The following is a 71,366-nucleotide window of genomic DNA, read 5'->3' as shown; positions in this document are numbered from 1 at the left end:
ATTTCTCGAGTGGGCGGAGAGTTGTGATGCTTTAACACAGGACCGAAAGCATGAATTGAACCATCTAGTCATGTACAAACCTGCCAGGCTTGATTGGTGCAGTTATGTCATGAACAGTAAGTAGAGTTCCAGACTAAAGGTTTAATCACAGTACATGTTCAAGCATTATTTTTGGGATGTTTATACCTGTATCGATGACATTAGTAGAGAGGTGATAGGAAATGAGGCAGAGAGAGATGGAATAACATGTTGGATTCTATGTCTTATCCTCTATCCACAGGAGTTTAAGTATGAACTTAACCTGAACTTCAGCTTTTAACTTCAAGTTCATGCTTGTAAGACATATATTCCCATTTCCTCTGAACTACCCGCTGATGCTTCGAAACTGAAAAAGCAAAATATTCGTTATCAGAGTACAACGACAGAGCACACAGTGTTGAGCCCAGATGGATTTCTTTGAGCTAAATGCTAATGTCAGAATGCTAACATGCTCACAGCAAGGTATAATGTTTAAGATGCGCACTGAACACAAAGTGCAACTGAAGCTGAGGGGATGCCATTAATTTTGCAGGTATTTTTGGTCATAAACCAAAATATAGGAAAAATTGGGAAAAGAGAATCAACAAAATGATTATGCTTCATCCTCTGGGGAACATGAATGACTTCAGCATACAATAGTTGTTGAGATATTTCAGTCAGGACCAAAGTTGTGGACTGACGTTACCATCACTTGTTCCAAATATCTGATAGATGTTTACCACCTTTCCACCGTTCCTACGGTGTGTGTCAGGTCTATGGAATTGATTTAATTGTCACTCTAGGATTTTTCTGGGACAAAAATGGACCAAGGGTTTGCTTTCAAGACTATAGTCAGTCTTCAGCAGTCACTTCTCAACTAATTCAAGCGTTGCAGAAGGAAGGTGACTCAGGTATCCTAATACTCTGCATTTGACCGTGGCTTTTGACGGGACATTTGTAAATGTTTGCTGTTAAATACATACATATTTGTAAATGTTTGACTCATGCTGAATTATTGTTAAATTCTAATCAAGACTGAAAGCACTGTTTTGTGGTTTCTCACCAGTCTGTCTCTGTTAAGTCTGATTCAACTCAACCACTAGGTGAAGACAAATCAAGAGTTTGCCTTTGTAGCTGTGGTGTGCCGGAAACATTTTTACAGCATCATATGTAATAAATCTAGATTCTGTTGAAAAGCTTGTCCGTTCAGACAACGCATGTCGTAGAAACTTTGAAATGATGGGTTGATGACGGTTTAATGTTTTGTGTTGTGACATTGATTCATATCAACACTGATCTGTAATAATTTAAGGTGAGCACTCAAATAGAATTCAGAAGCCAATTGAATGGAGTTACCATCCACACGGCACCATCAAACATTATGTAAAGAGACGGGGGATCATAGGTGCATATCACCCAGCAGTGACATTTATTCTTTTATGATTCAATACAATAGCTATAGAGCAGCTGTGGCCAAGACATAGAGCAGTGGACATGGCCACCAGGGAAGGAACGTGTTCTGTCTGTACAGACTGCTGGTAATTTTTACTCTTCTATCAACCAACTGCAACAGCCTGGTAGTACACTTTACAGCCGCGGCAAAACAGAATACACTGCTTCACAAACAACAATCAGAAAATACTCCACAGCTGCCGTGTTGCTCAATTTGAAAGCCCAAAACAAGGCCCACAGGTTGAGTCAGCATCCCCTCCAACACTTCCAGGTAAATCACTCATCTATCCATTACAGCTATGAATGTCATTTGAAAAGTGAAACATGTCTTACCAGTCTCCGGAAGTGAGTCAACATCCTCAACGTCAGCCCACACATACTTCTCACAATTTTATAGCCTAAACGGTTTAAACACAGATTCAATCCCACTGACCAGAGCCCTGTTGGGCCCCACTGGGCTCACATCATTTGCAGATCTCTAATTGGACTGATTGAGATGGTCTGATAGGCCTTTCATTTCCTACATCTGTTATAGATGTCAATCAGGAGACATGCTCTGTTTTCTATTGTGGAGAAAAGGTCATACCAATCCTGACTTTTCTGCTGTACCTATTGTTTTGTGATTAGTGGAATTCCCATCAGATTTCCAATAAAAGGGCTAACAGGCTCAGAGCCAAGGGTAGGAATTATCTATCACTATTTCTATCCGACCTCGCCTTTTGGCTGCTCTTGATAGCATTGTTACCAGATGAATACTTATTTTGAGTGACTGTGATAAAGACCTTAAGGTGGTGGTTATCTAAAGGTTTTCTTTCGTTCAGAAATATTCACTTGGGTGCTGCTGTGGCACCCAAGAGCGTGGTAGAGCGATGTCCACTAATCAGGAGTCAGAGGGTTGATCCCCGTCATGTTTACATATGGGGAAGTGTTGGTGGTCGAGACTCTGAACCCAGAATGTTTATCTCTCCTGATGAGCAGGTGGCACCTTGTATGGTAGCCAGTGTATGAATGTGTGTGTGAAAGGGTGAATGCTGACTTGTGCATAAAAAAAGGTTAAAAAAAACATTCAAGCTATGAGGCTTCTGCTAAACCAGCTAGTAAACGCCAGCTCCGACACGTTTCACTTCCAAAATGATGACTTACAAAATGTGGTCTTAAAGAAATTCCTTTTCTAATATCACAGGTATATTTACAAAATATGTTTAAAAATGGAAGTCATTCCATAATCTTGGAAGATAAACTGTAACCATCCCGATTAACTATAAACAGGAGTTGCCATTGAACTATATAACATAGCAACAGGCGTCTAAAAGAAATGTCAGTTGGAAATATGTTAAATAGTCAGTACCCTGCTGAGTATTGTAGTTTATTGTTTGGTAGATGATTTTATAGCTATTATCTGGCATTAGCTTGTTAGCTAGCTGCATCAGGCTAAACCTGTTAACTTAAGGAAATCATGTAGGCGTTGGCATTGTGGACTTATAACATAGGTTGATGTGAATAAGGTTTATTCTACTGATGTCATGTGCACTGCCCTGATGAGTGACTGCCAATTACTAAAACGTGTGTGAGGTCACACTAGCTAGCTTGTTGGTTCAAGTAAGCTAGCATGGTTGAGTTAGCTTGACCGGAGCTTTTCTTTGCAACAGAGTCGTTAAAAATACAAAAAAGGTACTCATCTTATTTCTATGTTTGTGACTTTCTAGCACATTGACATTAGGCTACAACGTATTCTAATCTTTAGAGTAAAGGGGGCATATGACGATCATTTTTAGGTTCATACTTTTATTGTTTGGAATTTTAATTCCCTTCGCTGGTCAACATTCAAGATAGTATGCAATAAAAGAAGATGAATCATACATTCCTTCATCATTAACGTAGTTCATTTTTCTCAATTTCAGGTTCACTATGTGAATCGTGGTGTATCAAACACGGCCTCAGACACTACTGAGCACAGGAGGTCAGGACTCAGATGGATGGCCTCCCAGACCTCTGCAAGCACATCCTACAGCTGCTCTGCACCAGACTTAGTGACCAGTTCGTCATGGTTAGTATACCGCTGGGTACAAGCTACATACCGCTGTATTATTATTGATTTGTTATCCTATGTTGTCGGACTTGTAAAACATATTGGACAGGCCATGGAAGCTGCAGTCAATCAATTAATCTGCCGATTATTTTATTGATTATTCACTTAGCTGTTCCATCAGAACACGCAAATAGTGACAAATGCCCATCATGATTTCCCAGAGCTCAAGGTAACAGACCGACAATCTCGCAATTGTACAGAGGTGTGAAAGTAAGATTTTACTATGATTTGAAGTACCTCTGTCAACGGAGCAGCCTTAACAACGTAATCACCATGAATACGCAACAACCGCTCTTTAGCAGATTTTTCTGACATGCCTGTGCATTTTTTGGCCAATAAAGTGCACTACCTGCAGTTGAGCTGGGGCCCTCAGCATCATCATCGCCCCTGTGTCAATACATAAGAGCTGAGTATTGGCGAGAATCTCGTACAGGGTTCAGTATTCAATATATTGGGGTACTGTAAGCAGGGCTATATATTGTGACTTCTTAGAAATCAATTATACGATAACTGTCATTGCATAGAGAACACAAACAACACAACAAAATAATTAACTTTTTTTACAGTGGGATCTGCAGTTGCATGTATCACAGTCCTCGCAACATCTAACATCATAGCACTACTTTTTATGCAATCTGTGCCACGAATCTTTGCATGTAAACTATCAATTAAAAATCAAGTGTTTTTAAGAATGGATACAGCATCACAAAACATAATATTGTATATAATATACTCAAGCGTATCAATATGTTCGTACACCCCTGCCAAGCAGTGGCCTCATTGAATAGATGAGGGGTCTGCATTTTTTCATGCGGTGCTGATGTTGGTCTGAACAGTCTTGAAGCCTCTGCACGAGTTCCTCGAGCTCCACACAAGTTCAAAGACATCCTAGCTCCAGCTAGAGGTCTAATTAACCCGAGTTATTGAAAACACCTGTGTGGGTTTGCAGGGTCTTTAAACTTTGAAAAGCCGTTACTGGTATGAATGTGCTGTCCTTGGGATGTGATGTTTAGTGTGAGAGGTTGAGCACAGAGCAGAGTTCCTGTGGATTCACGAGTTCAGTGATGTATTTCCAAGGTGATGCAAGAGGAGCTGCAGCTCATGCAGAGAAGCTCGTACTTCCTTGGAATCCAATGCCACGATTTGCCGCTGACTGCGGATGAGCAGCGGCACACTATGCATGTCTCTGACAGCCTGCTGTGGACTCTCATTGACAAGCAGAGGCTGCAGCGTACCATGGCCCTGGCAAACACCCAGGTGAAGCTCCTCCTCACTCTTCAGGCACTGCTCTACGAGGAGATCATCAGGGGCTGTCGGGAGCTTGAGGCCTTTATCGTCAGGTACGACCAGGGTTTGGCGGACAGCGACACGGCAGCACGCGTGCAGCAGAGGCTCCTGCAAACCCACCAGGACTTGTACAACTTTGAGAGCAGATTGACTCAGAATCTGGGCCCGCTGCACCTGCCGAACCCACTCCTCCCCAACACAGGCAAGACGGCTCAGGGCATCACTGGACATCAAGTTGCCGGTGATGATCAACAGATTGAAGTCGCGCGTGACATCCAACACCGTGCATCTGCATTGGGAAGTCGCAGGCGAGCAGTCTCAGGACCTGAACCAAGACTTTGAGATCCACATCAAAAGCCTTCACCCAACAACTGCTGACTATGGCGTCACTAAATCTACATGCCAGTCGTAGCTACAACCTACAGGTCAACAACCTGATACCTGACAGGTGCTATGAGTTCTCTGTCAAGAGGGTAGATGCCGAGATGGTGTATGGACTGTGGACCGATGCCATCATCCTGGCGACCTTGGATGTTTCCAAATAAGAGCAAGATGTCCCTGTTTGAACATGAAGAGAATGAAGAGAATTCACAAGCTGTATATATTTACTGGCTTTATTGCAAATTAAATAATTTATCTTTAGTTAAAAAACTGCGCATTTTAAACTGCTTGGTCCAAATACCTTGACTCTTTGTGGACAATGAAGTTGAAAAATACACACATGACACAGCGGCCTGTTAAACTTCTGACCCACATGTAATCAAAAAGTGTGATCAGAACCGTAATCACATGAAAACTGTTATCCACTTTGGGCTTGGATGATTTTGTTCTTCTCTCTCAATTGTTGTGTTTTGTGAGTTGTGAGACGTTTTGCTTCCGTCCTCATATCTTAATGAGTTCAGACAGAGGCCTCTGATGAGAGAAATTGTCTAATTTGTTGTAAATATGTCATTATGATGGATGCATTCAGGCATCTGTTAGTCAAGTTAAACATGGCGTACAAAGGCTATCAGCGGACTCTGTGGTTTATTAACATTGAAAAGGGGAAGTGATCTCAAAAATATTATTGCTCAGCTCGTTACTTGATGTGAACAGTAAAATATCCTGAACCTTCTTCCCACCAACATATTCAACATACAAGGACTACACACTGAGGTCCCCAAGAATAATCCATTGTAAGAAAAAAAGAATGATAGAAAAATATTCATTTATTTATACTCAAAACATTTTTAGTTATGTAATTAATGTCGTCTTTTTCAAAGCTTTTAACGAGGTCATTTTTGTTGCTTTTAGCAGTGAGGAGCTTCACTGCTAAAAGCTACTCTTTAAGACATTGACATTAAAACTTTTTTTAGCTAATAAATGGACATTTAGGTGATATTGTTTTCTCAGTGTTATTCTAATGTTTATATTATAAAAAAAAGTGGTGGTTTGACATTTTTCAGATTTCAGGTTTCATATCTTTTCTGTGGGTGTAGATGGGAGTTTTACAAGAATCACAATCTCATGACAGTTGCCGGGTTGTTTGCTTATGTTGCCAGGGAGACAGCAATCTTAATTCAATTCTGTAACAACCATGCGCCACACAGTCCTGATGGAGCACATTAGTCAGTAAACTATGATTGATCTACAGATGAGGATGGTTTCCTCTCATCATTGATGATTTAGACAGACTAGTTCTCACCTTTGTCATTGTATGCCAATGAAATCCAGAATGTATTAGTTCAGTATGTATGCTGCTGTGAGGGACGACACCTCAACAGACCCTTTACATCGTGACACACCAACACAACTGGATTTCTTTCATCCAGGAACACACACTCTAAATAAATTGTGACATTGAATCAGCAGCAGACTGAAACCTCCACTAAACAGAACATATGGATTGTATGTTTAAGAGAGCCATGCAGATTAATGACTTATGCTTCGTAAGCGCACCTGGAGAATGGTATGTGAGAATCTGGTGAAAGTATTCTACTTCCTGCCATGGTCATCAGGTGTTCAAAATAAAGAAACTGCGAATAAAATATGCAACCAATAGAGAAATATGATTTGAATATCAGCAATGAAGCTTTTAAACATTTTCAGTCGTCCTTCCTCCCCCTTTGTTGACTTTTCTCCTCATTACAGTCATATAAAGCCTTTTTAGCACTGGACAAAACAAACACTTACATCTGTCGTCAGTCTTCAGTGGAAAGGTTACAATCGGCATTCATTACCAGGACAAATGGCTCACAGTAGGTATTCATCGACTCCAGCTCCGACCAGCAGTGATAGAAACAGGACACCCGAGTGGAAATGCTCATTTTTGCCCCTTTTCCGGCACAATACCATGTGACGCACGCTGAAGTGAATATATAATAAATACAATCAACAGGGATCTGGACAATAATTATATTCAATTAACGTACAATACATGCAATTAATATGCACTCAAAGACACAAGACTCCATCAACAGAAGCGATCATTTTACCTCTGATCGTAATACACACTTTATTCAAACTGGACAGAAACAAAATAAAACCTTTCCACTGTTCCAACAATCTCCAGCTCTGGTGTGAGAGTTTGAAAGAGAGACTGAATAATTAACAGATATAAAGAAGAAGTAGCCACTGTAACATTCACACCGTTTACGAACCCTGTTTTCCAGCACGGTTACGTCGAACGTGAAACACCACAACAACAATCTGAAAAGAATACCGGTACTCATCTACTGAGTTTATCACCTGTAGCAGGTTTCCGTGTGTTTACATTGTGGCATAATTTCGGTGGAAAATGGTTTTAAAGTTGCAAGTAGTCAGACCAGTATCCGTGGAATCACGTCCGTACTGTAATTCTTAAAAAGTCCTTCAAATTAATTGTTTCATTCTGATTTCAACTATTAACACTTGGTTATGTTTTAGGCACATAAAAAACTTGGTTAGGGTTGGAAAACAATGGTGGTTCTGGTTGAAATGAAGGTTAGGGGACCTTTGTCGTCATGTTATAATAATTAACATTTCAGGTTCCGAGACAACTGTGTAGAGATAGATGCAGCTGTACAAGTTAATGCAAGTCCACGTACAGAAACAACAACTCGTACACTTCTTTGCTCTACGTGAACAACTTTGACTGTTTCTATCAATCAGTACACCAGCTTACAGTCCACTGCAAATTACTTTCAGGGACGGATACTTCACCTGCTATTAGAACTCAATGCAGGCTCAATGTCAGACAGTGAAACAAAACTGAATTCAGCCTGAAGAGGTGTTGCAACAGTCTGAAGTATGAGGTGCAATGTCTCTGATCTTCCAGCCCTGTGTAATACTGCAGGGTCTCTGGGTGTAGCCGGTCCTTGTGTTTCCTCTAAGTGCTCGTGCACATTCATCATGCAGCTCTGTGTTTTTCTTACCCGACTGAGTTTACAGAATCAGAGAATGAGTGGGAGAGAAAGTGAGCGAGATGGTAATATTTATCTGTGAAGACAACATAGGTTTGTGTCGGGGATCCTGCTCAGAAAGCACAAAGCACACGGATAGAGCGAGCTCTCATCTGTCAGCCTATGAGCCCGCTGAACACGACGGGATTCAGTGGTTCTGGTTCAGAATGAGGACGTTTGGGGTGAACCGTCTCTTTAAATTAATGTCTTACCTCTGCAGTGTGAAACCACAGGAGAAGGAAAAATGACGCTCTATGCTGTGTTGAGATTTTGCAAAAGTTCCTGTATTTCGACCATCATCACAAACTGTTTACACAATATTGCTTTGGTGCAGAACGGCTTGTGCATATCGTATTTGTGCAGAATCGAGAAGTAGAGCTTGAATTATTGTCTCTCTGCCTTCGGTCAAACCAGAAACCACTTGTGGCTTTTGTGTACACTTCAATGGGCCAGAAGGAATGTTGGACTGGGAAAGTATAGCCTCATATGTTCTATGTTCCTGTTTATAGCACGAGCCTGGTCTGATTCTTAAGCCAGAGTAATTCATCTCTTTACGAAGCCAGGAACTCGTGTATCGGCTGCGAGGCCAGACCAGGTCAAGGATCTAATGAGTAATTTGGTGAAAGCCTGCCGGCTCCACGCCCTCGGCCTGGACTTCCTGCTCCATTAGAACTGAGGTGGACCTGATGCTCTGCTGCACGAATGATGCAGTTCCATAGAACCCTCCACAATGGATCCAGTAATGATAAACGGTTCTCAGGTATTCATCTAAACTTTTACTTTGCCGCTGCCTGAATACAGTCACAGAGAAGTGAGGCTGAACCCAGCGGCTACACCCTTTCCTGTAACGTTGCAGATGACAAATAGCTGAACATGTTGCGAAATTTCTCCATATCCTCAGGAGATCTAAAATACTACTTAAAAACTGGAGTGTCACTTTGCTCTATGAATATGATACCAACACAAATACTTAATGGTTCCTACTGGTATTGTATTACCAGTATTACTGTACTACTACTACTACTGTATTACTGACCATTCTCCACTTTTTATCATTCAATGACACAGTAAGAACAAATGATGCAATACTTACGAGTGTCATTCTGTTCCTCTGAACTGTTACTCCCTTCTTCGTCATAGTCTTGTTTTCTTCAACTGTACAAGTAGGAACTGGTAACCAGTTATTTTATTGGTGCATGATTCATAAAATGAAATGATTCCTTTAATCACAGGCTGTGTTTACAAGCTGGATTTTTTTGTTGAAATGGCAGAAGATGCTCGCACACACTCGACACAATTACATTATTTTTTTTTTCTTTTCTTTCTTTTGTTGTTTGTTTTCTTGTAATGTAATGTCTTATGTGTTATTTTATGTTGTTTGTAATTTTGTAAAATGTTAAGTGTGAGGATTTGTGTCTAACTCTGCTGTATTTCCCTCAGTAGTGTCCTCCTAGGAGTCCCGCCCACTGCCGCGCCTCTCTCCGTAGGCACAGCTGTGCCTCATCTCCGGTGATAGCTTCCAGCTGACATAAATACTCCTGTCACTCTCATTCCAGTTGTCAGTCCCTCCGTTTACCTACCTGGTATTCCGACCAGTGAGTAGTCCCGCTGGTCACTCTCTGAATACCCGTTACTAACGTTGTCTCTCGTTTCTTCAACCTGCCTGCCGTACAGTGTCGAGCCTCGGGTTTTCACCTGTACATAGAAGCCTTCCAGTTCGTTCCTCGGAGATCAACTGTTTAGTCTTGGCGTTCCTGTGTCGAGCCTCGGGTGTCACACAGACGATCCAGCCTGCCTGCCAGCCGCGGACCGGGCTCTTCCCGGCTAATGCTGCGTTGATTTTTTGACGCACTGCAAAGTCGCGTCCAACACACTGCACAATCGCGTCCAACGCGCCGCCGGTCGTGTTCACACCAAACGCCGCAAAATCTCGTAGCGCCGGAGAGGGGGCGTGGTTTATCGTCCTGGAAGCCGTTCACCTGGCAGCCATTTCTTTCCGCTGTCAACCGTGAAAGGAATAAGGACAATTGCTGCTTTGTACGTGTTGTGGAAGTCCCTCAAACATCGGAATGCCAAACGCCGTCATGTCTGGTTCATAATATTGTTCAGAGGAGCTCCGTGGATTGTATCGAGCTGTATTCACTGTCTAGCAAGCCACCGGTCGCTGTTTACTACAGCTGTAGGAACACTAAATAAACTGATTTGGCTGTGATTCAACGGCAATAAACCGACAAAAAGGGACTCCGAAATAACTACGTAATGATACCGATTTGTAGGTTACTGGTCTTCTCAATGGAGCTCTGATGGATCGGTGCTAGGCTATGCTAACATCGTAGCAGCTCCACCAGCACTCAATAACGTCACGTAGACGTAAATACGGCAGCGTCTATTCATTGTTTGTACCGTATGGTTTACACACACACATGTATACACATAGTTTGGTCCGGTCTCTGTTGATATGAGGTATCGTAGAGCTCTGGGTGAACACAGACGGCTACAGGATTTATTTCCTGATTCAACAACGGCAGGAAGCCAGTGATGACAGGGGGAGCAACTCAACGCTGATAGGCTATCGCGCCACAGCGTCACGCGATTATGTCGCTGAAGTTGAAAAATTTCAACTCGCGCGTTGGCGATTTTGCGGCGTCCAACGCGTCCACCGCGTCCACCGCACTGCAATAACGCGTCCAACGCGCCGCGCCATCGCAAAATCGCGGCGCGCCAGTCTCATCGCGTCTGTGCATAGACTTTGTATGTAATCTCGACGCGTGTCAAAAAATCAACGCGACCGGTGTGAACGCAGCATAATGCTGCGTTCACACCGGTCGCGTTGATTTTTTGACGCACTGCAAAATCGCGTCCAACGCACTGCACAATCGCGTCTAAAGCGCCGCCGGTCGTGTTCACACCAAACGCCGCAAAATCTCGTAGCGCCGGAGAGGGGGCGTGGTTTATCGTCCTGGAAGCCGTTCACCTGGCAGCCATTTCTTTCCGCTGTCAACCATGAAAGGAATAAGGACAATTGCTGCTTTGTACGTGTTGTGGAAGTCCCTCAAACATCGGAATGCCAAACGCCGTCATGTCTGGTTCATAATATTGTTCAGAGAAGCTCCGTGGATTGTATCGAGCTGTATTCACTGTCTAGCAAGCCACCGGTCGCTGTTTACTACAGCTGTAGGAACACAAAATAAACTGATTTGGCTGTGATTCAACGGCAATAAACCGACAAAAAGGGACTCCGAAATAACTACACAATGATGGCGATTTGTACTTGTCTTCTCCGACAAAAAGGGACTCCGAAATAACTACGTAATGATACCGATTTGTAGGTTACTGGTCTTCTCAATGGAGCTCTGATGGATCGGTGCTATGCTAACATCGTAGCAGCTCCACCAGCACTCAATAACGTCACGTAGACGTAAATACGGCAGCGTCTATTCATTGTTTGTACCGTATGGTTTACACACATACACATAGTTTGGTCCGGTCTCTGTTGATATCCGCTCCACAGGTTTAGTCCCTCTCCGGCTTGGAACCGGGCGGAGGCGTGGAGACTCCTCCTATTGACTTTGTCCATTTCCTGTTTTTTCCCTTGACTGAGAGAAATAAACGAACCTTGGTTTTGAAATAGAACTTTGCTGTCTGAGTCTGCATTTGGGTCCGTGAAACACCCCACATCATAACATTAATATTATAGGTGGAGGCTTCAAATAAGCCCAGTTGACTTTCTGCTTCTTCCTGCACTGTGATATTCATTTATCTCTGTTACGTTTGTTTATCTTTAATTCTATTGTTTGAATTCTGCAAAATAAAAAATAAAAATAACTAGAAAATGCATTTCCTGCTGAAAATGCGTTGGAATGCTGAAAGCTGAAATGAATCTCAAAAACATTGCTGAAAATAGATATCCAATTTTTTAAAAATTGCAAAAAGCTGAATAATTCAAAAAGTTGAAAGATTACAAATATGAAGTTATATCACCCCTCTCCTGAAAGAGCTGAACATTTTGATATTCGAACGGTTTCTGTAGCTTAAAAGAATTCCAGCAGTAGTGATATTTTTTGTAGTAGTAGTATAAGTATTATTCGCAGTATGAGTAGCATTTGAACAAGTACTAGTTGTAGCAGTAGTGATAGTTGTAGTAGCAGTAGTAGTAGAAGTTGTCGTCGAAGTATTTGTAATTAGAAGTAGTAGAAGTAGTAGTATCAGCAGTCGTACTAATAGCTGTAGTAGTATTAGTACTGGTTATTAGTACTGGTAGTAGCAGGAATAGCAGTATTAGCAGTTGTGGTATCAGTAATAATAGTAGTGGTAGTGGTAGTAATAGCAGTAGTGGTAGTAATAATATTTATGGCAGCAGTAATAGCAGTAGCAGTAGTAGTAATAGTAGCAACAGCAAAAGTTGTAGTAGTAGTGGTAATACTAGAAATATTAGCAGTAGTAGTAGTTGTCGCAGTATTAGTAAGAGCATTCATTAGTTCAACAAAAAAGCCTAATTTTGAGCGAAACGTTTAAATACAGTTAATCCATGAGGCTTTTATTTTGAAAGGGTGGGGACTGGGTGGGGGAGGGAGGGGGAGAGGAGACATAATCATCATGTTTGACACATAAACAGGTTATTAAATGACAGGCTTCATCACAAGCAGTTCAGTTAGAATTCACTCTCTGGGGCTTTTATTTTAAAATGGCGTGTGTGTGGGGGGGGAAAGACCTCTAAAGATCCCTAAGACCTGAATGACTGTATGAGAGAGAGAGAGAAAGAGAGAGAGAGAGAGGGGAGTGCATGTGTGTCTGTGAGTCTGTGTGTTTATCAACATCACTAATTGGCTCAATCGCAAACACCTGTGTGCCTGAAGCCATTTCATGGACATAAAACAGGGAAACACCTCTCAAACAAATCATCAAAACTCACATAACCGTACCTCTTATTGCTCCGATATTAATAATTGAGAGGAAGGATAACTTGAGAAACAGATCTTGTAAAAATTGTGTCTGTAGTGTAAAAAATGTGGCTTAACTGGCGATCTAGAAATAGGGTACTGTGTTCTGTGGAAGATGTTTTTGAAGCAAAATTTAACATTGGTCTCTATGGAGCACAAAGTTGGTTTTCCTCTCAATTAACGGCTTCTGTGTCAAATGTGTAAATCTGTGGGATTCCACAGTAGTTTTTCTACGACAAGGACAAGATTAGCTACTTCTACATTCAGAAATTATGCATGAAGAGTGAAGATTGTGGACACAGTGGCAAAATACAAATGTTTTTTTCACAAGAATCTCAAGCTGCTCTTCACTCTAGCGGTGACATCACGCACTCTAAGCTGCGCAATACACATCCATTATAAAGTCAGCAAAGGGCTGAAAAATCATAAAACTTAAATTGCTGCAGTTCAAAAAGTTTAAAAGATATCAAAAAGCTAAATCATGTTGGCAATAGTTGAGGGTTTTCTCAACATTTGAAAGTTGAAATGGTGTTTGTAGCTGAAAGTATGAGGAAGTTGAAGGATTTGAAAGTTGAAGAAGTTTAAGAGGATTTGAAAATATTCTCCACAGAGATCCCATTGAAGATAAAAAGCTTAATAATTCAAATAGTTTAAAGGTTAGAAATATGAAAAGTCATGGCACCCCTCTGGTGAAAGAGCTGAACATTTTGATAGTTGAATGGTTTCTGTAGCTTAACAAATGAAGGAGAAGAAGAGGTGGGACGGAAGAAATAGAAGTTGAATAAAGATTCGAAGAACAATAGTTGGAATGCATAACAGCATTAACAGCGTGATGTCACCGCTAGAGTGAAGAGCAGCTTGAGATTCTTGTGTCTTCTTCCGTCCCACCTCTTCTTCTCCTTCATTTGTTAAGCTACAGAAACCATTCAACTATCAAAATGTTCAGCTCTTTCACCAGAGGGGTGCCATGACTTTTCATATTTCTAACCTTTAAACTATTTGAATTATTAAGCTTTTTATCTTCAATGGGATCTCTGTGGAGAATATTTTCAAATCCTCTTAAACTTCTTCAACTTTCAAATCCTTCAACTTCCTCATACTTTCAGCTACAAACACCATTTCAACTTTCAAATGTTGAGAAAACCCTCAACTATTGCCAACATGATTTAGCTTTTTGATATCTTTTAAACTTTTTGAACTGCAGCAATTTAAGTTTTATGATTTTTCAGCCCTTTTCTGACTTTATAATGGATGTGTATTGCGCAGCTTATAGTGCGTGATGTCACCGCTAGAGTGAAGAGCAGCTTGAGATTCTTGTGAAAAAAACATTTGTATTTTGCCACTGTGTCCACAATCTTCACTCTTCATGCATAATTTCTGAATGTAGAAGTAGCTAATCTTGTCCTTTCGTAGAAAAATGACTGTGGAATCCCACAGATTTACACATTTGACACAGAAGCCGTTAATTGAGAGGAAAACCAACTTTCTGCTCCATAGAGACCAATGTTAAATTTTGCTTCAAAAACATCTTCCACAGAACACAGTACCCTATTTCTAGATTGCCAGTTAAGCCACATTTTTTACACTACAGACACAATTTTTACAAGATCTGTTTCTCAAGTTATCCTTCCTCTCAATTATTAATATCGGAGCAATAAGAGGTACGGTTATGTGAGTTTTGATGATTTGTTTGAGAGGTGTTTCCCTGTTTTATGTCCATGAAATGGCTTCAGGCACACAGGTGTTTGCGATTGAGCCAATTAGTGATGTTGATAAACACACAGACTCACAGACACACATGCACTCCCCTCTCTCTCTCTCTTTCTCTCTCTCTCTCTCATACAGTCATTCAGGTCTTGGAGACTTTTAGAGGACCCCCACCCCCACACACACACACCCCATTTTAAAATAAAAGCCGCACACACATGATTTCTTGCAGCTGTTACGTGTTGCAGCTCGGCCAATCAGATATGAGTATTCTGGTAAGTTTCCTGATTCGAGTGACATTTACACACACCGCGGGAGAGACGAGGAAAGACATGGCAGAGCGGGACAATAGTCATGTAAGCTGTAAAAGATAAAACATAGTAGAATCTCCAAATGAGAAAGTTTGCCAGAGATATCAGAGTCTCACTCACTCACTCACTCACTAATTCTTTCTTCTCTCTCTCACTAATTCTTTCTTCTCTCTCTCACTAATTCTTTCCTCTCTCTCTCTCTCCCTGTCTGTGTCTCTCTCTCATACAGTCATTCAGGTCTTAGAGACTTTTAGAGGACCCCCCCACACATACACACACACCTCATTTCAAAATAAAAGCCCCAAAGAGTGAATTCTAATTGAAATGCTTGTGATGAAGCCAGGCATTTAATAACCTCTGTTTATGTGTGTCAGACATTATGATTATGTCTCCTCTCCCTCTCCCCCCCCACCCAGCACCACCCTTTCAAAATAAAAGCCCCATGGATTAACTGTATTTAAACAAGCTCAAAATTAGGCTTTTTTGTTTAAAAAAAATGAATGCTCTTATGAATACTGCAACAACTACTACTGTTGCTGCTAATATAGTATTACTACTACTGCGACTACTACTTCCACTATAACTTTTGCTGTTGCGACTATTACTACTACTACTACTGCCATTCATGCTACTAAAAGTAGTAATACTACTACAGCTATTAGTACGACTGCTACTAGTACTACTACTACTGCTACATCTTCTACTGCTATTACTAGTACTACTACTACTACTACTGTGATATTAAATACTACGACCAATACTACAGCTATTACTGACTGCTGATACTACGTCTTCTACTACTTCTTCTAATTACTAATACTTCTACTACTAATAATACTTCTACTACAACTACAACTTCTACTACTACTACAAATATCACTACTACTAGTATTTATTCCAATGCTACTAATACTTCTACTAATAATACTTCTACTACTACAAATATCACCACTGATGAATTTTGTTAAGCCACAGAAACTGTTCAAATGTCAAAATGTTCAGCTCTTTCAGGAGAGGGGTGATATGACTTTTCATATTTGTAATCTTTAAACTTTTTGAATTATTAAGCTTTGTGCAATTTGTTTTTGAATTGGATATCTATTTTCAGCAATGTTTTTGCGATTAATTTCAGTTTTCAGCATTCCAACGCATTTTCAGCACAAAATGCTTTTTCGAGTTAACATTATTATTATTATTATCAGCATTCAGAAAATACTTCTTTTTTTTCAGTGGATGAGATATTATTCGTCATGTTTAAGATCACAGGGAAGCATATTAAATCAATACAGAGTTGTGTTGCTATAGTTGACTGGATGTGTGTGTCAGCACTGTACTTTTGAGGTACTTGCACCATTTTGTGATAGTCTACTACTTTATACTACACTCCGGAGGGAATTATTATGCTTTTTTACGCATTTATTTGACACAGTTTAGCACATCAAGACCGTACCTGAAAAACATCGATCATCTTCTGAACACTTTAACAATGAGCCCCTTCGTCTCTCTGTCCCTGCACGGATCAACATGTGGTCCCTGAGAGCCCGATGAGCTACCACACTTATGTGTTGGTGGCGTCTCATTCACTCTGAAGGGCGAAGAATGAATAAATGCAGTTTGGTAATAACATTTGTAGTCATTTGTTTGAAACAGCTGTATTTTCAAACAGTCAAAACAATTCAGTAATTCAGGAATCTGTCAGTTCCATTACTTTATATTCATGTGATGAATATATCAAGATCAATTAGATGATGATCTGCATGAGGATTAAAGAACAAAGTGTTCTCAATAACCATCCGCTTATTATTATCATTATTATAATGATCAATATCATTATGCTATAGCCCAAAACAGTATTGTACTGTTTACAAACATACATATAGTTTCAGGTAATATACCACAACCTATATTTATATATGTAATAATAAATTGAAAAAGCTCTCTGAAACAGTTTGAACTATACCTGAATATATGAACCTGTGTAGCAGGACGACTGCATTAATTTCAGTTCACATAACAATGACCAGTGACCGTATAATAAATCATTGTGACAGGTGGCATTCTGCATAATGAGTACTTTAATTTGTGGTGTTTGAGTACATTCTGTTGATAACACTTCTGTACTTTCATTGAAGTAAACACTCAATGCAAGACTTGTACTGGTTGTTACAGCGTGGTATTTGTACTTTCACTGTGAATACTTCTTACATCATTGTTGCAGTTCCTTATTAAATCCATGTCTATTGTCTTATAATAAAAGAGCTGAGGGAACAGTTACACGTGGCTCTTCTCAAAAGTCTCAGTTCCATAAACCACGGGACATGTACACGTAAAAGCTTCTAAATTCACCAGAGGGATATTTACTGATGTATTATATTTTGCAGAACAAAATGCTAAAATCTCTTCAGCAAGACCTTATTTCAGACATCTAAAAACACATTGACTTCAAGTCGAGGGAACAAAGTTTCCTCAACTTATTTTAAATAAAAAATTTGTTGTACTAATTTCTATTTTCTATTCTATTCTAGCTTATTTTTTTTATTTTTTATTAATCTATTCCTTCAATTCAACATCTGCTCTGTTATTTTATTTTACTGTAGATATTGTGCATTCCATATTTTATTTTACTCTGTAAATTGCTGCTGCTACAAACAAATTTCCCCCTGGGGATAAATAAAGTTTACATCTATCTATCCTATCCTATCTATCCTATCTATCTATCCTATCTATCTATCTATCTATCTATCTATCTATCTATCTATCTATCTATCTATCTATCTATCTATCTATCTATCTATCTATCTATCTATCTATCTATCTATCTATATATATACCATATCCTGACAGTTCAGGTTTTGACATCAATCGTGAAACACATACAAACTAAATATTCTTTATGCTATTAATGTCAGACACTGATAATATGACCATGCACCTTTACCTGTAATCGACATCAATGATGTCATCCCAGTTGTCTTTTCGTACACTATAACATGAAGTAGTGCCGTTACTAAAGTAACTGCACATGCAAAATGTAACCTTGGTGCCAGTACAGACACATATTTAGTTAAACTCATCATATAATCATGTCTGCTGTAGACTTTAAATCAGGGGTCTCAAACTCATTTTCACTCCGGGCCACATCAGCATCATGGTCGCCCGCAAAGGGCCGGTTGTAAATGTAACTACTGGTACCATATTGTTAAATAACTCTCTGCATTCACAGTTTAAAGTAGTCTTCAATGTGCTCACAATACATTTCCATGTTAAATGTACAGTAAGCCAAAGAGCTGCTTCTATGACTGTTTAAGTATCTCATCATTTTGACTGTCAATCTCATAATTTTGACTTTCTATCTCAGAATTATGACTTTCTATCATAGTTATGACTTTCTATCGAATAACTTCGCCTTTCTATCTCATAATTTCGACAATAGGGATATTTTTATTATTATTAGTCTCACTTTTAAATAATTTAAAATAAGAAAAAAAAATTTAACTTTTTTTTTTTGCTGGTGGATTCGCGGGCCACATAAAATGACATGGCGGGCCGGGAGTTTGAGACCCCTGCTTTAAACCATAACTAATAACCAATCATCTGGCAGCGAGCGTGTGTTTGCACACGTATACGGAGCCAAAATACACAATCCTGTGAAAAAAACAATAAGTGATGAGAGCACTCTGTTGGGAATTATTCATGTACATACCTTCCCAAACATACTGGGTGTCTTCATAAACAGCACTTGGCTCATTAGAGCGGGAAAATATTATCTGCTCTCTTTTATTTTATCAAATACATTGACAAAGTTTGTGTGTTTGTACATGCACAGCTGCTTTGACTGAGTCAGGGTAGACAATACTTCACCTAAAACATTCTTTTGGATGAATTCTGATGATTATTTCTTTAAAGCTGTATTAGACGTCTACAATTGTTAATTAATTGTGTTGGTGCAAAGAGTCTCTTTGTATTTCACATTTAATTTGTTTTCCCTGTGTTCAAAAGTCAAGTTCCACAGGTGTCACGAAAATTCATGTGTACAAAACGGGCGGTGGCAGTCCAGGAAAGGTGGGCAAAGACCGAAAGAAAGAGAATGCTTTTCTATTGGCAGGAGTGAAATAATATATATATATATATATATATATATATATATATATATATATATATAATATATATATATATATATATATATATATATATATATATATATATATATATATATATATATCAAAGTATACCTTGTTTTATAGATATGTATTTAGTTATCAGAACCCTTTCCATTTTTGTCTTCGTATATTCTGAGCTGTCCTCACCAGAGGACCCTGCTCGCTCTAAACTGGGTTGAAGTGTCCTCTTGCAGCTATTCATCCGGGGCCAACACTGTTTGGTGGGAGGTAGAGGTACTGCCAAATGGTTTAATTAAAGTAATATGAAGTCAATTTCATTTCACCCAGTGAAACTGAATATTTGAGCAGTGTAGTAAGAATTGGGATTTAAATCAAATCCTTTGCATTCGATTGGACCAAGAAAAAGTGTGCGGGTTTAGAATGTAGCCACAGACGACTTTGGCTCAACATACACCTCTGTTGTTTCTAAAAGTTACACATTGATTGATGGATGTCATGATATTATTGGTTGCAATTGGTTGGTCCTAGATATAAAGATACAAGGAAATGTGCCTATATTGTTAATCAGTGCACAATATGACGATGTGATGTCAGTTCCATAAACCACGGGACATGTCAAACGCTTCACCTGTAACAGTGCAAAGGTAAAGTACAGTGCAATATGTCTGCAGGTACAAACAGGTGCTGAAGCACAGCACGTGACCGGGACTTCCTCTGCACAAAGCAATCACAGGATACAGCAAGGCATAAAAAAAGTGCAAAATATGAACAGCACCTCGGTACAATGGTGACAAGACATGAGATGTAAACATGAGGTCCAGCTGCAAATAACAACATCTGTCTTAACGGGCAGCAGACGCAGAGTGCTGACACCTTGGCGACCCGATGACTTACGGCAGATAGTCTTTATATCCTGCTAATCATCGGGCATCATTGTACTTTGTTCCCGGCAATGTGAGAGTTCTGGCGGTGCACGATAAGAGTGAACCCGATCGTGCGTCTCATCCTTTCATCAGCTCGGAGTTACTAACGCGAGTCTCCGACGGCGAATCCGGGTCTGCGACCAGCGGTTTGCGGTAGATGACGGCTCCTGTCAGGCCGGCCAGAGACCGCCGGGCCCGCCCGCTGAGGTGATGGAGCTTCATGAGGAACTCGTCGTTCCCGATGATGTAAATGAGTGGGTTTAAGGCGCTGTTCAGACACGCCAGGCATCTGCCCACCTGATGCGCGATGTAGATGCCACGGAAGCTCGGGTGGCATTCCCCAGCTTCTTTCATAATCCTGGTCATCAGGTTGGCGTTTCGAAACACGTGGTAGGGGATGAAGCAGACGGAGAAGAGGATCACCAGAATCACGACCAGCTTCAAGCACCGCTGCTTCAGCAGCGGGTTGACGTTGGCATTCGTGGCGAGAACCACGACGACGTGCCCGTAACAGACCAGGATGATGAGCAACGGCACGACGAACCCCGTGACGGTCCAGCCGATGCTGTACGACAGGTAGCCTCGGATCTGCTCTGACGAAGTGGTGTCATAACACGAGTTCGGATTTCCATCGTTCTTGTCGAAGAACATGTCGGGCAGGATCTGGATGATGACGAGCAGCCAGACCAGGGCGCTGACGGCCAGCGAGTGGCGGCTGGTGATTTTACCCATCACCCACATGGGGTGCACGATGCCCAGGTACCTGTAGACGCTGATGCACGTGAGGAAGCCGATGCTGCCGTACAGGTTGAGGTTGAAGCAGAAGCGCGTCACCTTACAGAAAATATGTCCGAACAGCCATTGGCTCTTGTACGCGTAGTAGACCACGAGGAAGGGCAGGGTGGCCAGGTACAGCAGGTCCGCCACCCCCAGGTTCAGCATGAAGACGTTGATGCTCCCGATTTTGCGCCAACTGGCGCACACGCTCCGGAGCCCCCAGATGTTGGACAGCGTCCCGACGACGAACACGGTGACGAAGACGGGCGGCAGTAAGTCGTGCGTTAACTCCTGGTTGATTTTATAGCAGGCTTCGAGCGTGTCGTTTCCAGCCATGTCTGCTGTTTTTAAATCTCTCGTTCGTTTAACCTGAACTTATCCACACACCAGAGAACACATCTCCTCTGGGTACTACGTGTGCGTCGCACAAAGTTATACTGGAAGGGAATGCGAAAGCAACATACGCCCGCCCACTTCCCAGTCTGCGGAGGCGGCTGTGATACACACGCCGCACGCATCGAAATTGAAAAAAACAAAAACAAATCACACCTCGTCTATTTCCCGAGAACACACCACACATCCTGTGAAATCATTGACATCATCTCTGCCGTCATGACACATCTGTCTGCACGCGCAACTAACTGTTGTTTAGTCAAATCACTATTTTAAAGTTACCAGGGTATTCAAACGTCTCATGGACTTAAAGATGTCAAAGCTCCTTGAGATGTGGCCCTGCCTGTTGAATCAGTCACACACTCCCTCTTGTCAAACACGTTTGTGTAATAATAATCTTTCACAACAAGGTGGATCGTGTGCCAGGTTTCAATCAAATGTAGATAACCAGATGCCATTGTGCTATTTATACTAGTTTAAAAAACCATCAAGTCACTTTTATTGAACATTTGTTCATCCGCATTTAGCAATGTGTTCTTGATTAAACAGACATTTCTCTTAATGACTGCAGCTTTATTGAGAAGTCAAAACAGATCTTTTAGAAAGAAATGAAGAATCCATCCTCACATTTGCAAACAAACACTGCACAGAACAAAGCCAGGTTTGAGAGAGTGCACTCAGATATGTGAATCTGTATCATTTAAAGGGCCGGTGTAGGATTTAGTGGCATCGAGTGGAGAGGTTACAGATTTCAACCAACTGAACACCCCTCTGGTCACCCCTTCCTTTCCAAGCCTGATGGAGAACTACGGTGGCCTTCAGGTAATGTAAACACACATCAGTCTCTCTCTAGACCAGTGTTTGGTTTTTCCGTTCTGGGTTCCTGTAGAAACATGGAGGAGTCCGTGAAGAAGACCAGCTCCCTCTGCAGATATGAAGGGTTCACTCTAAGCTAACGAAAACACGATTCTTTTTTCAGATGATTGTATTGAAAACATAGTTATCAATAAATCCTATAAGGACCCTTTAAAATATGTATGTGTGTAATGGGTCCGGTTTGATATAACTCTGTTATTACCACCCCTCCTCTAAAATCAGTGCGTTATCTACATTTCTTCCAAACGTTGGCTCACTGAAATTTGCAGATGTTGGCTCTGAGACCACCCTGACTGATGGACGTGTGTTCATGCTTGTAGACGACCAATGAGAACATTTTTATGGTGGCTGCTTTATGCAAATTCAGTGTCAATCTGTCTACGTTCAAAGAAATAACAGCATTTCATGCACAATCTGAAGGATGCCGTCATGACATCCAAACTGACAATCCATACATTTCTTCTGTGTAATTATGAATTATGATTTACGAAGCAAATCTGTGTGCCATTGAACATGCAATTTAATTACAGCTGAACTTTCAAGGTACACTGTGTAAGATGTAACCACATGTGCCAAACAAACGGGGGAGCAATTCATCTCTATTGGTTCATACAATCTACATTTACAGAAAAAGCCAAATACTAACCAGCAGCAGGGCAAGAAAACACAAACGTCGACCAAACTGCTGAAACTCTGAGAGCGTATTGAACAACACTGCTGTCTTATAATCTTCACGTGTGGGGTCGGCCTGCAGTTTACATTAGCCATCTGCGTGTTTACTGTGACACTATCTTACAGTCATTCCATTTTCTTTTCAGAAACATGTATTCAAAATAATCAGTGGTTATTTGATTTAGATTTTTAAATCCAAAAATTAATGAAATTAAAAAGTGTTTTTCTCTTTCATGGTCAAAAAGTGATGGGACAAACCGGGCCGGGGCTAGCTGGTTAGCATTCTCATTTCAGTAAATTTCCCTGCAAATTTCATCTATCATGTGTGTACATTTGGTCACTTTCCTCACAGACGGGTCCCGCCCGTCTCTCTTGTAGCTGGATGCACATGCAGCTCACGGCCAGGGCAGGACACTCCGGGCAGCTGTGGACTGGCGGCAGTTGGAGATGCTGCAGGAGCAGGACTCGATCATCATCACCTGCTGCTGGGTGAGCCTGTTCTGAGGGCAACGGAAAACCATCCCCATTGTCCTGGTGTGGGAGGGGCTGCAGCAGCGTCCCTCCGGACAGGTCAAGGCGCAGAACCTGGGGCGGTAGGCTCTGGTGCTCCAGCAGCCCTGCTGTTCCAGCTGAATGGACAGAGGTGAATTGTAGCTGCTCTCGCACACCCCCGAACCCTGAAATACACAGTGATGGGAAACATTGTCGTAATTATGTGGTTACTCTTGTTACATATTCAGCGATGTGTATAATTCTAGATTTCTACGTCTTTTTATATCTGACTTGAGACTTTTCTTACCAGCACAATATTTGCAACATGAAATGTAATGTAAGCGACAACTTTGGGATATACGGTAGTTCTAAAACAAACCTCTGGTAAAAATGATAAGTGTTAACATGGAGTTGTCAGAGGAGATGCCCTTTTGCTTCCTGTGTGTGTTGTTAGGAGAGGGCGGTACCTGATCAAGAACAGGCTTTCAGGATTTTAAACATATTTCTGAGAGGATTGCCAAACATCAAAACAAAAGGACAAAGCGGTAAATTCGGGCTTGCTCTGCAGAGCAAAGTTAACGACCCAAAGATTATCACCTGTGTTGAACAGTGTGGGAAATGTGAGCTGGGACATTATGTGGAAATGTACCCAAAACCACAGTCAAAATATCCACTGTGGAAAAGATCTACCGAGAACAACTCTGTGTCACTACAAGTGACATTATGAAATGATAGCGTCTCTGGAGGATTTGGTATAAAAAGAAATTGGAAAACAACATTTTAAACAGAAAGGACATGAATAAAAAATGAACTCCAGTATTTTCAGAGGATTTTGTATGTAATATCTTTATTTATATGATATCGAGTGGATGAAAATGGAAAAGCAGAACATCACTCAAAGCATTTGTAAATGGTATACACGTTCTTATGATTGATCCCTGGACCTGTGACTGTAACTGATTAATGTGTGTCAATTATGCACTGACCGGCTGCAGCGTTCGGATCCCCGGCATCAGAGTCTGGCAGGGCCTGACCTGGCACAGTCTGGTCTCAGTCTGCAGGCGGCAAGCCCAGTTCCTGTTTGTGTTGCGGGTGGATACACCTGGACCACAGCTGTGGGAGCAGGGGCTCCAGTCTGAGGTCCACTCGATACAGTTGGAGATGGAGCCAAACGACAGCCCGCGCCCGTAGTCCTGACGCGTCTGCTCAGCTGGAAAGAAACCCAGAAAAAGAAAATATTCACTCTGCACCAAGCTGCAAGTTGTTTAAAGTGGAGAGCTTTGATGAGAGCTCATAAGCCAGAAAACGCAGCACATATGCAAGTCTGGAATGTTGTAAACTGCTGCAAGGGCGAGGTCGGGTTGCTAAGAATAGCGCTCACAGATGTTTCACACAGATGTTTGATCGTCCTGACACCTCTTTGGTATTTATTTCGCCACAACCCAAAAGTGACCAGCTGAACCAGCTGAACATCCCCCAATTGACCCTTACCTAAGTGTCAATTTGGGGACCTAAACCCCAGACCTAAACCCCAGAAGTGGTAACGCTAGGTAATGATGTGCTAAGGTAGTTGTCAGACCCTGGTTGGAGCCGGCTGATGCTATGCTATGATTGGCTAGTCTACGCTAGAGGGTCGGGACTTAGCGAGTGGTCGATTCCTTCAGTCTTTTGCTGGCAGGGATGAGATGCAAATGCCTCTGAAGTCTTCAAATAGCTATATTTTAATCATTTTACTCTTTCATATGACTCTTAATAGCCAGACTGTAGAACAGCAATTACTATTCTGATCATCTAACCTCGGTTGATATGTTTCCAGCCATATTTGTTTGGTGTTGTTGATCATCACCCCCACCTGCTGATGGATTTGAGGAAACGCTGTTGTCCAGGCCCTCACACAACCACTCTCTGCAGCAGCGCCCCGGTAGTCGCACCAGCTGAGGGTTGTGGCACGTATCAGCGGGCCTCTGCAGATCATCGCTGCACAGGGGCACGCAGGTCACCCCTCCCCCAAGGCAGTGGCAGAGTTGGGCACAGGTAGGTTGAAATGCCTGTCCCTCCCCAAACCTCCTGCCATTCATCTCACAGCCTAGCTTGTTCCGCCCTGATCACGGCAAAGGGAGGGGGAAGGGAAGGGAATGTTCCAAGTTTGGAGGTGAGTTATGGGAAACATGTGCAGACAAATAACCAGCAGGAAATGTTTTGCTATCCAGTCATTGCTGTAAGAACATTAGCAGGAAATTCTTGGAATATGCACCAGTTTAGTCGGGAATGGAGTCACTGGTCTATTAACTTGAAAGAATGCATGGGAAGCAATTACAAAAAAGACAACATTGAAGTTCATTGACATGATGTTTGAGGCCTTGCAGAGCTTAAATACTTCAAAGTGGACTAAAGACAGAAGAGGAAGTCCACAGTGTGAATGACGGTATCAAGATTAGGAAATAGTGATAGGAGTGGTTGTCTAGTAGTTGCTGGAGGCAACATCAGTACTATCAGTAGTAGTTGCAGCAGCAGTAGAAGTATAGGTAACATAATAGTGTATGTAAGTATGCTACCAATACTTCTGCCCAGCCCAGTTGCCAGAATTGTTTTTTTGACATTGTACTTTTTCTGAAAATCACGGATATGTTGAATGTCGACGTGTTAGCATTCGGTCAGGGCAAGTGATTAAGCACAACGAGAAAGCGACGTTGTATTGCGAGTGACTGATATTGAAAGTTATGTGTGTAATAACGAGTAGAACAAGCTAAATGTGTTTGGGGAAGTGATAGATGGGTCAACAAACACAGGACTTTCACCCAGGAGATCCCCATTCATGTCCCGTAAGGGTGATTGTTATTTATTCACGGTAGTTACGTTTGTTACGTTACAATGTTATATTGTGTTATTAAGATTGTTATGTTATTACTTTATTATTTCAACACAAACCGTGGTCTTTATTCCAACCATCACCAAGTAGTCTTATTTCCTAAACCTAACCAATCGTTTCACAACGTTAACCAAGCGTGATACAAGGCGGACATGAAACATACCTTTTTATATCAAGAAACGTACAATGCTAACATCTTTTCTGGCGACTGGTTGTTCTTTCATAGCAGTAGTGGTATCGTTAACTGCTTGCTCAGGTTGTGCTTCAGAGATATTCAATTTGATTTCATGTAATGCTGCGTTCACACCAAACGCGTCGCAAATTACTCGCGCGAGTAGATTACATACAAAGTCTATGCACAGACGCGATGAGACTGGCGAGGCGCAAATTTGCGATGGTGCGGCGCGATTGACACGAATTTGCGTCAAACGGAAAATCGCCCCAAACGCGCCAGTTGAAATTTTTCAACTTCTGTGAAATATTCGCGTTATGCCCCAGCGCGATAGCCTATCAGCGTTGAGATGCTCCTCCTGTCATCACTGACGTCCTGCCGTTGTTGAATCAGGAAATAAATACTGTAGCCGTCTATGTTCACCCAGAGCTCTACGATCAAATCGGCATCATTACGTAGTTATTTCGGAGTCCCTTTTTGTCGGTTTATTGCCGTTAAATCACAGCCAAATCAGTTTATTTTGTGTTCATACAGCTGTAGTAAACAGTGACGTGTGGCTTGCTAGACACAGTGAATACACCTCGATAAAATCCATGGAGCTCCTCTGGACAATATTATGAACCAGACATGACGGCGTTTAGTTTCCCGGGATATCTGTGACTTCCACAACACGTACTAAGCAGAAATAGAGGTTATTTTTTCCATGGTTAATGGCGGACAGTTGAACGGCTTTTAGGGCGATAAGCCACGGCCCATCACGCCGGCATCTCCGGCGTGATTCGCGTGACACACATGAACACAAATGGTCCCCGGCGTTTTGACTGGCGGCGCGAATGTTGCAAATACGCGGCGCAATGAATTCGCGACGCAAACCTTGAACGTTTGTTCGTGAAACGTGAATGTTTGTAATTTTTACTTGAAAAATTACTTAAAACTAGGGTTGGTAATCTTGAGAAACTAGCAAGAGTACGCTAGAGTTGAAAAATGATCCAACCTAAAGACCCGGCCCAGTATTGCCAACTGTTTTCCATTGGAAGTAGCTCACAGCAATAGTTCCAAGAGTCGCTAAATCTAGCAAGAAAGTCAGCAAGTCGACAACACTAACTGCCTGTTTATTATTATCATAAAGAACGTAAACAACGAACATGGCTGATGTTACTACTCACAGCCGTCAAGCTAGCAGGTTGTGGAAGACTCGTGGTGGCGTGCAATGAGTGCACAGACACAATACATGCAGACAGGCAGGTAGAGAGACAGACGGGTAGAGAGACAGGCAGGTAGAGAGACAGGCGGGTAGAGAGACAGGCGGGTAGAGAGACAGACGGGTAGAGAGACAGACGGGTAGAGAGACAGACAGGTGAGAGACAGACAGGTGAGAGACAGACAGTAGAGAGACAGACGGGTAGAGAGACAGGCAGGTAGAGAGACAGACGGGTAGAGAGACAGGCAGGTAGAGAGACAGACGGGTAGAGAGACAGGCAGGTAGAGAGACAGGCAAGTAGAGAGACAATCTTTTCATTCGGGAAGAATTACAGTCCTGTGGTAGCTACAGATACCTTTTTTGTCAGAGGATTTGTTGAATTGATTGCTTTCAGTATGTAATGTAATGAGAATCTCAACAGAAATATCAGAAATACTTTTGATGCAGATTCCCAGCACTGCCTTTAAACGATTGATGATAAGACAAACGCGGTAGAAACAGGAGCTTTGGTGCTAGTTAGCACAGTAGCAGCTTTGTCAGTATTAGCACAGCCCTTGCAGCTCTGATCAAGACGAATCTGTCAGTATGAGTGGATTCTGTTCGCACCTACACACTGTCCCGGCCCTCCAGGAAAGCTGGCGCTGTAGTCGCACTGCAGTCCTCGGCGGGTGTCACAGGGCAACCGGTCGGTGCAGGCCTCGCCCTCCTGCCCAGCACACACCTGGCAGCACCCGCAGCTGTCTAACACAAGAGGAACACCAACAGGGCAGCGTGGCGTGGTGGGCGGGCACTGACATGGCCCAGTGCACAGCCGGCACCACACCTGAAGGGAGAGCAACAAAACACAGCTGCTGTTTACACTCCCGCTCAGTGGCTTGCTGTGCTCTCTGTTTAAGTGCCAACTATGTGGCACAACTGGTGTTCAGATAATTGATGAGTGCTGGAGTGGATTTGGCACCAAGACAGGTACTGACACACACATGTCACTGAAGTGCTTTCACTGAACGACTTCCTGAAGAAATAGCTCCAGTAATCACGACATTGTCTCTGAAAAGACTTGATCCTGTTGACTTTTTCAAGCAGGACACACAAATTTTGGGGACTTGAGTGAACTGAGCCTTAAATTGAAATATCCTAAAGCAAGACACACTTAGCCTCTTTTTGTTACTCTTATATGGTGTGGTTGTTTTCCCCCTTTTTGTAGTTCTTCTGCAATTCTTTGTAGTTGTGTTTCCTTCTGGTCATTTGCAGCTTTTTGTTTTCACCTTTTTGAAGTTGTTGTGGTGTCTTTGTAAGTCTGTTTGTGTCTCTTTGTAGTCGTTTTATGTTTCTTTGTGGTCATTTTGAGTCTCTTCCTCGTGGGTATGTGTCTCTTTGTGTGACGTTTTGTAGGTGAGGGCCAGGGGGGCCCCTGACCGTTTAGGCCCCTGGGCCTGTCCCCGGTTGGCCTGCTCAGTTAGCCATCCATGTTAAAGGATCATGCGATTCTAAAATAAATTCATATTCACTCATATTAGGACAGAACGTTTTCCAGGGACAGCCCCATGTAAAAGCTTTCAGCTTGTATCCTCATATCAGATGATAGCATCGTGTTAGTTCCCTTTGCTAAACCCAAAGCTTCAGAACAAAATGATGTGAAAGCACTGACGGGCAGACACTCAAACAATCTGACTGCACGGTGCCTTCTTTGAGATGAATAGATTTGCATCTATTAACCTTTTACTATTAGTTGAGTAATAATTTGCACCTCCATGTCAAACATTTGGTTCATCCCTCATGGGATTACAAGACACCGTGCATCTGCAAATGTAGCTCCTAAACTTTGGACCAACGCCTTCCCCATTCTATCACATCTGTTGAATCTGTGGTTTGTTAAGCGGCTGCTGAACGGTTAGCCTCTTTTAATAAACACTCTGTTCGCCTCTAGTTTAGTTTCATTCTGGCTGTGTGCTTTGGTTCTTGTCTACGTATAATGCATATTGTTAGATCCTGGGTACTTCTGGCCCGATACGGGGCTAATTACTGACTCAGCTCTCTATTAAAAGATTCTCGAGCTGGTGTTCTGGCGAGGGAACTCGCCTGGCTCCGCTAACTGCCGTTACTCCCGACGTCTACCCTGCTTCCTCCGGTCAGAGCGCGCTCGGCCGAGAGACCAGTCCTGGCCCCGGGCGCTCACACCAGTCGCGTCGGTTATGGCAGCTTCCCTCTTATGGATCCGCGCTCTTGGTAAATGCCAGGTTAGGTTTTAACGGCTAGGATTAATTCTTGCTAAAACCGTAAGGGGTTGTTCAGTGGATTCGGTCTCTAGGATAACCTTTCAGAACTCAGTTGTTAGACATACAATAGCTTTAACTTTTTACTGTCACGAGGAACTCATTACTACTTCGGCAAATTAATGCACTTGAGGATTCCACTTTAAATGCAGATTAGATATTTATTGCAGGTTATATTTAGTTAGTTTGCAGGGGTTACAGCTACAGCTCACATAAAATGTCACTACACATGATTAGTCAATTTAATTATCTTCTTCGATTATACTCATTAGTTTTAGTCGCCGAGACGGCTCGGTTGGAGCTGGATGTCCAATGGTGCGATGAAAAAGGTTCTTTTGGAGTTGTTAGGAGCGAAGGTCAGGCCTGACCCTCGATCCTCCCGCTCCGCAACGGAGCCCGTTCAGCTGTTCTCAAAACTTAGTACAAAGTCTTTCTCAGGCAGCTGCGGCTTTCTCAGTTGTCCAGATGTTAAGAGGCGAGCGGTGGGGAGAGTTAGAACCTTCGTCTTTCAATCTCAATGTCCACGAACAGAGGTCTCTTTTCCGTGAACAGAGACGAAGTCCTCAATACATCAGCTGCAGGCTTTAGTATCTTCTTCCGATGCGCTTGGTACGGCATCCGCGATGAAATCCCAGCTTTGCTCTTTGCAAGCATGTCCTTATATTCCTCATATGGGCTGTGATCAGCCCCCACCTGTTTGGTCCATTACTCATCCCCCCTCCCTCTGGAAAGGGCGTTAAGCCGAACATTGCCGGTATGACTCAACTATTGCATCAGTTTCCAGAACTTTCTTTTGACTACACCCAACATCTGGTCTTGATTACAGCAATGTCATTCTTGCCCAATACATTTCATTTCAGCTCCAACCTCACACAGAACACACTGAAACATTCATTACATTTGTTTAAATCACTTCTATGCAGTTAAACATTTGTTACACAATTGATTAGAACATTTCGTTATATTATTCATACATTTTATCTGTTTGATTACATTTCAACGTTGAATATATGCTTTGCGCTCTTATAGCCTGACTTCTCTCCCTTGAATGTGTCGACATGTTACCGAGGCAGCGCTGAGAGGTCAACTCTTCTTGACACCCCCTTCTTGAGGTCTCAAGCTGCCGCATTGTGCCCCAAGTAATCCTCTAGGAACTCATCGTCGTCCTCGGCGGTGATGATGAGAACGTCGTCTTCCGGCTCGGATTCGTGTTGCCAGCTGTCGAGCACCACCAGGCCTTCCATACCTGGTGGCTGGAGATCCAGGAGGGCGTTGTCATCTTCCTCGTCATCTATGGCATCCTTCATCTGCTCGTCCAGGCTCAGGACCAGGGCCAACACATTCTGGTTCAGAATGCTGTCTGGGGAGAGGGAGGCCGGAGTAGGGACGGGGCTGGTTGCTGCTTTGTCCTCATCCTCGCCTGGAACTATCAATCCTTCAGGGATTACCTCCACCAGCTCTCCGCAGTCCTCGTCGTATCCCCACATCCCCATTAGATTTGGTACTACTCCTGCGAGCATCGTCTGGCTACCCACGTCTCGGTGTTCCACACCCGTGATGCTTGCTGTGTCGTCGTCTTCTTCTGGAGTTGGTACTGGATACTGCAGGGCGGGCAGGCGTGGTCCAATGACGACGAAGCGGCCGTCGGTGAGGTGGGTGCTGGACACCCGGATGCCATCAGGATACGCCCATATTTTTGTGTATACTGGGCAGTATACACCATCAGCATAGAGCAGGACCTCCGGTGGGGTTCTCCCGGCGGAAGTCCACACTGGTTTTGCTTTAGCCTCTAATTCCATACAGTCGACTACATTCATCGCAGGCATATAAGGGGTACTTCCTTTGCAGAAGAGGCCGCTGGCTGCTCCTACCGGGAATTGCCCCAGGTAGCATTGGGTGCACCATAGGGCTTGGTTTACCTCCCACAGGTGCAACATTAGCTCCGGAGGAATCCCACAGCGGACACAGCAGACCTCCTCCTGAATGTTGTTGAACACAAAGACTTCATTAATTATTACATTTTTCAGCGCATTTTTACAAGCCAAGCTTTAGCAAGCAGGGGGTGGTCTTATTTTCATTCTTTTTTAAGGCCCCCTCTCAGTATTGGAGCGCTTTGCAGAGCGCCGCAGAGCCAGAGAATGCAGCCATGGAGATGCCAACACCATTGGAGGAGGTGTTAGGCCTGGGCTTGTAGGCCTAACCCTCCTTGGAAACAAAGGCTCATACAGCATGAGCCAGGCTGCTATCCCGATTGATGATTCAGAACCCAACCAGTAGATGGCGACAGTTATGCCCCAACCTATGCCCCAAAGAGCAATGGCGCCGATCTTGTGGAGCCAACGCCCTCTTCCTCTTTCTTTCATAGCCAGGGTCATGACCACGAGATACGTCAGGGCTGTAACCGCCAGAAAGGCCTCGACGATTGCCGAGACCATCTTCAGGGGGTTGTAGAAAACTGCAGCGACGTCGATTACCAGCCAGATGATCACCATTCCACCCTTTACTAGACCGCAGCGAGTAGAGTCGATGTGGATTCTCCCCAGGAGGTATGTAGCGAACCATGTCAGGGTAAGCCACAGTGATCCTCGATAGATGTTTTCAATCGCTGTTTTCAGACACCCTACAACCAGGGCCAGTATTCTTAGCGGCTGATTCATGGACCATTCGCCCATGCAACAGTAGAAGAACCATATGATCTCAAGGACCCAAAAGTCCAGGTCGGTTAAGCGAATAAATGGCCTGCATCTGCGTGCTGTGTCGGAGGAGTTCTGTAATGCTTCAGTTATACTCATTCCGAAGGTGGTCATGCCTGGAGTCACAATAGTCGTGGTGTTGGTCATACTCACTCCGAAGGTGGTCATGCCTGGGTGAGAAGTGGTGTTCATGCCGGGAGGTGCAAGGGTTGTGGTGTTGGTCATGTTGGTCATCTTGGCTTTTTAGGTTTATTCGCTCTTATTTCAGTATGAGGCTCTTGGTTCAGGTTCCGGGTCTGCAATGGCTATGGCGCTCCAGTTGTTCACCCTTTATAGGTGGGTGGACTCCTCCTTCCTTCGTGGGAGGAGTCCCTTCTTCACTTCTCCTTTTTCCTTCAACTTCCCCTTAAAGCACGAGGCAACAGTGGCTGCTACCCCGCCCTTAATGGCGGCACAGATTATCAGGCCCATGATGACAATTCCAATTATCATCAGCAAATAAGGCCAAAGCCAGGAGAACAAACTCCCCATCCATCCCTTTATGACCGAGAATCCTTCTCCAATCTTCCCTGCCACTTCTTCCACTACGATGGTTGCGGTCCCGGCTATGGAGGCGCCCGTCAGTTCGATCCAACTGCACTCGTGCTCTCGTCGGCCGCTCCCGCAACTCAGCCAGTGTTCTTCTGGCTCGTAGCATGTTCCGTTCCCGTAGAGGCGGTTAGCTCCTACCCATTCAAATCCTTTGTCTTCTTTACCCTCGCAGAGGCTTTTCCTGAAGGCGTGGCCCTCAGCTAGAAAGACTGTAGGGTTGGTTACTGGGGGAATGATTTGGCCGTTCACGTTCACTCGGTCTTTCATGCGATGGCCCAGGATTAAGTTGGTACAGCTGCTAGTCAGAGGCCCTGACCGTCTCCATTTCTTATCTTTATCCTTCACCCAGGTTACTTCTTGCACGTGGGTTTCATATTCTGCTCCATAGTGGGTCTGGCAATGGTCTTCCCATCCTGGCACAGTCTCACAATGTCCCCCGGCCAGGCTGATGTTGCAGGTCGTGTTTCCTCGATTGCATTCCATCTTCCAGGGCCGTGGGCCCACATATGGTTCTGGTCGGCTCCAAACCCCAGGCCAGATGTCTCTTTCTTTCGAGTACACTGTGGCCAGGTACTGATACTTCACCCAGTAGTTGTTGGTTTGAGTTAGACATGGCACCACCCATTCTAACACTTCATCCTTCTGTAGGCCCCACCAGGTTGAACCGTCGTCCCGGGTGTGGGCCTCTTTCCATGCCTGCAGGGTTCCTTTGATCGTCTTGTTCGTCTTCAGGCCTGTGCAGTCATATAGCCACGTTCCCCAAGCCCGATACCACTCTTGCCAGAGTGTGCATCTCGGGGAGGCGCCGTCGGCTAGATACTCTGTTCCATTCAGAGCGATGAACATTTTGTTGGTCACACAAGTGTCAATCTTTTGGAAATCCCCTCTTGGGGCTGTCATTAAATCCTCGGGTTTCGGCAGCTTTTGTACATACATGTCGGTTGTCCGTGGTCCCAAAAGGCCGTAGCTGGCTCTGGAGTATCCCTCCTTGAAGGCTCCTTTGAAATGCTTTAGCTCGGTTATCCATATCCACGGCAGGGTGTTGTTGAGCCAAGCCTCGTGCCGGGCATTAGGTTCGGGTAGATAGATGAACTTATGAGCCTGATACTGTGGTTTGTTTACCGGAGTTATTACGAAGTAATTCTGACCTTCGCAATAAAAGAACACATTCCAGAAGCACTTATCTAGGAGAGGGAGCTTGCTTTTTATACAATGCTGCGTCCATTTCCTGCTTCTATTTCTCCGAAGACTGTCACTTGACTTGAATAGCGGCGGCGGCTGTTCTTCTTTTTCCTCTGGAACCGTCTCTGAAGCCGTAGGTTGTACTTCCACTACTTCTTCTTCCCTCTGCTGCGTGACATTCACGGCTCGGCTGGTGAGGTTGCTCCGCTGGCAGTCGGTGGAGTTTCCTAGTGTGGTGTTACCTAGTGGCCTCACTGGCCTCACTTTAACTTTCACCCGCTGTGGTTTACGTCGCGGTTGTGTGGCCTCACAGGTGAGATTGTAGTGTCCCCAGAACATTCCGTCTGCCGGTAAAATCATCAAACACGTATCATTGCGGTGTCTCGCTGCATAGGTTACCTCGGGTTTCCAGTATCCCTCGTTCCCTTGCTCTGACCATGAGACACATGCCCATGAACAGTACCAGCCTGGGACACCGTTTTCGGGGTAGATCCAATTACACTGTGCCCGTTTTTCTTCTTGTGCTTTCTTCATCATTACCGTAATCTTCATCTCCGCTCCTAGCGTAGATACTTCATCTATCCTCCATGTCGAATTCTCTATTACCTTCTGGAATTCGCCTGCCCAGTCTGTTCCTTCACCCGTGTTGTTGATTTTCGAATCGTTGATTTTCTGTTCCCAGATAGTCATCCACGCAGTGATAGTAGCTGTCAGGTTCGGAGCCGTCCCACCCCCTTCTTGGACTTGACGGGTTGCATTAGAGCCAACCTCAAGGTCCAACCAGGGCGAGGCGCGCTTCTGTCCAGCGAGTTGAGAGAGAACGATCGTTCCAGAGTCGACCGTCCAGCATGTCTGGTCGAACTTCTTTGTGGTAGTGTAGGACACCCTCACATGAGTGAGGGCCCATGGGATACTACCATAGTAGTACAGTATAGCCAGGACAGAGCACAGTCCTGCAAGTACTGCTACTACCTTAGCCATTAAGCAAAGCCATAGTCGTTTTCCATTCCGAGGTCGTTTACTTGATTGGTCCAGTCGCTTGCCGGGGCGTCTTAATGAGACGGGGGTAAAGGTTGAGGATCGCCTAAATTCATGAACTCTCCCATGAAGTAGTGGGAGATCCATGGTTTCGGGTTCTGCAGTGCTCTGGTCGGTAGCACCTCTGGAAGAGGAGCTAGGCATCCGGAGCTGAGGCACGGGGGAGAGTCAGGATCGCACTGACTAATCCTGCCCTTCAGTAGCTGGTGATATAGCACCGATGGGTATCTGCCAATGGCTAAGTCCAGCCCCCGCCACACCCACTGATAGTAGGTGACGATTAAGGAGGGGGAGCAGGGGGGGGGTTCAAAGCAACCCTCGGTCACAGCATTATTTTGCCGCAGCCATGCGTAGATCTGTCTGTCCACTGGGTCGATAAGGATCCGGACTTTGGCAAGAGATGCGTATAACGGCTGACCGTCGTCCGTCTGGAGCTCCGTTACTTTAGCCCATGCTGCCAAGGGTTCGTGAAGGTTAAGCCGGCCAAACCCCGTAGTCCGTAATCTGGAAGGAGGCAATTCCCGCATGGTCAGGCATGGGTCCGGGTTCGGTGGGCCAAGGCCTGGCAGGCGGTAATGAACCATACGCAACTCTATGTCTTGGTTCTCAATTACACAGCGCGCGCTGTTTTTCACGTGGAGCGCTATGAGACGCCGCATGACCGGGCTGGTGGTCCAGATCACATTTTCACCCAGCGAAAGATCAACATAGTCGTTTTGCAAATAATCAGCATAGTTAGGACCCCAGCGCAACTTCAACCGCAGACCCATAACTGAGAGGAAAACGGTATTCAGGATCCAGGGGGATTGGTCAGGACAAGGGAGGACTGGCTGCAGCAGCCACGGATGGGTCCGATTGACTCTGTCATATTGGAGTTGCCATCCTGTGCGAAAAGCAGTCAGCAATTCCGCCTTCCCGGGTATTGACAGGTCAATCGAGCGCCTATATTCGCCATTGCTGCAGAAATAGGCGCCGGATCCACAGAGGCCTTTTCGGTAGGCAAAATCGCGTAGGGGTCTGTCCAAAAAGACATTTTCGTTCGGCAATTGCAGATATGGCCTTCTTTGTGCGAGGAGAGACTGAGAGACTATTGATAGGTCCCTGCAATCGTTGTTTGGTGGGTTTGGCAGCGACATGTTGACAATCAAGTTCCGTTTTTTCTAGCAGCTATACTTTTTCTAAGAGCTGTTACTGCGAGGCTTTCCACCCCGCTGCAGTTTGCGAAATGACTTCCGTGCCCAAGCGGTCAAACCTTTTGCGTCTGCGCGTGGGTTTGGAGGAGGCTCCGCCTCATCCGCTCTGGTCAGCTCCACCCCGACGGAGTACACACCGTCGAATGGAACCATCACGGTTTTCAGCGTTACCATGACGCGCATTGTGCGGGTCTCCCATGTAGGCGTTGGCGCTCTGGACGCCCAGGAGCCCGGTATTTGCATAGCACCGTTTCTGCGCCATCCCTCTGGGGTGACCGTGAAAATCTTACTCTTTTCCTTGGTCCTGGCACCGGTGTGGTGGAAGGCGTCCAGATCTGTGGTGGAATACTAGAGATTTGTGCCGCGAGCACCAGCTTCTGTTGGTACCGGGGCAAGCTCACGTATTGGCACATCAGGATCACAAAACACCTCCTCAATTAACTCGCGCCAGGTTGTTAATTCCCAGGGCCCCAGCCACCCCTCTCGTGTTGCCATCTCCAAGCGGCAATCGGGTAGGTTTGCTGCGGTGGCTGTGTACCCTGGGTCATCAGGGCTGCGAAAGACCCTGAAGGCCGCTGGGATCTGTACGGAAGACAGGGGCGGGTTGATAACTTCGGCCTGGCCTGGGCTGTATGGCCAGTTCCTTTGCACTGACTCCCACCAGGATCTCATGGGGACTTCACTACGGTTTCCACTTGCTTCTTGTGGGTCCCCGTCGAGTAGGCCCATAGATGGTGCCGAAGGTCCCCCAGTCGCTGCTTGTGATAGATCAACAGGAGCGGCAGCACCCTCACCTTCCCACGAGGCGGGTGCCAGGGTTTGTATCGGCTGAAGAAACTTTCTCACCTGCCATCCGTCGGCTGCTCCAGCTTGCACCAGCAGTCCATTCAGCTGGAGTACGGAGCAAGACGCACAGAGGAGCAGCCTGTGTCCATCCCATTGGCAGACACAGTCTTTAAGGTTCAGCTTTGTCCCCCGCAGATCCCACTGGATGACGAAGTGCATCCTTGGTAAAAGCGCTATACGACAAAAACCGCACACATATGCATCCAAAACCTTCACTGGTTTGTGGGTCATACGGTCAAATTCCTTTCGTCGTCCAGAGACACGGTGTGGTTTCTTGTTTCCGGGTCCCTGCCATGTGAGGTTAAGGGTGGTCGGCAGCAGGCAGACCACACAATCATTCTTGATTTCCTTCCATGTTAAGACTTCATTCTCTTCTGAGAGAAAGCCCTTTTTTGCATACTCCAACTTCTTCATGGCTCTTCCTGCCCAGAGCCCCGTAGTACTCCTTCTCATGTTAACCACCCCTTTGACATTGGCCACTCTGACAAAGGGTGGTAAAGCTTGTATGTGGGTGGCCATTTTTGAGTTCCTGGTTTTCTCCTAGTACGGAACTGGCTTCAGCTGCCCTACTCCTTGGATTCCTTTCTTCTTGAGTTGAACAGTATTACTGTCCAATATCTTGACAATTATGTCTGATTTATCGTACTTGGCTTTGACTGCAGAGTTAGAAGCACCGACCTGAGCCTTGATCCAGACGCGCTGTCCTACTCGAAGTGGCACTTTTTGCTCAAGCTTGGGCTCTTTATCTTCGGAGCCCCGCCCCACTTCCTGTGATGTGAAGGGGCGGCGCATCAGCTCCTCCGCTGGGGAGGGCCTGTCACTTCGGTAGCGGTCGTTCAGGGTTTTGGCGATTTCCAGGGTCTTAGTGCTCCATTCTCTCGAGTTGGCATTTTTCCCAATCCAACTTTTTACCAAGCCAATGGTCCTTTCCACCACCCCGTTAGCCTGGGGGGTGTATGGGGGAGAGTAGATCCTCATTACCCCATGCTGTTGGCACCACTGGTCCACTTTAGCGTTGCGAAAATGCGTTCCGTTGTCAGTCCTGAGCTCTTTAGGTAACCCTAAATAGCCACAGACTTGGTCTAGCATGCTAACAACACTGTTGCCATTAGCTTTTCTTACGGCTTTTGTGGTTACATACCCTGACATGGAGTCCACAAGCACCAACAGGTACTTTTCTCCACATTTACCCGGTACCCCTAAGGGTCCTGCCACATCCATGCAGATAGAACCCCAGGGTACGGTACTTTTAATGGTGAGTCCTCCCACTCTTTGTCCTCTCCTTCCTGCGTTGTATCGACCACACAACTCACAGTCTTGAAGGATTCTGCGGACTTCTTTTTCAGGAATCCAGAGTCGCTGCTTTTCCAGTTCCCTTCGTGTTGGACCAGTGCCTGCATGTCCAAGTGCTCCATGCACTGCTTGCACCACCTCCTTCACGTTCTCTTCTGGGACTACCCGTCCTTTGGGCAAATCTTCCCACTTCTCGATCCCAACAAAGACAATTTGTCTCATCTGGACGAAACGATCCACTTCTTCGTTTCCTTGCCAATGAGTTCCTGCTCGCGTGTGGGCCCTCTGGTGCACCACTTCGAGCTCCATTGTTAGCCGCAATTCGGCTATTTTTCTCCATAGGTTTTCGTGAGCTACTTTCTTGTTTTTAGCACTCTCAAAACCATTTTCTTCCCATATGGACAGGTCTTCGTTAAGGGCCTGAGCACAGTAATAACTATCAGTTATGACTCTAGCTCTCTTCACCTTTCTTCGCTCCAACTCGAGCAAACCTTCCAATATTGCTGTCACTTCCCCGGTCTGAGCACTGCCGGGGATTTGGCCTCGTTGTCTGAAGCGCTCCTTCTCATTGTGCTTGAGAATGAAGCCCCAGTAGGCCTTGTCGTCTTGTCCTTTTCGCGAGCCGTCGGTGTATAGAGTCCACTCTATCGGTTCGGCTGGCTTCTCGTCCTGAGTCGTCTTTTTCTTACTCACGGGTTGTGCAGGGCCGATTTCGAGGTCTGGGTCCAGCAGGATGTCTTCCCAACGTCCCCACCTCGCGTTCGTCGCCTTCGTGCTCTCTACCGTGGCTTTTCTTAGGAATCGATGGACCTGGCTTTGCGTGAGGACCCTGATGCCCTGCCCTTGAGCAAGGTCTTTCAGGGTGCTCCAATACCTTGCCAGAACTGCCAACTCCTGCTCTTCTGCTGGATATTTCTTTTCCACGGAGGACAGGGTGTAGCTCCACAAAGTGACTATTCCCCCGCCCTCATTGCACACTTTTACCACTGCGTCGTCGTCGTTGCAACTGACCTCTGCCACCAGCTTTGTTGTAAGGCTTCGTGGCTCCAGCCGCAAAGCTTCTTTAATGGCTGTCTGGAGGTTTTCCAAATTGTTTTGATCCGTTGCGGTCCATTCCCACTTCTTGTGGGCGTCTTCTGGTTTTTCTTTTCGTAGTTTCACATACAGTGGTTTTGCATGCTTCTGGTAGCTAGGGACATGGTCCCTAACGTAGTTGCAGAGTCCCAGCACTCTCTGTAGTTCGTTCAGCGAGGTTGGCGGGTCGATCTGCTCCACTTTATCCCGGAATCCGTCCGAGAGTCCCAGGTCGTTGGAGACCTGGAATCCCAGGTAGTTCACTTGGAATCGTCCAAATTGGCATTTTTTCAGATTCAATTTCAAGCCTGCTGCTGTTAGTCGTTCTACGACTTTTCTCAATTTTTGCAGATGTTCTTCTTCGGTGTCATCTGCAATGAATACATCATCGATGTAGATTGTTGTCTCTAGGCCGTCGAGTATGTCCATCACGGCTGACTGGAAAACATTCGGAGAGTTTTTGTAGCCTTGCGGTAGCCGTTCCCAGACGTACGCTTTACCTTTGTGGGTGAACGCTGTCTTGCCCTGGGAGGCTTTGGCTAGCCTCAACGAGAAAAATCCGTTTGCCAGATCTATACAGGATTTGTACCTTTTTAGTCTTAGTGTCTTCAGCGTCCCTTGTGGGTTGATCAGGCTGGCGCGGTTGGCGACAGTCCTGCGGTTGAGGGCCTTGAAGTTGATAACAGGTCTCCAGCCACCTCCCGATGACTCAGGCTTCTTGACTGCCTGTATTGGGCTGTTGGTGATGGGATTTGGCTCCTCGCGCACCACTCCTAGTTCGCTGAGCTCCGTGACTATCAGGTCCATTTCTGCAACGGCCCCTGGATTCAGGGGGTATTGGCGAACAGGCCATTCTCTTTTTGTCGCGTAGACCATTGTTCCTTTCATTCCTTCGAGGTCGTGCAGCCATATTTCTGGAACATCATAATTTGTTTGACCGACCTCTGGAGCATAGGCTTTTCTTCCGTCTTTGGTGGTCATGGGCCCGTAACGATCGTCTCGGGGGAATTTCAGCGAAGCCGTGCACACTGAAACTAGGGGCAGCGCGTTCTTCTTGCCTTTTCTGCTTCCTATCCTCAGGTCGGTCATTCCTCCCGGAGCCTCGTATTCGATGGAGGTCAGGCTTGGCGCTGTTTCTTCTTCATCTGAACTCACATCTGCCGCTTCTTCCTGCGCCTCTCTTTCTGGCTCTGCTGACGGCGAGGCCGGCTGAACTGGTTCTGGCGTTCTCTGTGGAGCCCTGGGACTTTCCCTGCTCCCGCCAGGACTTTCGAACCTTATCATGTGCGCTTCTCCGCCTCCGGAGTAGCTCATTGTCTGCACGCCGACGGACTCTGCTGGGCTGGGGAACCCTCGTGGAGGTTTGGTTGGCACGGGGGTTTCCTCTTCTGTCTGCACCGCTACTGTCCGGGGAGAGGGGATTGGAGTTCTTCTTTCCTTTTGTGGTTTTTCCTGGCTTGAGCTGACCTGTGGACGTCGCTCCTCCCGTCCTGAGGGACCGGGTGTTGATTCCTCGTAGCTCCTCTGCTCGGTCCTGGTTTCTCTCTTCAATCTTACTGATTGCGGGAGCCGTGGCAGAACTGCTTTCGCAACTGGGGCGTTCTCGTCCTTGTATTCCGGCGGTCCTGCCCTCCAGTTGTTTGGCCCCTCCGTTTTGAAGAGGGGTCTCAGTATTCTCTCTTTTCTCTCTTGGTATTGGGCCACCGAGGTGACTATCACCAACTCGCGGATTTTGTTCCACCCGTGAGGAGCGTTCATCAGGAGGTGCAGAATCCTCATTGCCGCTTCTTCTGCTACCTCCCATGGTAGGTTGCCGGACCTGGCGCCGTCGTTACATATAACGACTCTTTTGAAGGACAATTCACTTGCTCGGGTGACACCTTTTTCTAATGCCTCCTCTATGCTGTCCCGATAGGCGTCTTGATCTTCGCCATCCTCATATCCTTCGATCGGTACGTGTAGCACCGCATAATGTCTCGATTCTCCGCCGCTCGTAACCACCACCTCCTCCTGTCTTTGTCTGCATCCCGGGAGGCGCACCTCAAGTTCTTCTTTGTAGAGGCTGCCTGCCTCTCTTACCAGATTCTTTCTGAACCGGGAGATATGAGGCTTTAGATGTGAGTTGGTTAAGACAACCAGTCCATGGCTGTCTATGTCCCAAGGCTCTCCGAAGTGGTTATATGCAGTTAACCCTGTCTGGTTCGCATATTTTTTGGTCCCCTCGGGCATCTTTTTCAACTTTTGAAGATGGTCTTCTGGGTTCGGGGAGTGAACATGTCTGGTCTTACCCCTAGCTTTCTGGGGCCGCCTCGGCTCTGGGCCATTGTAGTCCCGCAGGACCTCTTTTACTGCAGCGGCAGCGGGAGTCCCGGATTGCATGAAGGGCGGGAGCAGTTGGTACTCGGCGCTCCTATCCAGCGTTGAGTCGTCCCTCGGTTCGTCCTCCTCTGAGATCTCCCCGTTGCTGCCGCTATCCTGTTTGTCCCCACTGTCGGACCCCGAGGACCCCCCTGACTGGGAGTGCACGGAGACCTCGGTCTCGTTGGTGCTGAGCTGATCTTCGCCGGGAACCGTGTGGTAACTTGGTTGTCCGGCTATCCATGCCGCTATGGCTTCTCGCTCTTTTTCACTTTCTTTGTAGCGGTTGGTGGCTTTTACATTCTTCTGTATAGTTATTGCCCCCGCTTCTATTTCTGCGGCCAGCATCTTCACGACTGGGTCGTATTCTTTTGACGGGCTGATTACGGTGGTTATTTTTCCTTTAATGACTTTCATTACCTCCAGCCACCAACGTAGCCATTCTGCTACCTTCAGTTTGCTTTTCGGGGGTCCTTCACACCCTACTACTGCTGCCACCAGTCCTGACTCAAGGGCAAGGGGAGCAAGATAACCCCCCTTCTTTTCGCATCCAGTTTTTACTTTTTCTCCCACCTTCGCCTTATCTGCTTCTTCATGCAGCACGATCAGGTGTCGTTGAACAGATTTGTCCCAGGTGTCCCATCCTTTGCCATTCAGGATGATCTGATGTTGGACGTTGACTCTGTGTTGTGGCCCCGGTCTCGGTTCCGGTGTCGGTTCTGGCGATGCCGCTCCTTTTGGTCCAGCGTCGTCCTTCTGCTGGTCCGGGCTGTCGTCTACTGCCTGGTCCGGGGTCGATGGCGCTGGCACGTCCTGCTGAGGCGTCGCCGTCGTCTGTGGGCTGCCTCCGTCGCCGTCGGGTCCTCTCTGCTGTCCGGTGGCGATTCCTCCATCAGGGCCGTTGGCTCGTACCGCTGGGTCGCCTCCGCCGCTATCGGATCCTCCGGGCGATTCGTCCATCTTGGACTTTGTCTTTGTCTTTGTTGTCTCGAGTCGCCTTCCTCCCAAAGCCTCTCGTCGCGCGTTGAGGAAGGGATGGGATCAGGCTCTGGTCCCTCTACAGGTCGGGCGAGTCTGGTCGATGCTCCCCGTCGCCTGCGGATTCTCCTGTGTTGGCCTGTAAATACCACACACAGCTTCGATTCGTGGATGTCTTCGCAATCGGACTTCTTCGAGGCTTGGGCAGCTTTGCTTTCTACCACAACGCCTCACCTCAGGTCTTTTCGTTCACGAACGACAGCCTCTCTTAGCTGCCGGGGTTCTTCTCTTGGACTCAACGTACTCCTTTTCCGTCGAGCCCCACGTTATGGGCGCCACGTGTTAGATCCTGGGTACTTCTGGCCCGATACGGGGCTAATTACTGACTCAGCTCTCTATTAAAAGATTCTCGAGCTGGTGTTCTGGCGAGGGAACTCGCCTGGCTCCGCTAACTGCCGTTACTCCCGACGTCTACCCTGCTTCCTCCGGTCAGAGCGCGCTCGGCCGAGAGACCAGTCCTGGCCCCGGGCGCTCACACCAGTCGCGTCGGTTATGGCAGCTTCCCTCTTATGGATCCGCGCTCTTGGTAAATGCCAGGTTAGGTTTTAACGGCTAGGATTAATTCTTGCTAAAACCGTAAGGGGTTGTTCAGTGGATTCGGTCTCTAGGATAACCTTTCAGAACTCAGTTGTTAGACATACAATAGCTTTAACTTTTTACTGTCACGAGGAACTCATTACTACTTCGGCAAATTAATGCACTTGAGGATTCCACTTTAAATGCAGATTAGATATTTATTGCAGGTTATATTTAGTTAGTTTGCAGGGGTTACAGCTACAGCTCACATAAAATGTCACTACACATGATTAGTCAATTTAATTATCTTCTTCGATTATACTCATTAGTTTTAGTCGCCGAGACGGCTCGGTTGGAGCTGGATGTCCAATGGTGCGATGAAAAAGGTTCTTTTGGAGTTGTTAGGAGCGAAGGTCAGGCCTGACCCTCGATCCTCCCGCTCCGCAACGGAGCCCGTTCAGCTGTTCTCAAAACTTAGTACAAAGTCTTTCTCAGGCAGCTGCGGCTTTCTCAGTTGTCCAGATGTTAAGAGGCGAGCGGTGGGGAGAGTTAGAACCTTCGTCTTTCAATCTCAATGTCCACGAACAGAGGTCTCTTTTCCGTGAACAGAGACGAAGTCCTCAATACATCAGCTGCAGGCTTTAGTATCTTCTTCCGATGCGCTTGGTACGGCATCCGCGATGAAATCCCAGCTTTGCTCTTTGCAAGCATGTCCTTATATTCCTCATATGGGCTGTGATCAGCCCCCACCTGTTTGGTCCATTACTCATCCCCCCTCCCTCTGGAAAGGGCGTTAAGCCGAACATTGCCGGTATGACTCAACTATTGCATCAGTTTCCAGAACTTTCTTTTGACTACACCCAACATCTGGTCTTGATTACAGCAATGTCATTCTTGCCCAATACATTTCATTTCAGCTCCAACCTCACACAGAACACACTGAAACATTCATTACATTTGTTTAAATCACTTCTATGCAGTTAAACATTTGTTACACAATTGATTAGAACATTTCGTTATATTATTCATACATTTTATCTGTTTGATTACATTTCAACGTTGAATATATGCTTTGCGCTCTTATAGCCTGACTTCTCTCCCTTGAATGTGTCGACATGTTACCGAGGCAGCGCTGAGAGGTCAACTCTTCTTGACAATATGTATGCGGATGTGTGTGTGTATGTAGGTAGCTAGGTGTATATGTATATTTGTATTTGAGTATTTATTCTATATGTGTCGCACTTTTAACTTTTAAAAAGCAATATATAAGTATTATTATCATTATATATTATGATATATATATATATATATATATATATATCAAGCATGAAAAATGTAACAAAATGGTTACACGTATACAAAACAAAACATCAATTAAATATTATGTGCAAAAACAAAAATGAAATCAATTTTGAAAAGTTGAGGAAACTCGACTAAGTCTCCTGTCAACTCTAACCACTGCTGGGATCCCCCTTTGCTTTGAATTGCTGCCTCTAATAATCATAATCCAGTTCATCATGGAAACATCGGGGACATCCCCGACCCACTCATGATAAGGTGAGAGCAAGCATTCACACACCACAGCTTGATAATATCTTCAAATAACTTATTTACAACAGACAGAAGGTCTTCTCATTTTACAGAAAGGATATTAATACGTGTCTCACCTGGGTGATGATACACAACAGCAAAGAGCAGACCAGCCGGGTGTCTCTTCTGTCCATCTTCCTCACCTCTGTCTCTTGAGCTCCTTCTTTTTGTCCAGTCTCCCTCCCTTCTTCTTCTCCTCCTCCTCCTCCTCTGGACAAGAGTGTAGATGTGTTTATTAAATGTGCCTGCCTTTGTTCATTTATACAGTCCAGGTTCTGATGTCACAGGCGGTGGACTGCAAAGTAAATAGTCAGTGGAGAAGAATCCAAACTCCCAGGCCTATCTTATTAAAGCTATAAGCTAGGCCTTATTAAAGCCACAATCGATTTCTGAACACCAGATTATGATTGTTTTGTAATTGACTCGATGCCATTGTCAATGAGGGTCAACCTTTCGTGATCTCATATCAACAAAGGTTGAATGAATGAATGAATAACTGTCTCCTTGATGGTAAATAGGCAGCTGTCTGCTGACATTTTAGCCATATCCACTTGACGAGGGGGTTATACGCACTGTATTTACCCACCACGCTTTATTTGAATGTCAGATTTCCATGATCTATATAGTACCCACAAAAAAGAGGAAGTAGCAGAAAGTAGAGTCTGCTAACAATCCCACAATGCAATGAGTCACACTTGATAGAAGGTAAAACTATCGCTGTGGTACTTCACTCTCTGCGATGACGCAAGATAAGTCACAAGCATTGTCTCTGAAATCACAGTTTCCTACTCATTATCGGGAAGACTACTGAGAGTCTGTTCTGTGTAATAATGAATGAATAATGAATCAGCTGTGTCTGTGTTTACAGCTTTCTGCTGCTGCCCGGTGGCGAAAATGTGAATAAAAGCCCCTTTATGACAAAAAACACCCTCAATACATTTGAGTAACCCATTTCACACTATTGTATTCAGTGTTAATCAACACTAGTTCTGTGTTTGTGTGTGTGTGTGGGCCAACTACACGTCCTAATGTGAATGGCTGCTGATGACCACCTACTGTCCATCTGGCAGAAACAATGCTGGGTATTTGTCTCCACCTAGTTGTTGAATTTGATCAATGAATACACTAGCAGTTTCCCTCACTTATCGTAATACTTTATTTTCTTACCTTTATACTCCAAAAACTCTTTGTTCCAATTTTGCTCTCAATATTTTGTCATTTAACTACTTACACATGTTTGCAACTTGTAGGTCAGGTAGATATTTATTCACTGTTACAATCATTTAAAAAGCTAAAGCAGCATGTGTACACATTACCTTCAGTAGCTAGCATAGCATGAGTGCTAACGCTAGTTAAAGATGCGCTAACGTACTCGGCTAATGTTAGCTCCATCTGTTTTAAAAACCTTTATCTCTTACAACCTCTCCGGGTAACAAGTGTCACTATTACACGTTTCACCACGACGAGCTCCAAATCCACTAAAGCAGCCTGAACATGAAGAACATCTGAAACCACCGATGAGAGTCTGTGGAGCAGACAGATGACTGTTAGAGCTGCTGGCTAAAGCTATGTTATGATTGGCTAAACTGCGGTTGAGGGACAGGACTCAGCGAAGATTTAAATTAGGACTTGCTTGTTGACATGAATGCTTATTACTAGTGATGGCGAGATGAAGCCTCATGAGGCATCGAACCACTTCAGCCAATTGGTTCGAGAAAGGGTTCATTACTCGAAGCTTCATGTGCACACGATACCACCTACTGGCCAAGTGTATAATCACAGGCAGCTGAACCACATAATGTGATGCATTGAATTTTTGTGTCTGTTATGGCTGTTGGGAATGACGGAATTACAAAAATGTATGACCAAATAATTTCTGTACATAAATTATGACATATGTGCATAACAAAATATTTTTTTAATGTATTCTGTGTGTGTACATTTTCCCAAAATGGTAGTATCATATGATATGGCAGGTTGTGTAATGATGTTATTATGTCACTTTAGGAAAATGGCATGGGCTTAAGCAGGCAGAGGACAGTGAAAGTGCTTGTGGAACTAGGAAGAGGGGACTGAATATGCTTGTGGAACTTGGACAGTGATGTACAGGACACGGGACATTTGATTCATTTTTATTCAGAAATAACAGTTTCTCAACAGTGTTTGGTTTTAAACGATTCCTTTTTTTTGACACGACCTCTCCGGCCTTTGAAAACACCCTTTCACAGGCTACAGAAGATGCTGGCGTGCACAAAAACGCAAGAGCAAGTCTATATACATTTTGATACAGGAATTTTTGTTCTTGATAAGCAAACCTAATGTGTCTGAAATAGAGTTAGATTTAGCTTACCTTATTAGGAGTTATCAAATCAAAGTGTTCCCACACAGGGGAAATCCTCCTCTTCCTAGCTGGCTCCATCTTATCACCTATCCTTCTCTCCTCACTCTCCTAACTCTCCAAACTATCTCTCTCTAAACTCTCCAAACTATCCAAACTCTCAACTGACCGCAACTCTCCACCAACAACCCACATTTTGAATGGAGCCTGAGTGGTTTATATTGCTGTCAAACCTCTCAGCAAAATCTGAACCACTTCCCGAAGCAGTCACGTGGTACAGCCGGGCAGCGAGGCTTCGGACGTCATCATTTTTGGCCCCTCCCCTAAATGAAGCAAGCCTCGATACGCGCTTCGAGGAAACGCCCCCTCCATTACTCGACACACGCTTCGAAGCGTCGGCACATCTCGTAACATCAATACTTATTACAAGTTGGAATATCATAATTCCGATAGGACGCGACGTACTGACGTACTGTTTGTCCAGAGTAGCTCACACATCCATCACTGCTGTGGCTCTTGATGTTGTTGTTGCTTCATCAGCCACCAATTTAGTCAAATCATCTCAGAGACGTTATTCAGATTGAATTATATTTCAGACGAGTCTTTTCAGCTCTTAAGAGGCCCACGTGTATTTGTTGCTGCTGTACCGTCATAAGATACAGACCAACACTAGAACCTAAATGTGGTGGAATGCTCCCCAGAGAATGAAGAATAGGGTGGAGGGGCTGGCTCCTCCCACAACCACTTCTTAATCAGTGCCAGCATATAGAAGCACCTGTTGGCATTGCCTTGTCCTTTTTTCGGGATTTTGACATTGTTGAACAGACCTGAGATTACAGGGTGTGAGATTTCTGCTGGGAAACACACGTTTGGAGTATTTGAACCAGTGAAGAGACGGAACAGTAACTTGGTGAGTCTTGTTATTGAAAGATAATTAAGATACCAAGACAAATGGCTGGGAAAATTGCTCTTCTTGAAAGTTTCCTAAACTGCCATGTTTGTTCAGAGACTTTCAGAGATCCTGTGTCTCTGAGCTGCAACCACAGCTTCTGTTCAAGCTGCCTGCAACTATTCTGGAAACAAGCTGAAGAGAAAAACTGTCTCATTTGTAAAACAAAGTCCTCAACGGAAGAACAGTCAGTGAACTTAATACTGAAGGAACTGGCTGACTCCTTTGCTGAGAGACAGAATAATGGTTCACCTGAGACGGAACAAGAAAAGGAGAAAGAGGTCGTGTGTGAAAAACATCCAGAAGTTCCTTATTGGTTCTGTGAGGTTGAGCAGAATGCTGTGTGTCCTGTCTGTGAGTTCTCTCTCCACCTGAGACACAAGGTGGTTCCTATAGAACAAGCAGTCAGTGACCTGAAGGCCCAGCTGAGATCTGACTTAGAGTCTCTGCAGGACAAGAAGGACGGATATGAAGAAGTGGAGGAAACATACAATGAAATGATTGAACTCTCCAAGAAGCAGCTGTTGTCCACAGAGAGGCAGAGTTCAAGAAGCTCCACCAGGTCCTGAAAGAGGAAGAGGAGTCCAGACTGGCAGCTCTGAGGGAGGAAGAGGAGCAGAAGGGGAAGACTATCAGCAGAGAGATGAAGATGATTCAGGAGCAGATCTCCTCTCTGTCAGACAGCATCTCTGCTGTTGAAGAAGACCTGCAGAAACACAACGTGTCATTCCTCAGCAGCTATAAACCCACTCAGACCAGAGCCAGAGTCCAGAGCTCCCTGTCAGATCCACAGCTGGTCTCAGGAGCGCTGATAGATGTGGCCAAACACCTGGGCAACCCAACCTGATTGAATAAGGTCGGAAACAGAGGGAACAGGAGAAAGAGAGAAAGACCAAGATAAGACAACTCTGTGTTGTCAGTGCAACTTAGTCACTGTCTGGAGAAAGAAGATGGCGTTTCAGAGGTTCAGAGTGAACACAGTGGCTGCAGTTGATCTCAGCAGTGGCGGGCCGTCAGGGCCTGCAAGGCCTTCTCTGCTGGCCTAAACAGAATCACAAAGTTATAGCTATTTTATAATTTAATTTCTTTTCTTAAATACACTACATGTATTATAAATTATAAAAAATATTTTTCCCATTATCTTATTTTCTCATTGCACAGCTACTGTCTTCCTCAGTTGCTCTGCTTCCAGTGCAACTTGTTTTAAGTAGAGCTTTTATCCAATCAGATCTCACCTCTGTGTCTCTAGGTAAGAACAGAGCCAGAGGCCTGCAGACTCACAAGTGCATCATGTGCACTTTAAGTGAATGGGGACGATATTGGGGACTTTGTCTTAAATAGTGAACAGCAGCTCTGCTAAGTTAAATGCATTTGTTTTTGCATCTGCAGTAGCTTTAATATGCTTGTTTATATATTATTATTTGTACAACTTGTTTTTATGAAGATGGCTTTTTGTTTGGTTTTATATGTGATAGGAACCATTGTTGCGTCCAATGTTGCTCTGGGGACATATTTAGCCAGTGCCAGTGTTGCCAACTTGGCAACTTTCTTGCTAAATCTGATGAGTTTCCAAACCCTCATGGAGACATTTTTTTGTCAAAAGCTACTAGCGACAAATCTAGAGACTTGTTCTGGTGATGTTGGAGACTTTTCTGGTGTTTTGACTCTGACGTTAAAGCACGGACGTTCTGCACCGTCGTGATCGAGCAGCGGGTGCTGCCGTGAGCCCCAAAGCACTCACGGGTCACTCTCAGAGGTCACTCTCACAGGTCACTCAGGTCACTCTCACAGGTCACTCTCACAGGTCACTCTGGTCACTCTCACAGGTCACTCTGGTCACTCTCACAGGTCACTCAGGTCACTCTCACAGGTCACTCTGGTCACTCTCACAGGTCACTCTCACAGGTCACTCTGGTCACTCTCACAGGTCACTCTCACAGGTCACTCTCAGAGGTCACTCTGGTCACTCTCACAGGTCACTCTCACAGGTCACTCTCACAGGTCACAGGTCACTCTCACAGGTCACAGGTCACTCTCACAGGTCACTCTCACAGGTCACTCTCACAGGTCACTCAGGTCACTCTCACAGGTCACTCTCACAGGTCACTCAGGTCACTCTCACAGGTCACTCTCACAGGTCACTCAGGTCACTCTCACAGGTCACTCTCACAGGTCACTCTCACAGCAGTCAGAGCAGAGAGGAGACGCAGTCTCGGCGTGTTCTCTGTAGATAGTGTATCTACAGGCTTCATTTTTACATGAAACAAATAACCGTAGCCGTGTTTCAGCTGCAGGACAGCAGTGAAGGCCCAGGTATAACATGCACGGCCACTGATATATATTGTATGTTGCAACGTCTTCAGGCAGTAGCAGCCACACAGTCCAGTTTAAACTTGAATAGCACAAAGAGAAGGTGAACAGAGGGACTCAAAGGTTTCAATGACACAGAGTTAGATAACACGCTGAGCACACACACACTTTGGACCGGTTATGGCTGCCCGTTATAAGCCGACCCGCCGCTGCTCCTGACAGATCACACAGCAGAGGGTGCATTTGATTTATGTCTCAGAGCAGGATGAATTCAGTAAAGAGAGAGCTGCTGCTGCTGGCCGCCATCGGCACCAACGCGGCCCCGAGGACTGTCAGTCTGAAGAAGCTGCCCTCATTGGACCTGCACAAGGGGAGTCTGGATCTGGTCTGGAGCCTGAGAACAGACAGATAATAAAACATGTCAGGTTCTTTCAACTTTATACAACTGGTGTGTGTCCAAACTACAACCCGAGGGCCACCTGGGGTCCTGAGTCTGATGTTGAAAGGCCTGCTTTGAATTTAAAAGATAGAAACTTGAATATGTCTCCAGCATTTCTCTCTCTCAATATTTGACCTTTTCTGCTCAGTTTGTTACGGTTTAATATTTGACAGATATCCTAATATTTTAAATGGCCCTTGAGTCATGAACAGCTAAATATTTCTGCCCGTTTACAGATTTAAACTCCACAACATTTAAAGTGGTTCATGAACTGATCGCAATCACGTTTATTTGCCAAGTTAATAAGAGCGTGGGCACATCCCAACAATTTGACTTGTTATGTAAACAATGAGTGAAAAAAACCACATGTCCTCAGTGTCCTCAGTCTGACTCAGTGTCCTCTGTGTCCTCAGTGTCCTCAGTCTGACTCAGTGTCCTCTGTGTCCTCAGTCTGACTCAGTGTCCTCTGTGTCCTCAGTCTGACTCAGTGTCCTCTGTGTCCTCAGTCTGACTCAGTGTCCCCAGTCTGGCTCTGTGTCCTCTGTGTCCTCAGTCTGACTCAGTGTCCTCAGTCTGACTCTGTGTCCTCAGTCTGACTCTGTGTCCTCTGTGTCCTCAGTCTGACTCAGTGTCCTCTGTGTCCTCAGTCTGACTCAGTGTCCTCAGTCTGGCTCTGTGTCCTCAGTCTGGCTCTGTGTCCTCTGTGTCCTCAGTCTGGCTCTGTGTCCTCTGTGTCCTCAGTCTGACTCAGTCTGACTCTGTGTCCTCAGTCTGACTCTGTGTCCTCAGTCTGACTCAGTGTCCTCAGTCTGACTGTGTGTCCTCAGTCTGACTCAGTGTCCTCAGTCTGACTCAGTGTCCTCTGTCTGACTCAGTGTCCTCAGTCTGACTCAGTGTCCTCAGTCTGACTGTGTGTCCTCAGTCTGACTCTGTGTCCTCAGTCTGACTCTGTGTCCTCTGTGTCCTCAGTCTGACTCTGTGTCCTCTGTGTCCTCAGTCTGACTCGGTGTCCTCTGTGTCCTCAGTCTGACTCGGTGTCCTCTGTGTCCTCAGTCTGACTCTGTGTCCTCAGTCTGACTCAGTGTCCTCTGTGTCCTCAGTCTGACTCAGTGTCCTCTGTGTCCTCAGTGTCCTCAGTCTGACTCAGTGTCCTCAGTCTGACTCAGTGTCCTCAGTCTGACTCAGTGTCCTCTGTGTCCTCAGTCTGACTCTGTGTCCTCAGTCTGACTCAGTGTCCTCTGTGTCCTCAGTCTCCTCAGTCTCCTCTGTGTCCTCAGTCTGACTCAGTGTCCTCTGTGTCCTCAGTCTGACTCAGTGTCCTCTGTGTCCTCAGTCTGACTCAGTGTCCTCTGTGTCCTCAGTCTGACTCAGTGTCCTCTGTGTCCTCAGTCTGACTCAGTGTCCTCAGTCTGACTCAGTGTCCTCAGTCTCCTCAGTCTGACTCAGTGTCCTCAGTCTGACTCAGTGTCCTCAGTCTGACTCAGTGTCCTCAGTCTGACTCTGTGTCCTCAGTCTGACTCTGTGTCCTCTGTGTCCTCAGTCTGACTCTGTGTCCTCTGTGTCCTCAGTCTGACTCAGTGTCCTCTGTGTCCTCAGTCTGACTCAGTGTCCTCAGTCTGGCTCTGTGTCCTCAGTGTCCTCAGTCTGACTCGGTGTCCTCTGTGTCCTCTGTGTCCTCAGTCTGACTCAGTGTCCTCAGTCTGACTCAGTGTCCTCAGTCTGACTCAGTGTCCTCAGTCTGGCTCTGTGTCCTCTGTGTCCTCAGTCTGATTCAGTGTCCTCAGTCTGACTCTGTGTCCTCTGTGTCCTCAGTCTGACTCAGTGTCCTCAGTCTGGCTCTGTGTCCTCAGTCTGGCTCTGTGTCCTCAGTCTGGCTCTGTGTCCTCTGTGTCCTCAGTCTGACTCAGTGTCCTCTGTGTCCTCAGTCTGACTCAGTGTCCTCAGTCTGGCTCTGTGTCCTCAGTCTGGCTCTGTGTCCTCTGTGTCCTCAGTCTGGCTCTGTGTCCTCTGTGTCCTCAGTCTGACTCAGTGTCCTCTGTGTCCTCAGTCTGACTCTGTGTCCTCAGTCTGACTCAGTCCCCCTTCTTCCTGCAGGTCTACGGGGACCGGGTCCTGGTCTGGTCTGTAGCTGACCATCAGGGGCCTGGGACCTGCTGGCGAACATCTCCAGCTCCCACGTGGAGTTCAGACTGCACCAGGACAACACCACGTTCCTGATCAAAGAGAGGAACTTGTACATGTGAGAGTGTGAACGTCCTCCAGAGAGACGTAGCTTTGTTGTGTCTTCATGTCCTCTGACAGGTTTGTGTCTTTTTTCAGGGACAAGTCGTGTCGTCACTACTTCATGACTACGTCCACCGTCAGCAACTTCACGGTTGCTGACGGTGGAAACCACACGATGGACATCATCTTGGACGTCACATCTTCTTGTTACTGTTGTTACTGACGTGTGTTGTTTGCGTGTTAGCGGTGGAGAAGGACAGCGTCATCAGTGACTGGAACAAATCGATACAGACTTCTATGACAGATGATGGTCTACCATTCATCAGCGGGCCGATACATGCTGAACTACAGTAAACACACTCTCTCTCACTCACTCACTCACTCACTCTCTCACACTCAGAGGTTCATGTCTCATGACAGCAGGACCTCTCATGAGTGTCTGTGCCGTGTGTTTCAGGGAAGGAGGGCCATCATCAGGACGTGGAGAAGATGAACGGCGACCTCAGGAAGCTGGACGAGTGTCTGGGATTCCCTCACGACAAACCCTTCAGCTACGACGGCGCTGCAGGTCAGCTCTGCTCCCACAAGTACCACGAGTACATCACAACGACTTCCTCACAGATCCATGAAACGTCCGTCCTCTTGTCTCCTCACAGACCTTTTTCACAATAAATCCTCTCCAGAGGTGGCCGTTGCGGCGACTGAAGCCCCGGTTCCTTCCTGAGTGAAGACGTGGGACAGAACCCAATAACCAATAAAATAACAACGTGCGTCTTCACAGTGTTGATTGTTGCTTTGGACCTCACACTTTTCATGCCAACCGGGTTCAGGTCACTTTATATGAACTTTATTTGTGGTCAGAGGTAGATTTAGTTTGAAAGACGAGGTGTCGGTCGTCACAGACATTTTACAATCAACACAGACAATAGACAAAATAAAATCCAAGATGGCGACAGCCAATATCGAAGATGCAGCACTTTGGAGTAGTTTCACAGGACAGCAGTGAAGGCCCAGGTATACAACGCACGGATCTCAGTAATGCTTCATCTGAGGGGAAGGCAGCAGAGCTCTGACCTGTAGACACCAGAGAAGGACTGCTATTGTAGTTTATATGAAGGGCTGCACAATGAATCAGCTTCTATCAGGTCAGCTTAGATCATTCATACACAATGAATGACGTATCAGAGGTGTTGGCACATTTTGTTTAGTGACTAATGTAAAACGTGTCTGGGAACAGTTTGTGATATAAGATGAATGAAGGAGACTGGTCACTGAGGACAACAATCGTGTATCAACGTCATGAAGTCAAACTAATCAGGACGGTGCTTCTGCTCATAATTGTGCAGCCCTCAATAGTTACACCGGAAGCTTTCTCTTCTTCTACACTGAAGCGCTGTTGTCTCTGACTTCATCGTCTGTCAGATTTGACACTGAAGTCGACTTGCTGTGCAGCTGCATCAGAAGCATCAAAGTGCCGTCCGTCTGTGTGTGTTTGTGCGTTACTTTGTGTGACTGCGCCCCCTGCTGGAGCGCCTCTCTGAGCTGCCTCTGGTGTTTAGTGTACCGGTGCTTAGAGGGAACTCAAAGGATTGAGATGGACTTTTCATGGGATGTGTTGTGAATGACAAACATAAAATAATGAGTGTTGTGCTTAAAACCTTTGTATAGTAGATTTATATATGTCATCTATATGTGAGGGCCTACAGACACCTTGATGTTACATTTGCCTTCCACTTGCCTCTGCCAAGGCAGCAGTAAATCAAGCTGTCAGTAAACATGCCAGTTATTCCCATCTGCCCAGATGTGGGTACAGGTAAGAGGTGAGGCACAGCCAGCTGTGTGTCACGGTCACATGCCCTCGGCACTCTTTAGCTCTATGGAACGCCTCCCCACGTCTCCTACACATCAGTCATTGACATACAAATGTTAAGAACACACAGATTCAAGGTATTTCCAGCCTTTATTGAAACAGAGCCCTGATGTGTACACAGTCAGCAATAAAAAAACAAGTGTTTCCATTCAAGCAACTGGCTGCAGTTTCATGTACAAGGACTGGATATTCTGTTGAAAGAAAGGGTCAAGTCATCTAAACACTCCATCAGCCTGGCCTCAAGTGCTCCTCAGAGGATGCACGGAGGCTGACTTGCATATGAACCACAAGTGAACTTGTTACATCAATCCAACACCACAGGAAACCAGAGGAAGACTGAGGGTTTTCTAAACATCTTTTGATATTTTAAGTACATTCCTCTAAATTGAAGTAAAACCAAAGCAATTCCTCAGACAGAATAGAAAACACCTCTGTGAGTGCTACCATTAGCTCATCTACACTCCAGGATTATCACTTCTGTCCCGTACAATCAAACAGAAGTGGGCAACTGAGGTACGCTTTTCACAACAGAGGCTTAAACACAATGAAAGTACATCATGGCCTGTGTTAAGGTGTGTAAACATCCGGACGAATGTAAACCCATTTCCCACAATGCATCAGCAAAGATGGAAGTCAAAAGCTGTGGCACGTATTCCCAACCGAAGACAACCTGCGATGACATTAAATACAAAGCTGTCCCCTCGGGACCTGCCAGGTCGTCTCTGAGGAAAGTCTTTGTTGAGAAAAGGATGGCTCCGTGAAGACACTGTGCAGAAACATGAGGTAGAGCAAACAAAGAGAACTCCATTCAGGGTCCCAGTTAAGTGTGACATATGACAGACTTCAGACTTTTAGTTTCAGGGTAAAACTATCAACCAAGTCACAATTTTCAGCTGAGGTTCGCTGCACAAATGTTCCGACATGCTTCGAAACGCGTTACTTTTCACATTCCCCTTCCAACACACTGCACCCCACAAAGGCCTGAGAATGACTTACTTTAAGTTGCGATTGTTTCTCGACAAGAAACAAACCCTCTTCATCGCAGTGAAGAAGCCGTGAGGAGCTTTGATCCTTTATGAGCAGCACCTGTCCAAACAGTTCCTCTTCAGTTACCTTTAAAACGTGATTTCAAGAAATAAATGGTCGACAGAAAAACATTCTAAAAATACTGTGTACAAATCATTTATCTTTTCCAAATGGTCGCATGGGAATATCTGAAATTGAACTAAATCACCGAGAACGTGAATAATGTACTTGGAGTGCCAAATCAAAAGGAAAATACAGTAGCCGATCTCGAAACAAATGTTAGCCGACGAGCAAATTCAAGGCACCAGAGGTCTGAACGACGAGACAGCGGAAACTAAAAGGAGCAACGTGTCATCAGGTCATATTCAACAGACAGGCTGTCAGACAACCTGCTGTCTGCACTGCTTCTAGTCAAAGGCAAAGAGGTGGGGTAGAGGGATGTCTGGCCATGTCTCCAGATATACGGTACTAACGGACCAAAAGGAGCAGAAAACCAATTATAAATAAATAAATTCTTTAACTACAATTTTGCTTTAATTTGACCGGGGATTTACATTCATAGCTGTTGTGTTCATGCCAACAAATAATCTGCCCAGCATGTCCAGGAGACACTGCTGAGAGTAGCTGAGTGAATCCCAGGCTGCCCCCTTCATCACTGACTGTTATGAGGGGATCGCAATATGAATAGAATCAGGAAAACTAAAATATTTAGAATTATCCTAAAAGGGTTTTCACTGATATAGTATAGAAATTTGTCAACAAATTCGACATGATCATTCACACTCAGGAGTCATGTTAAGAGCTTTAGATGTGAATCAGTGAGCAGGCCGGACTCATCACTGATGACTCATCACTGTACTCAACTCACAGGGTTTTTAGTATGTAAAGAGTAACTTAACCCCAAAGCACTTTGTTTAGCAGGAAACCAATGCATATGGATATTTAGGGTTTTAGAACCAAGTGGCTGAATTCTACATATTGTGTTATAATTGATCTGGAGGCAGGTGACGTTATTTGGAGGCAGCTTTCATCACCAACCAACCAAAGTGTTCTTTAATTATTGCATGAAAATATGGTGGAATTAGCAAACGAGCTAGCCAGACGCTAAATGAGGAAAATGTAACTAAATGCTTCATTCACATGTTGTTACGGTGTGGGAAAGTACATTGCTATCACCAGGTAATACAATAAAACAATGAACACGGATTCCACGTGTGGAAATGAGCTGATTCCAAGGAGACAGAACGTGCTGCGAATGAGCCCAAACCAACAGACAACAGAAACGACACAGTTCCTGATGATCATGCTGGAAGCACTTCCTCTAAACGTCGAGGGTCTACTTCCTCTTTAATTCACTAGATTAGCCAAAACAGTCTCAATGAAATTTATTGAAAAATTACTAAATATTTATGATTCATCTCAATATTGCAACAAAAACAGTCACATATACCATGACAGAAGATCTGTCCTAAAAACTACTGATGACTCCCATGTAGTGTACGTCAATGTAAACCAACACGTGTGGACAGAGTGAAACCACAACAGCAAAAGGTGGTGACAGTGTTGTTTACAAGATGTGACAGGCAGTCGACAGGAAATGTGCCACCTGACAGGTCAGCATGGCCAACACAATCTGAACTGTCAACAAAGGAACACTTCTCGCATAAAAGGTCCACACTTCACTGAAGTTCTAGAGAACAAGAGAAACGCTACCACACGAAGAGAGGTTTCCAGTAGCAGTGTGTATCTAACGTCAGTGTTTTATTAAATATTAGAAGAACGCTGCCACATGGCGATGACCACCCCTGTGAACACACAATGAACCGATGCTGCACATTAGCTTAAATGTAGGTTTGTTGAGCAGCGTCACCATCACCCCTCAGTAAAATCAAGCTCCCCAATAAGCAGCAGACAAAAGGTTTCTCGCATTATTGTAATATTCAGGGCGAGACAAACGCTCTGTCAGAATTGGCAGATGAACTCATTGTAAACGTTTTCAAAGGAAAACAAAAAATTCCATTTCGGCATCCAAACTTCAGGAGCGATGCGTTTCCTTTGCTTCTCCTTCTTCCTCACAGTCTTGGGACCCTCGCTGGTGTAGCAGCTCCCGGTAGAAACACCAGTCTGCAGGGAAACAGAAGCAAAAGAATCATCTGTGATGGGAGAGCAGAGAGAAACATGCCTGTGGCTGGAACACTGTCAGTTTAAGTCTCTGGAATAGCTGAGAAAAAAAAACCAGGAAGCAGCAATTCTATCACTGATAGAATTAGAGAAAAATGTGATTAGCGACCAGCTGCACGTATTACATGTAATGTGTTGCATGATTTCTCTGAGTAACAGATGCAACCCTCGCATATTTTTAAGAGCTGGATGGACAAAAACTAATTTCTTTATTCTTCTGCGGTACAAAGTAACAGACATCAGTAAATGTCTGTCTTCAGGAATATGCACGATGAACATCTCTGCTTTTCTCTTGATCTTAAACTCAGATGATGTGCTGCTCCCCTGGTAGATATGCATGTGCCTGAGGAACATCTGTCAGCAGCCGAGACACTGACTGACCCCTCAGGCCCGACTGTGCAGCAGTGACGGTTACAGCAGAGATGTGCTGAGTCACTGCAGCAATGCCCACTGCAGTGCCACACGCACCCTGTACTTCTGTCTTTATGAGGACACTCACTGACATAACACACTCAGGTCTCTCACCCTAACTGTAACCATCACAACAGAATGTCTAAGCCCGACCCATACCTAACTCGAACCTGGACCATAAAACCAAGTCAGAACCCTCAAACTGAAGAAGCCTTTGAAGAGGTGTGGCCCAGACAAAATGTCCTCACCTCCCAAAAATGTCCGAATTCAGAGTGTCTAAAACTCAAATTGATGCACACAAAGCAGTGTCAGAAATTAATTGGACAAAGGGCAAAAATGCCTCAAGTAATCACAAAATGCCCCGAAAAACTGTGATCGAGGGGCAAACATGTGCACCATTTACTATTGTTTTAATTGACGTCTATGAACAACAGGAGGAGCCTCACAGGACAACACAGGCATGCCTGTGTGCTGATGTGTGTGTGTGTGTGTGGGGGGGGGGGGGGGGGGGCAGGCACACTAAGGCAGTCACTGAAGTTACCAAACATGACACTAAACACAACCCTGCCCTCCATCTTTACCTCTTACACACAGAAATAAACTCCATAGAACGCTCCTCTGTGACCGACAGTCATCCAAGTACAGGCCTGAGGACATGTGGCGCATTCAAACGCCTCACGGTTACATGAGCCACTATTAAGTCCTGACAACTAAAAAAACACCTCAGCAGCTACATAACACTGAACCAATACCAAAGGCAGGCTCACATGTCACAATGTAGAAGATGGTTTCTTCGTGAAATCTGAACAGTGGGAACATGAGAAGGAGCCGTACGGAAACGGATCAACTGCAGTCTGTTCCAGATGTTTGATACAGACTGCATCACATGTTTGAGATGACGACATTTGTGTCACACGGACCCTGAAACCATGCTTAAATGTCAGTGACATAAAATGAAACAGACGCCTGTTCAGGGCAGGAAATGACAAGTGTTGAGTCAGCGGATCACACCACTATCAACAGAGGGCGATGACAGACCAAAATATGCCGGTGAATCCTCTGCTGCTGAGATTACTGGACTCAGGAGGGCAAGTCCACCATCTTACCTTTGAGGAAACACTAAATTAAGTTGACCTTTCCACAATGCTGGCTACAATCAAGCTGTGGTGGCAACTATCTCAGAAGAACGACTCAACTCTTACAGAACTTCAAACATGATAAATATATACTACTTTTTACTCTCTCTGCGGCGACAGGACGTTTCACAAAACCCTGTTATCCGAGGAACCTCGGCTCCGATGGCCAATGACTGTTATCTCTGTTTTACACACATGAGGTCTACTCTGTGCACGTGTTAATGACAGTTAGTTGCAGCCCTAATAAACTGAACATTTCAACAATGTAATCATAATGTAACCATCACACTTCAGGGTTTTCTCTTACAAATGATTAGAGTAAGAAAGAACTGTTTACAACTGTTTAGCAGAAGTAGCCGACAGAAGTACTGCATACAGGGGAAACTCACTTTCACATTATTAAAGTTGCTCCCAGTTTCCTGATATTCACTTCCTGATGTATGTATTTATTTAGTCTTATTACTCAGAGTTTGATGGCCAATTAATCAGCTCTCTGCGTTTTTCTGCTCCAAACTAGAATTATTACAGCAGCCCTTTAAAGTCCACTCTCGGTCGATCCTCTACTGTGAAACGCATACTAACAGTATTTTAAATAGGGGCAGATAGCAGAACATGAAAGAGTTCGAAGACGCTGTGGGGGAATTGTATGAAGACAAAAGCACAGGTACCTGTGAAGCCCTCTGGCAGCGGGTCATGCACCACACATGACCTGGTCCATTCTGGCCTGCAGCTCAAAGGCGTCGGGCCGGTTCTGAGGGTTGACAGCGAGCATGTCCTGCAGCAGCTTCTTCACTCCCTCCGACATGCATGACCTGCGCTTCTGTGGGATGTTCAGCACCATCTTTGGATTATCTAGCAGTGCCTCGCCCACCGGCACAATGTCCACTCCTTGTCTCACGTAAGAACCCAACAGCTCCCGCTTAGACTCGGCATCAATGAACGTGATTCTCTCCAACATGGCCCAGATGATGATGCCCAGGGCAAATATGTCAGCCTTGGCCGTGTAGTGGCCCTCCCACACCTCGGGAGCCATGTAGAAGTCTGAGCCGCACGCTGACGACAACCAAAACTTGTTCACGTTCACATTTTTGCTCTTGTCTTCGCCCTCTTTGGGAATTCCTATCCCAGCGCAGACTTTACTCAGGCCGAAGTCGGCCACCTTGATAACCGGCATGCCCGACTTCTCCGAGATGAGGATGTTGTCGGGTTTCAGGTCTCTGTGGACAACGTTGTTTTTGTGCAGGAAAGCAACGGCGCTGGTCAGCTGGAGCATGAAGCTGTTGTTGGTTCGCTGGTCGGGCCGCCGAGACAGGATGAACTGGTTGAGGTCGCCGCCCTCGCAGAACTCCATGATGAACCAGAGGTAACAGGGCTCCTCTGGGGGACCAAGCACTCGCTCACCTGCAACGGAAGTCATTCACACAGTGATTCAAGGAGTGATGGAAATGACTAACAATGTCAACCATATTTAAAAGTGTTGAACCCCGGATTGCAATTTCCCTACAGCCAGTGAATGTGCACTCTAACTATCGGACCACAGGCGTTTCCACTCAAATGTCCACTCCCTTTGGATGCGTCCTGTCTGCCTTTATCAGGGGCCGTGCCTGAAACGGTTAGGCGTGGGTAGCATGTATCGTAATCTCAACTCACTGACAGTCACATCGTGGTCATTTCACAGCATCTCTACCACAGGTTTTAGATCAGCAGATCTGTTACCGTACTTTTCGGACTATAAGCCGCTACTTTTTACCCCACGCTTTGAGGCGTCGTCTTATAGTCCGGCGCGATTTATATACGGATTTTTCCGTAGCTTTTCTCCGCCACAACAACCGCAACTTCCAGTTCCGGTCTAACACAACATTTACTAGCTCCTGACACAGAACAGTTGCTACCAGCAACCCCTCTGCTACCAGCTGTTACTGACAGGGTCGCTACAATATGGATGAAGTACCTTTGACCTACCTCTCACTAGGACTGTTAACAAAAAAGGTTGAACGGCAAGATGCTTTTAACAGTACATGTCCGACTTCTAAGCTAATTTTAACATTACCGCCAATGGGGAAATGCTAACCGCGATTAGCATTAGCGAATATATAATATATCTTCGTACATATTTTCATGCAGACATACTTGCATTACTGACTAAGGTCTCTCACGGCTACCAAACGAAAAGCAATGAGGCAATAACTGTTGTTGCTCATAGCTCTGAATAGCTGTTGTGCTAGCAGCAACTGGCCAAGCCAGTTAGCCGTAAATGCTATTCAGAGCTATGAGCAACGTAGACACGCTGCATGAGAAGAGCAACTTTTTCTCAAGTCTGCCAGTGGATCCTAACAGCGCGGAGCAGTGTGAAAGAATCCACCATCACCAACGGGTTCCGAAAGGCTGGACTACTGCGAGATGAGGAGGACAGCGCAATGAGGAGGACAGGCAAGCTCAGGGACGGATTTGCCTCGGGAGCAAAGTGACACTCAGGGTGCAGACGAAAGACGGACTGCAAGCACGAACGAAGCAATTCTGAGGCTGTTTAATTCCGACACTGAAGAAGAGGACTTCAATGGTTTTAGTGCACAGGAGAACGAAGGCAATCAATAGCGATCCTGCTTGTTTTTGAGTGAGAGAATTAAATCTTGGTTTGCAATATAACTCTGCTGTCCTGAGTCTGCATTTGGGTCCTTGAACACACCACATCATGAACCGGTAGGTATGTCTGTATGAAGCATGAAAAGATATACGGTACAAAGGTGGATACAAAGATATATTATATTCTCTAATGCTAATCGCTAATGCTAATCGCTAATGCTAATCACGGGGTAGCATTTGGGCTTATAGTCCGATGTGGCTTATACAAGTACATATTCAGTTTTCTTCTCAAAATTAGAGGGTGGGGCCTATATACCGGTGCGACTTATAGAGTGGTCTCGTGTGATGTCACAGTTTAGCTGTCGGCCATGTTGGAGTACACACAAAGCCACTGGCATGCACGGCTGAGTCGCATAATCGGTGGTGAACTTTTGTGCTGTCTTTGGTTGTGGCAGCAGAGCTGATAGAGACAAGAAATCATTCTTTCGTTTGCCAGCGGTCATTACACATCAAGGAAATGACACGAAGGAGCTATCCAAGCGACGTCGCGAGAAATGGCTGTCACGCATCTCTCGAGATATAAAGGAATGGAATTTGGCGTACACTAGAGTATGTGCGGATCACTTTATAAGTGGTCAGTGATTTTATTTACTAATTCGTTTGTGAACAGTATTTAATAAAGGAAATATAAATTAAACTTGGACATGAGAAGGTTACCGAAGCTTCATCGGCCCGTGACAGCAGTCGGTACCAGAGACGTGTCGAGCGTGTACAACAGGCGAAACACATAGATGCAGCCTCAGCATTGCTTGATATGAGTTGAACGTCGGATCATGCATATGACAGCCCACCAGCAGCAGAGGATGAGGAGGAGGATAAGAATAACCAAGCCAACCAGACAGACCTCGGTGGGGCCACGATTGCAGCAATGCAAGCCGAGATGCAGCGCCTACTCTCGGAAAATCTGAATTTGAAAAAGGAACTTTCCGATGAACGATCCATATTTGATTCAGAATTTTTCGAAAATAATGATGAAAAAGTGAGATATTATACTGGACTGCCGGACTTCTCAACCCTGCAAATTCTATACCATTTTATAGAACCACACATCCCATATTCTACTTGTGTAAGGACTCGGGGTGTTCACGAGATACGCGTAGATGTTGGCGTAGTTTACCGATGGAAGATAAGTAGGATCGGCACTGAAACCATCTGCACTCATCGTATAGGGATCCAAGTTACCAATAACCTTCAATTTGGCCAGGTAGCGAACCTTTGATGCACTATCCAGTGATTCAAAGTATGGTATTTTCGCCGCACTTCCTTGTTTACTCGCCGCCATGTAGGATCTGTATGTACTCCAACATGGCGGACAGACCTCGTAACTAAGGAGATCGTGACGTAGGTGAGACCACTCTATAGTCTGGAAAGTACGGTAGTTAACATTTCCTCCTCAGTGACCACCGTAAGCCAAAACACTGAGGTGTAGCCATTATTCATAGGCTGTCTACTTATGATGCAGAAACCACTCTATGCTGGCCAGTGATTGAGATGCATACTTCAAATACATGTGAACGGATCCAGTGCCACTGACACTCAGGGGTTTGGAGTTGAGATAAATCATTCAGTCTTTAAGTAACAAGGTAACCATAATGTGATTTATATAGAAAGCTTAAGGTGCATGTATTTGAAGCACAAGACTAGATGAGCACAAGGGAACAAACACTTTCAAAATGAAAGGTCACGTGGTTAAAACACCTCTGTGAATACAACCAACTCAGCAGACTCCATTTTAGTGAGTCTCACGCTCGGGAGCTACCTTTACTAAATCTACCCATCCCCCAGCGAGTCTGTGTCATGGCGACAAAAACAATACCGTATAAGTCGTCCAAACCACACTCAAATAGCATTACGTTGGGTTTACATGATAACACTCGACTCGTTGCTACAACAGTACATTCGTGTCTGAAGTATTATGTGTTCCCATTTAATTTGGCATTGATACAAAACAACTCGGGGAGCCAAAGAGCCTCACCTTTCAGTGAAGTCTCCACCAGACGCAGGTACTGTTTGGACCGCTTGTTCCCATGACTCATTTTCTGAGCCATACCGTTCCTCTGCAGCACGCACTCCTCCAGCTGCACCACATTTTGATGCCGTTTCTCCAGACTCGCCAGCGCCCAGAACTCCTGCAAGGCGAGCTCCACGTTTTCCGGTGCGTCGCATCGCAGTTTCTTCACGGCAACTTTCGCCCCGGACTTCCGGGCCACCGCTTCGTACACCACGCCGTAAGTGCCCCTTCCCACCTCCCGCAGCAGACTGTAGCGGGGCGCCATGACCCTGCGCTCCAAATTGTCTTGCTTGAAGAGACCAATGTCCTCCTCTATGTCATGGCCGTCTTCCGTGTTGCCAACGCTCAGACTCCGGAGCACATTGGACTCGTCAGCCGCTGCCCCAGTTGATTGTTTGAGGTAGGCTCGCGCGCTCCTCGTGCGTCTCCGCCAGTTGTCACCTCGAACCGTCTCCATACGTCCTCACGATTCAAACGCATACAAACATGTCCACATGTTGTTAACAACGGAAATGTTCACTCCTTTCTTTGTACTGAGACAACAGAACAGATAACTTGTTCAGCAGTGGAAGGGAGGAGTGCCAGTCGAGGGAACGAGGAGTCAGGATCGCAACAACATACCAGAGTTTCCGGTCAAGACCTTCAAAATAAAACTTCGTTGCTTTCAAAGTGTGTTAAGATGAGCAATCATTGTGTGATTTTATTGATCTCGTGCGTTTGTTTTACGGGACCCTTAAAGTCACATTAGGTGTTTTTTGCGTACAGTATACATCTTTATAATTTTTACAGATATCCATCTTGAAGCCTCCTGTACTCAAGCACTTCCGCGTGGCCGTTGCTGTTTCCGTGTACATACGAATCTTATTTTAAATGGAAGGCCCAATCCCAATGTCCCCCCTGACGGACTCACGGACTTTGAGGCGCGCTCCCGCGAAGTCCGTGAGGGTTTAGGGGTGTCCCACTGTCAAATCATCGCGTGTTTGAGGGCTCTCTCGCAGACATTTTGAGCCCTTTATGAACCCTTTCCGTAAGTCAGCATGCTGATTGAGGAAATTACCCACAAATCATTGCAATGTGACGTTAAACACGGGGTAACCAGTGGAGGCATGGAGACGTAAAAAAAAAGGTAAACAAAGAGGACGGCTCACGTGTGTTCAGCCTGTCTTATTACATTTACTCAGAAACATTAAGGGTTAAAGATGGAATACAAAATAAACTTGAAATCAGAGGATATTTATTTATTTATTCATAAAATATTTGATTTTGTCATCAAAGATGTTTTGACAAAAACAAGTCAATAGATCACATAAAGTTACCTCTCATCTTGTGAGGAAAGAGCCTGGAAGACTTTCAAATCAGGGAGTACAAAGTATAAAATAAATACCTACAATTATACATCAAATCTTTTTCGTTTTCATGGTAACGTGATATGTTGCAGCAAAGTGCTGTCCCATTCCTATTTACACCATCTCAAGCCCTCACAGTCTCTCACACTCAACCACTTACCAGGTGACGTCAGTAGGCCCTTGAGGGTTCAGGGTTTGAGGCTTTAGGGGGGACATTGGGATTTGGCCGTTCTCTGCAGAGACGTTTGATATTTTAGGGCACGTCACAAACGCGCCAAATTGATAGCAAAATAATAAATCGAAACATATATCTGGTTTAAAAGATAATTGTATTTATTGATAAAACATATTTGTGATTAGTTGTTCATTCTTTATTGTCGTACTTGAACTAATATACCACCTGAACGAAGTGTTCATTTGAAAAAAAAAAACGAGTTTTCCTGTAGTTAGGACAAATTGTAAGACTTTATTCCGTAAGTCTATTTCAGTTGTTATTAGTGAACATTTAAAATGTGTATGGTTATTTAATGCAAGTTTACAACAAAATATGAATCTGTTCATAAGTGTGTTTCATTGATCTGAAACAGAGTCAATTGTTTTTGTTTGAGACGGAGTTTAGAAGTCAGGTTCAGTTCAGTAAAAGAAAGCTCACATCTGTCCATCTTTTTATTTCAACATGTTGCTGAATCAGAAGCCCACCGCTTAGACATGCAGGGGCCAACAAGAACGCTGGCTGTGGACCATAGACATGTTCAAGGCATCCTATAGAATAGTCACATCATTGGGAATCATCTGTATCACCTGCCACCTACTTCTGCTTTACATGATATTATGGCACCATCTTGTGGTTAAATTATAATACATCAATCCAGTCAAGAGAACAAACCAAAATTCCAATTCCAATTTCCAACAAATTGTGTAAAAACGAAATATGCTCACATAAGCAGAATTTAACATATAGTTTAAGGAATCCTCTGAAGTATAGTTCTTCCTTCAGCCCAGTATGTAGTATGTTTAGTTGCCATAACGTTTCAAGAGCAATAGACACACTTCTGGTATTGCTATGCACTTTCTTAATGGAAGCGCCAGACCAGAAATAGTGTGGCCGTGTTCTGGGAACTGTTTTGCTGATGGAGCGGATAGATCCCGTCTCCTGATGGTGCTTTTGTGTGGTGCAGTTGTCGTTGTGTCTTTCCTATACAAACGCTTTAACAAGAAAAAACACCGCACATGCAATGTTTCCCTTTACATTAAAGCTCTGTCCTGTCTGGGGGGGACTGAACTCCTCAGTGCGGGTTGTGTTGTTTCAATGAGCACATGAGTAATAAGTAACCTAATAAGCAGCATTGGGAAGGTCACTATGCATTAGGTTAAAGATTACTTTTATTATTGAACATGTAAAAAATGATGTACCTATTTGAAGCATTCTATCAAAGTAATTAACTATAAAGTTAAACATGCCTAAGAACTTAAACCAGGCAGTTTAAGTTTAATAAGCCTCACAACAGTACTCCACACGGATTACTGTCTTTTATTAAAGTGCTTCAATGGTGAGAAGAAAATATGTGTTGACAAATATATAATATAATATATATATGTATATAATGGAGTGAATAACTATTGCTCAGTTTACTCACATAAAACCTCCACGTTTCATATATGATATGATGTTGTGTTCATTGTGTTTATCTGATCTTACAGCACCTAAAGCTTATAAGCTTGTCTTAAAGCCTCTGATTCATTAAAGACATGCACACGTTGTGGTGATCCAAACTGGACTGTCCAGTGCATCAACGGGCCGGTCAAGCTGTGATGTGTTTAGCATAAGTGTGAAGATAGATTTACATGGAAGATCGTCCAGATGAAATATACATTATTCCTATCATACACACAACCTCCATACTCATGAAACAACTGGTATTTTAATGAATTCCTGACTTTGCTGTTTATTCTGTCACGGGGTCTAGTGCTCTTTAGCAGGAATCACAGCACACTATTTAGCACAGAAAGAAGTGACTGGAGAGACCATCATATTCATTTTAAATATTTAAAAGGAAAAAAAATGCTGTACTCAAATTCATATTAAAGTGGTAATCCAGCGATTTATTATTGCACTTTCATGTTGTTAGGGAAACTGTGAGCAACAGATTAAAAAAAAGAGATCCAAATCAGTGCTGCACAGGCCAAGATATCTTCACCTTTATTCCCTGTATAATGGTCAAGCTACAAAACACTGGATCCTACACCTCCCATAATGCAACTTGACAGTGTCCCTAAAGCATTGCTGTAGTAGAAAGCAGGCTAAGAAAGCAGATGCATTTGTGTTTGTGGTAATGTTTTCTACGAGGCCCATTTCTATCATGCATAATACACATACTTGTAATGAGTTATAATCTGCTTATAGCACTGCATAATTATGGTTATTATATAATATATAAGCATTACTATTCAAAAACGACTTAAAACAAAAATGCTAAAGCATTTTATAATGACTTATCAGTTCAAGGTATTTATAATGCCTTATAGACATGGCTGTTACCGTGTATGCAAATGTGCACTTGTGGGCCTTGTACAGTCCACTCAGTCAAACATTTTGGGAGCCTCACAGAAATGAGCAGATGACCTGATATCCGGAGGGAGATTCTGAAATAGTGACATCAATTTATCTGAAAATGTTTACTCTGAATAGTGGACATGCATGAATGCATGAATGCCCCATTGTGCCTCTCTGTCCCTCCCTCGTCTGTCTCTTGTTTTCGTAAAAGTTTGTACCTTAATCTGCTCAATAAATCCCTGTGTGCTTTAGGCTCCACCCATCCCTGTTACCTGTACTCACCAACGTTCTGGCCAAAAACAAGCCTTCATCCAACCAATCACACATCATACAGGTTATATTAATTGACAATGTTTTATTAAGATTTCTGTAGCCGAAGCTAATCTCTGAAAATAGGAGATCTTAATGTATCAACACACAATAGGTCAAACGTTTCTTAAACAACTTTTCTTAAATGCAAACATAAAAAACCCAGACTATTCAGTCTTTGAACCTGGGCATTTAGAATTGATATGAGCACAGTACAGTTGATCTAGAAGTTGTAAGATTTCCTATTTATATTAAATAGCAAGGAAAATCAGAGCACATCAAATACAATATCAAAAACCTCAAATATACTGTAAAACTGTAAAAAGAGTACATCAAAAGTTACAACGACTTTATAGACTTAAGCTAAAATACAAACATGTTTAATGAAGTCGTGCTGTTCTGTTCTTCTGGTCTGCTACTTCCAGAAATCCAGTCCCTTCTAAAGGATGGATGAGTTCAGCTATGTGGCACAACACACTGAAATCTTGTCTGCAGTTGTCACTGCATTTTGAAGCCTGTAGTGGTTCAGGAGATTCGCCCAAGTTCTGCTGCAGCTCAGCAACTCTTGGTTCCCTTTGAGAGGACAGAGACATCTGAGTTATGAGGCGACATAGGAGCTTTGAGCTTTGAGCTTTAAGCGTAGAAATAAGTATCTTACCGATGATGCACAGTCCCTCCTTGGCCCTGGTGATGCCCACGTTGATCTGGTTAGGATCGCCCACAAAGCCCAGATGTTTGGACAACCAACCAGGGCCTGGTTCTTTCTCAATGTCTTTACTTGGCAGAGAGCACACGGTGGATAAGATGACGTAGCGCCATTCGCTTCCTAGAAGACAAAATGTTGCATGTCACATGATGAGCAATCAGGACAGGAAGTAGTGGTACCACTGGGACAAGCTCAAACATACTGGTTACAAGCAATTCTTCAGAATGAGCAGTTTTACACTGGAATATGTTTTCATTGTCGTGTAGCTACTTTACTCTCAGTAAAGCATCTGTCACCTTGGCTTTTAGTGATTGTGGTCACGGTGATTTCACCCATTCCCTTCTCCTTCAGCACATCTTTGATTTCTGACACTTGGGCATTATAGGGCGTCAGAATCACAATGCTTTGTTTTTCGATTTTGGCATTCTCCACCAGCATTTTCGCAATGTCTACCTGCAAAAGAACCAAAGCAAAAACCAGTGATTGAAAGCATTAATAAATCATGTCACTAGCCAGTTTTCTATTCAATCGTCAAGCGAAGTTTTGAAATGTTGTAAAAAAGTAATGCGAATTAGGAACATTTCCATCAACTGGTTTGAATCGAATGAACTCGGCTTCAGCACAGACTGGTCAGAAGTTGGCGCTGTAGGCTACACATGGCTGCAATCCACCGGTTAACAGAGTAGAAGAAGAAGAGGTTACGAACCGGAAAAAAAACGAATTGCCTTGTCCATCAAACTATAATTACGCTCTCATGTCAGCTAGTGTTGGCCATGCTTCATGTTGTCCAAAATATCCAAAAAGAAGCGTTAAATGTTCATTCAGCACAAATGTTTTTTTGTTTTTTATTTTGGCGCATCAACTCTTATTTTGAAGAAGAAAACATCTCAAGATGTGTTTGCTCAGTTGAGGAAGTCTTATTGAACTTTGTCGTTTCCATACAGCTTTTCTAATGCCATACTTCACAATGTGCATAAATATACTTCAATGGAAACACAGCATGAATAAAGGGTTAACAGGTCAACCATAGGGTTGGGAATCTTCTTCAAAACCATTTTTTTGTTGAAATAATTTTTACATCCCCACAGCAATCAATAAATCAAATGCTCTGTCAAAAAAAAAATCAGATTATCTGTGGATGCTGCAGGACTGTAATAGCCCCGTCCAATCACTTCATTAAGCCTGAATGTAATGATTGGACGGCCTACCTGCCTGTCTACCTTCTTGCACTCTGTTTGTACACTCATTGCATGTCACCGGAGTCTTTCACAAGCTGCTAGCTTTACAGCTGTGAGTACTAACAGTAGCCATGTAAGTTGTTTAAGTTCATAATGACAATTCTGGTGGAGGGGTTTTGGAAGGAAGCCCAATGGGATCAGTGTTGCCGACTTTTTTTGTCAGCAAAGTTTGGATCTAATGCTGCTCGCTAAATTTATTTGAAGAGTTGGTAACACTCTTTAGCTTGGATCATTTTTCAAATGTAGCATACTTTTGGTGGTTTCTCAACATT

At 44.7% G+C, this 71,366-nt stretch overlaps 4 protein-coding genes and 1 pseudogene across 7 annotated transcripts in view; 1 reads left to right on the top strand and 4 right to left on the bottom strand.

Annotated features, from left to right (window-relative positions):
* Positions 1–19,532: 19,532 nt before the first annotated feature.
* LOC306775850 (P2Y purinoceptor 1-like) lies at positions 19,533–21,426 on the bottom strand. The gene has a single exon (XM_079266387.1). The coding sequence runs from the start codon at positions 21,378–21,380 to the stop codon at positions 20,346–20,348; it is 1,035 nt and encodes a 344-aa protein (XP_079122513.1). The 5' UTR covers positions 21,381–21,426; the 3' UTR covers positions 19,533–20,345.
* A 723-nt stretch (positions 21,427–22,149) lies between these two features.
* LOC306775851 (CCN family member 5-like) lies at positions 22,150–45,594 on the bottom strand. 2 transcript variants are annotated; one of them, XM_079266388.1, is made up of 5 exons: positions 45,482–45,594; positions 28,326–28,542; positions 25,330–25,578; positions 24,464–24,687; positions 22,150–23,662 (listed from the first exon to the last, which is right to left on the bottom strand). In XM_079266388.1, exons 1-5 carry the CDS (start codon positions 45,536–45,538, stop codon positions 23,381–23,383), a joined length of 1,029 nt encoding a protein of 342 aa, XP_079122514.1. In that variant the 5' UTR covers positions 45,539–45,594; the 3' UTR covers positions 22,150–23,380. The 2 variants fall into 2 exon arrangements, with proteins under 2 accessions (XP_079122514.1, XP_079122515.1); XM_079266389.1 differs by lacking the exons at positions 22,150–23,662; positions 24,464–24,687; positions 25,330–25,578; positions 28,326–28,542 and adding an exon at positions 30,941–31,971 and having other exon boundaries at positions 45,482–45,588.
* Positions 45,595–48,693: 3,099 nt separating this feature from the next.
* LOC306797482 (E3 ubiquitin-protein ligase TRIM35-like) lies at positions 48,694–49,538 on the top strand (annotated as a pseudogene). The gene has a single exon. The product of its transcript is annotated as an E3 ubiquitin-protein ligase TRIM35-like (transcript).
* Positions 49,539–55,610: 6,072 nt separating this feature from the next.
* Positions 55,611–65,478, bottom strand: LOC306775838 (serine/threonine-protein kinase 35-like). 2 transcript variants are annotated; one of them, XR_013771893.1, is made up of 4 exons: positions 64,906–65,478; positions 60,956–61,688; positions 56,530–58,683; positions 55,611–56,299 (listed from the first exon to the last, which is right to left on the bottom strand). XR_013771893.1 is itself a non-coding variant. In XM_079266374.1 (3 exons), exons 1-2 carry the CDS (start codon positions 65,396–65,398, stop codon positions 60,979–60,981), a joined length of 1,203 nt encoding a protein of 400 aa, XP_079122500.1. In that variant the 5' UTR covers positions 65,399–65,478; the 3' UTR covers positions 55,611–58,683; positions 60,956–60,978. The 2 variants fall into 2 exon arrangements, 1 of the variants encoding a protein (XP_079122500.1); XM_079266374.1 differs by having other exon boundaries at positions 55,611–58,683.
* A 3,721-nt stretch (positions 65,479–69,199) lies between these two features.
* Positions 69,200–71,366, bottom strand: part of LOC306797611 (3'-5' exoribonuclease HELZ2-like) — a gene marked incomplete at its 5' end in the record, with an annotated part of 19,477 nt that continues 17,310 nt past the window's right edge. The window contains 3 exons of the mRNA XM_079296971.1: positions 69,200–69,723; positions 69,809–69,976; positions 70,153–70,309. Of these exons, the coding sequence (XP_079153097.1) occupies positions 69,611–69,723; positions 69,809–69,976; positions 70,153–70,309 (438 nt within the window). The 3' untranslated portion in view covers positions 69,200–69,610. The remainder of the gene's footprint in view (positions 69,724–69,808; positions 69,977–70,152; positions 70,310–71,366) is intronic.

This window comes from Melanostigma gelatinosum (genome assembly GCF_949748355.1).
Source record: "Melanostigma gelatinosum genome assembly, chromosome: 3".
NCBI lineage: Eukaryota > Metazoa > Chordata > Actinopteri > Perciformes > Zoarcidae > Melanostigma > Melanostigma gelatinosum.
The sequence above is the reverse complement of the archived record's forward strand: the minus strand, read 5'-3'. Positions and strand labels throughout refer to the sequence as shown.

Bases quoted from the DNA above. Each gene is read 5' to 3' on its own strand.
- LOC306775838 (XM_079266374.1), bottom strand. From the start codon at position 65,398: ATGGAGACGGTTCGAGGTGACAACTGGCGGAGACGCACGAGGAGCGCG. The intron at 61,689-64,905 runs GTGAGGCTCTTT...CTTCCGTTGCAG, and splicing joins GGTGGAGACTTCACTGAAAG to GTGAGCGAGTGCTTGGTCCC.
- LOC306775850 (XM_079266387.1), bottom strand. From the start codon at position 21,380: ATGGCTGGAAACGACACGCTCGAAGCCTGCTATAAAATCAACCAGGAG.
- LOC306775851 (XM_079266388.1), bottom strand. From the start codon at position 45,538: ATGGACAGAAGAGACACCCGGCTGGTCTGCTCTTTGCTGTTGTGTATC. The intron at 28,543-45,481 runs GTGAGACACGTA...CTCTCCCTTCAG, and splicing joins TGTTGTGTATCATCACCCAG to GTGTGGTGCCGGCTGTGCAC. The intron at 24,688-25,329 runs GTGGGGGTGATG...GTTTCTTTCCAG, and splicing joins TTCCTCAAATCCATCAGCAG to CTGAGCAGACGCGTCAGGAC.